This window comes from Ascidiella aspersa, chromosome 8 (genome assembly GCF_963924565.1).
Source record: "Ascidiella aspersa chromosome 8, kaAscAspe10.2, whole genome shotgun sequence".
NCBI lineage: Eukaryota > Metazoa > Chordata > Ascidiacea > Phlebobranchia > Ascidiidae > Ascidiella > Ascidiella aspersa.
Genome location: NC_139454.1, coordinates 14,527,674 through 14,583,724, shown reverse-complemented (window position 1 = coordinate 14,583,724; position 56,051 = coordinate 14,527,674). Strand labels below are relative to the sequence as shown.

Genomic DNA, 56,051 nt, shown 5'->3' with positions numbered 1-56,051 from the left:
GGAATTTCTAGATCAGGGTCTTTGTCGCTGGTGTAGCAAAATTGAAGTTGGGCAAAAAGGCGCCTCCATTTCAGACCACGGGAATCGTTTTGACATTTAGCCTACATGGCCATGACGTTTTGTTACGACAGCTGGAAATCAACGTGTATCTCGGTAGCGCTTTGGACCGAAGTACAACGCATAGCTGAGATCGCCAACTTCAAATAAGTGGAGCAATTTGTGAATGATTTCCCGAAAAGACATCGTTCGATGCTTTCCATATGCTCGCGTTGTATAGGAGCACCTGTAAAACGTAGAACTATTCTTTGCGCTTGCAGTAATCGGCGGATAGGAATGCTTGGGAGAAATTGTCTGAGAAGTTGGTGTGTGGTGTCCGATATGTGAAACTGCTTCAGCAAATTCCATAGTAGTTTTAGAAGCCATGGATTGCGTTCGCAAGGGTACTTCAAATAAGCGTAAAAAATGGGCCATTGTACGGCAGTTTGTGCTAATTGATTCCTGCCCTGAACACAAAACTGTCCCTGGTACAAAAGCTACAAGACTTGTGGACAAAGGCAGATCGGAATTACAGTTCGCGTTTCATAGAGTAAATATCCATGGTAACTTTTCAGATATTTTCTCACTCATCCGCTTTATTCGCAGCACTTTATAATTAAATTGACTTAGAAATGAGCTAATCTTGCGACTAGATAACTGCCTGATTAGGCGAGTTGAGCCTGAAGAGTGCCAGTAATGGTTTGTGGTCGGTAATGAGAAACAATGGCTAGTACAACTTCTTTAATGCAAAAAAATAGAAAGTCCCTTTTTCTGAATATGACTATAGTTAAACTGACTAGAGTCGAAAGCGCCTTTAAAGTATTAGAACTTTGTCTCTCAGTATACCGTCGGAATAACGGTAAAAAACGTCGCCAATATACACATAAGGGGCATCATCATCAATTCACACCAGCAGCGAATAATTTAAATAAATCATAACCTTTAACGGATTTAAAGATTTCTGTTAAACGAGTCCCTATTCCCAAGAAATATTAAATCGGGTAAGCAGGATGGGCAGGAATTTGCATAAAACTGAACGAATCGCAAGAAAGAAAGATAGAATAGTTGCAACATTTGGAGATCACGTGTCCAATATAGCGTCAAGCTTGAAAACATTTGCAATTCCACTAAACAATGTATGTCCAATCTATTATACCAGTTCTCAGCCTTTTATGGCTAGCGGCAACCCTCAGAAATAATAAATATTGCGGCACCACACATCAACTCTACACAACGTAGGAATCTATAATTAGATATATTCCATTCTATAATAATCAATCACAAAATGTTGCAAGAGTTGAGCACAAATCAGATTCTTAAAGATTCTCAAATATTTCTCGGCAGCCAAGGGCATCCCGGTTGATAACCACTGTATTATACATTAGGTTGTGCAAACACACATTTCTCCAATCGGCAGCGAAGTCGCATGTCATGCAAAATATTGTGACGTTATTGTCTTAACTATTTGTAAGTATCGACTCTTGTCTAGCGGCCCAAAAATGTCAATACACAATTCGTTCACATGGCTTGCTTTGTTCAGCTCGCGAAACGACTGACATCCTGCTGCGCTTTATTGCCCCGCGCGCAAGACGTTTATTGTGTGAAGTGGCTTTTCTTAGTAAAACATTGACAAAAGTATAGTGTTCTTTTTCGGTTTTCTTTGGTTTGCTTTGGTATGTTTCAGACCGATTTTTTGGTATGTTTCAGACCGAAAAACACTTACTGTTGCTTTACGTAACGATCGTTATAGTCACAATTCGGTGGTAAACATACTTGGTATGGCTTTTTAACAGAAATCAATAAAGGGTGGAGAAAACTCAAAAATAGAGAAATAAATCCAATTCTAACTTCCTACGTAGTGTAGAGTTGACATGTGTTGTTCCAGTTCAATTTATTGTGACCTTTTAGTGAATTTCCTACGAAAAAATCCTATAGGGGTGCCGCAATCTATTTATTATTGCTAGCCATAAAAGGCTGAGAAACACTGCATTATACCGTAGTTTTAGGAAAATCTTAAACGGTTGGCCGGAAAGTTATTACTGCCTATACAATGTACAAACATAGAATATGAAAAGCAAGTCGTCGCCAGCTAAAACTTACATAAGAAAGTAGTTATTTCGTAAATAAGACCTTGTTGTATTCTGAAATGTCCTTGTAATTTTGATATTCCTGGGGTATATTGCAAAACAGATATTTTCAAGCATTTGGATACAATACTACAATATCATAATTTATTTTGACACCTAAATTTGACTAAGACTCACTTTCGTTTGACTAAGAGTTACTATCACTTTTACGTTGAGCTGTTTAACAACATACCCCACAACTGTCCATCAAAGATATATAAGAAACAAGGTTTGAGATCTATTAAAACTGGATACAACAAAGCCCACTACTTGATACAAGATGCGATTACTTGTTTGTTTCGGATGAGCAGCCCTGAAGAGCACCTTCCGATTGTGATATGTTCCAGAGAAAACAACGGAAATTCGATCGTGTAGCGACTGGTCCATCAGCGACGCGGGGTTTCGCAAAGCTTTTTATAACTGGTAATACATCCGTAGCGATGTCGCCAGCTAATGTTATTACGTCGTTTTGTCTTTTGTTTTCAAAATTGTGCCACTTCTCTCATGTTACTGGTCGTATTGCGTAATTGTTAATATCACAAACAGCATATATATATACTATAGTAGACGAAATACCTGGCGTTGTCCAGGTAACTAGAGCAGTGGTTCTCAACCGCCGGTCCGCCTTAACTTTCCTGCCGGTCCGCCAAATATATTAGAATTTTATATCTCAATTGCAAAATGGAAGATGTTGAAGACTAGAATTAAATTTAGGACTTCGCCAGTTGCGTAATTTACAGCATTGTGACGTAACATAGATGGTCAGCTTTAGGACCACTTGTATGTAAAAAAATTCAATAGAAACACGCATAACACGTATATGTTATAAAAAAGCAGCAAATTGCTCATCAAACTAAAGTTTCACATAGACTATGGATGCTCTTCTTTGCTTGGTTAGTTTATGCTTTGGTTGTATCAACGAATAAATCAGTCAACACAAAAATACCGATTCAGGTAAAAATAAAATGTTATTGATATGGATTTGGTGGGGCTGTTTTATAGCACAATGACATCATTTTTAGAAGGATTTTACATTCTGAGTTTACCAATTGCCTAACTAATACCTCGACTGATTGACGATCCTCAACTTAACTAATTACACACTTAGAGTGTATGACTTAACCTTAACTGGCACTTTTCAAAAACTACCTAGCAAACACAAAACGTTATACAACCATTTTACAACGTTACCTATTGGTTATAAAGTGGTAATACGTCGAAACACAACAGAGCAAATGTTATATCTTGATTTTTCCCGAACGTTGTTCTGTTTACCGAGCTAAAACTAATGTTTAAACGTTATTATAACGTAAACATAAAGTTTTTAAAAAAACGAAAAATACAAACGTTTATGTAACGTTAAAACAAGCGTTTAAAAATCGCAAGTCCTGAACATTTATTAGGACGTTAACGTTGCGTTTTTTATGACGTTAGTGTTACTTCAATAGGCAACATTTAAACGCAAGTTTTTTAACATTTTTTCCATAACGTTGAAAAGTCGTACATTTTAAATGTATTTAACCATACGTTAACGATAAGAATTTGATTACGTTATGTCAACGCTAAAAAGCAACACATAAACAGTAGTTTATATTTTTATTTTATATAACGCTAAAAAAACGTAACACACTGTAGGTTTTACTAAATACCACATTTAACGTATGTGATTAGACGTTAATGTTATAAAAAAACGTGTAAACCTTAATAAGTAACTTTAAATGAATATAGCTTTGTTTTAATCGTAAATAAGGTTTAAAATCCGCACCCTTTTAACAGAGGTATTTAAACGTCTGATTGAGTTGGGTAAATAAAATACCGTTACTTAAACGTCGATATGTAACTTTTTATAAAATAAAGTCACGCTTGTACGTTTTACTTATGAACTTGTTTTACGTATATCGTTAAACGTTAAAGTTTTGAATAAAAAGTACGTTATGTAAACCTTGCTAAGTAATGTTTTAAAATGTAATATTATTTTAATTAAAAACAACGTTTAAAATCCGCACTCTTTCAACGGAGTTATTTAAATGTTAAGTTTGAATAAAATACTGTTAGCTAAACGTTTACATGTAATTTATAAATGTATAAAATAAAGTCACTTTTATATAATGTTTTACTTGAACTTATTTTACGGATATGATTAAAGGTTGGAATTTTGTCAAAAAAACGTTATTTAAACCTTCGTAGAAAACATTTAAATAGATTAGTTTCATTTTAACGTATGATAAACTCTTCAAAACGTTTTGCTTATGATCCTATGTAACGTATATGATTGAACGTCTAGGTTTGGAAAAAAATGCGTTATTTAAATCGTTTCAACAAGGAGATTTAAATCTCTTTGTTTCGAAGTAGCATTTAGATAAGTAGCCTACTTTAATTTTGGGACAAATACGTTTAGAATCATAACGGTTCAAATCGAGTTAATTAAAAATTTAAGGTGCGAAAAGAGCGTTGCCAAATTGAGTTGGAACAAATATACGTGCAATATAGATTGTATTTTTTCTTATTATTTTTTTTTCTTTTTCTTAAGTGAAATGTCAAACAATCACTTATTTGGTAAGTTTATGAAGCATATTGCATATTATATTCTGACAGACAATAAAAGTCCATTTCATTTGAATTGAAAGTTTTGCCAATTTAAATCCAATAAACGTATTTTTAACGTTTCACGCGATTAGACTTTTTTCAATTGTATGGTTTTGCACGAGTCCGTTAGAGAACTACATGTATTTTAGAATTCATTGGTTTATGACGTCACGTTATGACGTCAAAAGTATTCTACTGGCGGCCGTGGGAAAAATAAAGACTTCAATAGGGCCGTTACAGCTAAAAGGTTATTCACCCCTGATGTATATCTAACAGATATATATTTCTGAATTTCGTTAGTTTATTTCCATTATAACACAAAGTTATTTTTAGGAACATCGAGATGTCAGTATCCAGCAGCGACATGTCCTCATCCTGCACAGCAGTACCCCTACGTTGGATGAATTGAATATGCCATTGATGAAGTTTCGTTGGGCGAGACCAATATATTTTCAGTTTACGTCGGATGTCACCTAATATGCCATCTAAACACGAATAATACCTCGGGTTCTACTGTTTCGTTTCTTTTCTCAATATCTAAGCTAGGACGATTCCTGGTACTCGATTTAATGAAATCTATATGTGAAAACAAGGACTCGCATTCTGTTCCAGGTTAAACTGGTGCCGAAATATGGAACTGGAATTAAATAAATTCATTCAAGGTTATCGCACCAAGCGCCGCGAAATAAAGCGTCTATTGCCAAAAACTTTTACTTCAGAATGACGCCTTTGGCACACAATTAATAGGCGTGTATTACTCGAATATTGGTAAACAGGACTTATAACTCTAAAGATTCATGGCTATACAGCAACGTAACAAACGCAAAAAATGCAGTGCGTTTATTTTGATAAATTTTGAGTCCACGCGGCGTTGTCCAATAGACATACATAAAATATTCACCAAAAACCGTTCTACAAACGCCTTAATTATATGGGCCGAAAATTTATTTTCGGGACATATCTTGTTTTTGCTCGAATTATATGGGCCGAAAATTTATTTTCGGGCATATCTTGTTTTTGCTCGAATTCTTTTATGTTTTTTTTGGTTTGTTTCAGACCGTTTTTTGTCCAGAGTTTTACAGGAAAACTATAATTTGGAGAGACTTCAAATGTCCATAAAAGATGGAGGCGTATATGTAGACGAGCCTTTAAGGGTTTAGAAGTCTATTTACCTAGGGGCCTTAAGCTGAGGGTACAAATTGGAAACAAAATATGACGTCATCGCAAAATTGGTTTTAGCTCTGTACTCGAACCTAGCGGTAGCAATATTTCCCAAAAAGGATATGGTTAAAACGAAACCGGCAGACTGTCTCGCGTTACGCGAAAAAGGGGCACTGTTAAATCAGCGAAACAGATTCCGCCAAGGGAGGAAATTCTGCTTTGAAACGCCAGAAACAAGTACGTCAATACTTACGGCCGAAACCTAAACATCTTCCCTGCCATCGGCTGTTATCTGCAATTACGAAAACTGTCCATTATGTTTTTATAAGCCTATAGATTTGTGTATTTTTATTCATTAATGAATTAGGTCAGTGGTTCTCAACCTTTTTTTCACTGCGTACCACCTTGAGCTTCTATGATCTTGTTGCGTACCAACAAATTGTCGAAAAAATCAACTTTAATCAAAATGTAGGCTATATAGGATTATTAAAAGGGGTGGATTAGTTAATTATAGTTAGGCCGGAAATTTCAAAACAAATGCGGCCCTCTACTCTCAAACAAGTTTTCCCTTTTTTAACAAGACACTGGTCAAGTTTTGTGATTCTTTGTTCTTTTGCTATGATGTCATAAAATAAATTTGCATAGACACCCGATCCGTTAGAAATCAGTGCATTTCTAAGCAAAAAGGTCTACGACAATCAGTGCATTCAAAGGATCAAAAAGTCCGACTTTTAGACTTTGAGGTCTTGGGCAATGAACTAATTTGCATTAAGAAATGTGCATAAGAAGATTAAGTTTAACAATACTTGACCCAACCAAACCTAAACGCTAACCAGCGCCCTAACCCAAATAATGTGCGATAATTTAATAATTATAACGCTTCAGGCCCCAATACCTCAATTTGTGATGTAATAATCTTAAATACAATGAACGAGAAATCATCTTATGACCTTCCGAGTTTGGGCCTTTTTCCCCAGCATTTAAAGAATTATTAAAATAACGCATATTGTTTGGGTTAGGGTGCGGGTTAGCGTTTGGGTGAGGGTGGGTCAAGTAATATTATGTTTATAATTAATAATAACTTGACCCACCCTCAACCGAACGCTAACCCGCACCCTAACCCAAACAATATGTGTTGTGGTAAGCGGCATTTGAAGAAAATTTTTTTTTTATTAATTTTTACGTACAATAGTGAAAGAGCGCCGAATAGTGAAACATGCTTAAAGAAAGGAATTAGGCTACGCTTATTTGAAAGAAACCAGAACCTTTTACGAGCTTGCGATTACACAACAACGTACATAATCTGTTGCACATAATAAAAAGTTAATTTTGGTTCTTTGATTCAAAAAAAAAAATAAAAAACATAATCATTCGCAAGGATTAGAAAGAAGTAAAATTTGGTATTTTAACTGGAAAAATTTATTACACAAAAACTGTAAAACTTTTCGCTTGCATTGGTAGAATATAATGGGCAAATGTAAAACGAATTTAGTCTTTGAATGTAATGCCACAAATTTTTTGTGGTCCTAGAAATTTCGTTAGGCACCAACAGGTTTAACGACGAAACCTGGTATAAATCAGCCCTTGTAATAAACAATTCCTAACGAAACAGAACCTATCTAACGGGTTAAGCCTGTTATTTTGTTTTAAAAAAACTAAACGAGTTTGCCGCAATCTTACAATAAACCTGCACTAAATGTTTTATAAATATACAAAGCAAAATATTTTAACTTTGTCGCAACACGTCAGCACATCAAATTAATTCTTTGTTTTATCGCCTTAATGTTGCGTCATGAAAGTTTTTGTTTAAATTCGATTGCCGATATCTCTTGCTAGAGTTTGCAACGAATGCCTTGTTACACCAATTTTTATGCGTCAGAGCTGTATGTGATGTTACGTATATCCGTTTAATGTGAGCGCTTTGTTTTGAAATTCGCCTTATTGTCAACAATCCATTATTTTTAGAATCGTCGCCAGTTACGTCGCAATGTAGATCGAAGCGCTTTTGTTCAAGCCATATTGGGACAAAAATATTATTTCCGTCTATAAGAGTCGAGAGAAAAAGGTTTAGACCACGCCTTGTTATCACGTGATATTTTGTTAAGTATTATAAGAATTAATGACGTAAATCTTTCTTTATCGCAGAAATTTTCTTAACTGATTCTCGTCTATAAATAGCGTGTTCAATCAATATAAAAAAGAGAGAGAGATATGAGGCTTTTATAGCTACTACTCAGACAGCAAACTCGAGTGCTTTTGTGACTGAACCAGAGAGAGGCTTTTACAGCTTTGACTGAAGACAGCAAAATTGACTGTTCATGTATCTGAAGTAAAGGAAAGAATTGGACCTGTCTGGCCTCACGAGGCCATCTCAAATCTTGTAGGAGTGTGGTCGATTCATCTTGGCAATTATATACAAGAAGACTCATTAATCGGACCCATACCCCCCTCAAATTGGTGCCCCGAGTGAGGAACGAACCACCTGCAAACTACTTTCCCAAGAAGACTGAAGAAACGAAGCTCAAAAAAAAAAAATATGTGCCTTAATCTGTATGGACCACCTACAAACGGCCGCCTAAAAACTGTCATGTTTGGAACTTGCAAGAAGCCAGCTTTAGAAGAAAATAATCTCATCGAAAGATACGTGAAGAGACGCTCCATAGCGTCAGCAAAGCATTTGCTTGGAATTCGAAACACGAAATACAAACAAGCGTTGTCGATAAAGACATCACCACCGTTTGGAATCATGGAAAACGAAACGGAATTATGGATTTCACAATAACTGATTCTGCCTAGTTTATCAGGTGAAAATCTTATACTTTTAATATATATATGTATAATTATTAAAATACCGACCGAAAGGTCTGTAAATTGTTTTAGTGCGACTTTTTTATTAAACCATTATGTATCGCATTTCGCAAATTATGTATAGTCTATATCTATGAAGTCTAAGCTTAAACATCGATCGCACGATATTTTGATAAATGTTAAAAGAGCTTAATTTTTGTGCTTGGAGCTCAATAGTTTGAAATCAACGCGTTAAACTTGTGAATCATGATTTAATTTTGTTGTGCACGAAATAATTTTGTGTTAAATTTCCGAATTCTTTTAAATATTTGGTACGGTTTTGGGTTTTAGTTTAGGGAACTCTCGTTATACGCAGCCGCGTTTAGTTAGGTAGTTAAAAAACAAACACGAGTCTAAATACCTCGAAGAAAAGCATAATGATTTTTTCCACACGCGAAATATATGCTTCAAAATCGTGTAAGTCTATAAACACGAATTAGGGATAAGCCCATTACCTGCCTTTGTTAAAATTAATAGTGAAAAAGCAGCAATTTCAAAGCGTATTTTCTTGTGATGCGTCGTTATTTTAAAACTTACATTGAACGAATTGTGCAAACTTAAAAAAAATGCAAATTTTTAAGGAAATGTTGCTCAATGTTAAAAATCAATAGAATTTAAAATTGTATTGAATTGCAAAAGATGTGTAACGTGAGTAAATATATATTCCAGTAATTAATTGTCTCAAACTTTAAGTGTAACCTGTCGCGCCTATATATATATATAAGTATAGAAAATATGTGTGTCTATAACCAAAATATAAATAACTTGAATACTGAGTGTTGCTATAGATAATTTCGAACACACATCTGCCGGAAAAATATTTTGAAATTTCAGAAAACAAACACAACAAGCGTTGGACAAAGCGATAGATCGAGATGCAACGCGCAAAACAACGGCTTCCTGGTGACGTCAGAATTGCAACGCACCGTGCAGGGATTTTCTCCTGCAAGCCGCACAGATTTCCTGAAAAGCAAAAAGCCACAGCAAACTGCTCTGGCGTGTCGATGAAACACATTTCAAGCAACCAGCGAACGCTGACATCAAAATCCTCCTTGCCAGTTCAGGCACAAACGAAAATTTTCTCGAGGAATCAGGAATCGAACCAAAAACAATTGCGCAAATGCGTTAAATGATCGGACAATTTCGCGTCCAATGCTCCATAAGCATTTCACAACAGCTGAAACACAACACACGAAAACAATTGGAAAATAATGTCATTCCTATATATTCGAAATGACTGCAAAACCTTTGCAAAGGGAGTATTTGTCGCAACACGTCAGCACATCAAATTAATTCTTTGTTTTATCGCCTTAATGTTGCGTCATGAAAGTTTTTGTTTAAATTCGATTGCCGATATCTCTTGCTAGAGTTTGCAACGAATGCCTTGTTACACCAATTTTTATGCGTCAGAGCTGTATGTGATGTTACGTATATACGTTTAATGTGAGCGCTTTGTTTTGAAATTCGCCTTATTGTCAACAATCCATTATTTTTAGAATCGTCGCCAGTTACGTCGCAATGTAGATCGAAGCGCTTTTGTTCAAGCCATATTGGGACAAAAATATTATTTCCGTCTATAAGAGTCGAGAGAAAAAGGTTTAGACCACGCCTTGTTATCACGTGATATTTTGTTAAGTATTATAAGAATTAATGACGTAAATCTTTCTTTATCGCAGAAATTTTCTTAACTGATTCTCGTCTATAAATAGCGTGTTCAATCAATATAAAAAAGAGAGAGAGATATGAGGCTTTTATAGCTACTACTCAGACAGCAAACTCGAGTGCTTTTGTGACTGAACCAGAGAGAGGCTTTTACAGCTTTGACTGAAGACAGCAAAATTGACTGTTCATGTATCTGAAGTAAAGGAAAGAATTGGACCTGTCTGGCCTCACGAGGCCATCTCAAATCTTGTAGGAGTGTGGTCGATTCATCTTGGCAATTATATACAAGAAGACTCATTAATCGGACCCATACCCCCCTCAACTTTAACCAAAACACACACTTCAAAGAAACATTACAATCTTCATTACCAGGATTAACATTTTAGACGCAAAGGCTTGGCATAAGTTTTTCAAAGTCGAATATTGGACAAGATTAATAAGTGTCAGTGTGTAGTGCTGCAACTAGACTACAATTTTTGATAGCCATAATAGGTTAAAAGGACAAAGATGTGGAGGCTGTCTCGCGCTAATAAGCGACAAAGGGGCACTTAGATTGCAGCGAAACAGATAACGTCAAAGCGTTGCATTTTGCTTTAAAACGCCAGAAGCCAGTATGCCAAACTAATATGCATACAAAACCTTAACGTCTCCCTGGCCATCGGATGTTAATATGCAATTATAAAAACGGTTTAATATGTTTCCATCAGTCTTTAGATTTCGCAGTATACCCAGTTCTTTGGAATTTAAAACGTCACCTTGAAATTGTGTGCGCAATCTAAATTTTTATCTGAATCAACAAATACTGAATACAATAAGAAACAGTCTAATAAATTCTAAAATCGTTTTAAGAAGGATATGTAATGTTTGAAATTTGCAAAATATTTTGACTATATAATTTTGTAAAACCAATCAACTATTTATACAATGAAGATAATAAAATGATTTTTATATTCACATGTAAACTAAACAAAATCGGTCATGGAATGCTAATTACTAGGGTGGCCATATTTTTTACATAATCTCAAATAAACAATATAGTGGTTTAAAAAGACCGGAAACGTCATAACGTTTTTAATTTTTTAAGAAACTTATTGTTTTCACGAGAAACAGTGCGCAAACAAGCAGTTAAATTAAGTGTTTTCAATTGTTTATACCGTGTTCATTGTTCGAATTTAAAAAACGGATTTTGTTAATTGCGCCTCAAATAGTTTTTAGAGTCTATAATCTGGTACTCATAACGTTAAACTTTAAAACTTAACATATTCGGCTTTCATCTTTAAAATTTATTTTTATTATGTTAATTGGGTTTATAGGTTCAAAATTATGAGCGGGTTCTGATTTTTCGCTATAAAATAGTGTGACGTTATGTTATTTGAAGCTCTGTACACCTACCTAGCGACAGTAATATCTAGCAATATACCTCCCTTTTGTAGTTTTGATAATATGCTACCATAAAAACGATACTTCGAATCCCTTGTTTGGTTTTCAGGGGTGGACAAGCCAACAATCGGGTGGTTTTGTGGGAAATTAATTCAAATAATTGATTTGAACTTAGATAAAAAAAATAGAATGTTGTAGATTTTTGAAACATATGTACACACATATATGTGTGCTTACAACTGAGATCTAGCCCTTCTGAAGCTGCTTTTTGACCACTTCAGAAGGGCTAGATCTCAGTTGTAAGCACACATATATGTGTGTACATATGTTTCATTGTATTATGATATGATACTGGCGATCCCCTTCGTTATGAAGCTGCTTGTACTAACAGATTGAGCAAGCATTGGCGTATGGTTGTTTCTCGACTCGTTCCCTTCTGAGCCTGCATAGCTCAGTTGGTAGAGCGACGGTCCCGGCTTGACCGGAGGTCGTGAGTTCGAACCTCACTGCAGGCTAGTTGTTTTTCTAGTCTGCTCTGCTTGCATCATTGATCGACAGATTCGGTGAGTCTGCAATGGCTTTTCGGTGTACTAATAATACGTAAGCCGTTATCGTTGGTCAAAAAGCAGCTTCAGAAGGGCTAGATCTCAGTTGTAAGTACACATATATGTGTGTACATATGTTTCATTGTATTATGATATGATACTGGCGATCCCCTTCGTTATGAAGCTGCTTGTACTAACAGATTGAGCAAGCATTGGCGTATGGTTGTTTCTCGACTCGTTCCCTTCTGAGCCTGCATAGCTCAGTTGGTAGAGCGACGGTCCCGGCTTGACCGGAGGTCGTGAGTTCGAACCTCACTGCAGGCTAGTTGTTTTTCTAGTCTGCTCTGCTTGCATCATTGATCGACAGATTCGGTGAGTCTGCAATGGCTTTTCGTTGTAGATTTTTGTGTTTTTTTTGTGGTTTAAGGGTTGGGGTAGCATTTTTTAAAGGGCGTTTGAAAAAAAAAATTAAATATTGTTTTGGTAATGAAACATTTACTCCCGGGTGGAGAATGTTAGTTTTGTTTATCGTTTTTGGTTTCGAGGAAATGAAACACATTCTTTTTTTTTTTTTTTACTGCATTTTTTTTTATTAATAGGGGGGTAATAAGTTTTTTTTGTTTATTGGGGGGTAATCAATAGGCATTTTTGTTTTGTAAAAATATTGGCATCTACGTCAGAAGTGAAGGCAGTAAATTTTCGGCCCATATTTGTTTTTGCTTGCAGAAACATGACAAGGGAAAGTACAACTTGCAAAGCGTAAAACGAATAAACCAAAGTAGGCCTATAATAAATAATAATACAAAAACCAACCTGGTAGATAACTATATTTATAATGACCCAATTATTGAATTACCCATGAAAATAAGGCCCTGAAAAATACCCCATGACAAAATATACAACAACCGCAACCCCGTCTAGTTCTTTTATGTTTTTTTTGGTTTGTTTCAGACCGTTTTTTGTCCAGAGTTTACAGGAAAACTATAATTTGGAGAGACTTTAAATGTCCATACAAGATGGAGGCGTATATGTAGATGAGCCTTTAAGGGTTTAGAAGTCTATTTACCTGGGGGCCTTCAGCTGGGGGTATAAATTGGAAACAAAATATGACGTCATCGCAAAATTGGTTTTAGCTCTGTACTCCAACCTAGCGGTAGCAATATTTCCCAAAAAGGATATGGTTGAAACGAAACCGGCAGACTGTCTCGGGTTACGCGACAAAGGGGCACTGTTAAATCAGCGAAACAGATTCCGCCAAGGGAGTAAATTCTGCTTTGAAACGCCAGACACAAGTACGTCAATACTTACAGCCGAATCCTAAACATCTTCCCTGCCATCGGCTGTTATCTGCAATTACGAAAACTATCCATTATGTTTTTATAAGCCTTTAGGCATTTTTATTTTTATCAGTAATGCATTAAGCAAACCATATAATAAATTCTGTGAAACGTATAACGTCACTCTAAAAAACATGTACTACGGTATATTATGGATTCTACACTAAAAGCTAACATTGTATAACGTTGCAACCCTAGTATGATTTAGCTCGTTTTAAGGGAATCGTTGCGCAATTCTATAAGATTTACATAAGTCAACTCTGTATCTCATGCGGCCCTTTGTAACAAACTTGCCCATTTTGGTTTAAATGCTTAAAAAACGATTTTCAATTGAAAAATTATTTTTTCAAATTTAATGTCACAATAATATGTCAATTGCAGTCTTAGGATTTTAGGAAAACAGTTGGGCGCACAAAAGTTTGACGTCTTTTTCGCAGCTGCAGTGTGGGGGAGTAGTTTCTACTGCTCTGTTGTGAAATGATCTTTGGTTGGCTGCATTATCTTGAAACTGATGCCTGGCCGCCCTAAACAGACACCGCGTAACGCAATATAATTACTGTTTATTGTCGCGTACAAACTGCATTGATGTGGATCTAGTGACCTCAAATGTACCTCATTGGAACAAAAATATGTAATGAATAGCGAAACATACTAAACGAAAGGAATGAGGCTACGCTTAATCGGAACCGGAACCTTTCACGCCCTTGCGATTACACAACGTTTATTTATTGCTACAATATCATGAAAACATAATTATTCGCAAGGATTAGGATGAAACAAAATTTTAAATTTGAACTGGAAAAATTAATTACACAAAATCTGCAAAAAAAACTTTCGCTTGCAATGGTAGAATATAATGGGCAACTATAAAATGAATTCAGTCTTTGAATCGAATGCTTAAAGTTTTTTGTGGTCTTCGAAATTTCGTTAAGCACCAACAGGTAACGGTCCCCCAAATTTCTCCAGCGATTTCCCAAATTTTGGACTTGCAACTTTTTAGTATTTAAATGAAACACTTGCGGTCTCTTAAAACTACTTAGCGGTCACCCAAACCAAACCTTAAAAAAAAAACAGGCCAAGGCTGTCATTTATAATCGAATTTAAACTAGAATCGTTATTTTGTGGGCATAAACCTGAAGTAGAGGTTATGTTATCATTTGCGGTCGGGGGTTTATTTTGTAATATATTCGCATTTTGACTTTCTGTAGAATCAGTTGGATCTTGAGTATTAGTTAAAATCTCTGTGCCTATATTACTTTAAAACGCCAGAAGCCAGTATGCCAAACAAATACAGAAAAAACCTAAACGTCTCCCTGGCCATCGGATGTTATATGCAACTATGAAAACTGTTTTATATGTTTCCACAAGCCTTTAAAATTCTCGCAGTATAAACACTTCATCGGAATGTATAACGTCAACTTGAATTTATGCGCAATCTAAATTTTTATCTAAATAAACAAATGCGTACGGCAATACGGTACGAAACAGTCTTAATGAATTCTAGACTAAAATCTCACAGTTTTAAGAAGAAAATATAATTATCGAAACTACGCAAAATATTTTTACTGAAATGGTAAAAGCAATCATCTAAATCAGTGGTTCTCAACTTTTTTTCTTTCGTGGTCCATTTACGTTGCAAAAAAATTCTGTGGCCCAATAGTTTTTTAAAAGAAAAAACTGTAAAATAGGTTAACTACAAAACACAGCAGACCATATTTAAAACAGATTATTTATTCAACCGGGCGTATTCAACCTGAGATACTTGCGGCTGAACAATAAATTTACATTACTTTTTAATTCCTTCGCAAGCCATTATTCCTGTAAAATTAAATATGGCGACACAAATGAAACTAAATCTAGCTTTTTTAATTGGTCTGTGGCCAACCTCAAATGTTCTTAAGGCCCACCAGTGAGCCATGGCCAACTGGTTGAGAACCGCTGATCTCAATTATACAATAAAGACGATAAAAATATAACAGAGCGAAATCTGTCGTGCAATACTATTTACTAGGGTTGCCATGTTTTTTTACATCATCTCTGATAAACAATATAATGATTTAAAGGGCATAAAAATGTCGGAAACGTCAAAACGTTTTTCGAGTTTTAAGAAACTTGCTGTTGTCACGCGAAACAGTGCGCAAACAAGTAGCCTAAGTTAAGTGCTTTATACCATGTTCATTGTTCGTATTTAAAAAACGGATTTTGGTAATTGAGCCTCAAATAGTTTTGAGGGTCTATAACAGCGGTTCCCAAACTTTTCTAAAAATTTTGCCTGGCGGACCCGTTGCAATTATTTTGATATTTCACGGCCCTATAAAATTTCAAGGGTCAGTTGACCCATATTTCTTGTAATACACTAGTGCAGTCACGATTCTTTCTAATGTAACAACCTTCGAACTCAGGGTGGTCCATGGTTGACTGCATCGCGGGTCCCAATATTTCTTGCATATTCTTTGCGGACCACATAAAGTAGGCTAAATGCGTACCAGGAGCGGATCAACGTTTTTCGTTTGGTCGAGGCATGAAATTTTAGATAACGTCACAAAGTAATATGGAAAGACAGATACGCTTCAGAAACTTGCTTCTGTCGACGAACTTGTGCGAAAATAAAATCGAATGTTATGAGACTGGGAAAACTGGTGTGCGCGAAGCGCGAAAAATTTGCGTATTTGTCAAAAATTTTAATTAGAAGACTGCATTTTATAAGCGTAGAATGTTCGCGCAAAAGAGATCGTTCATCATGTTTTCCGAGAGAATTAGCAAAAGAAAAAGGCACGCATAATGCAGTGCATAGCACTTCCGTGATCTGAAGAGAGGCACTGCTTGGCGCTGCCTCACTTTGCGTATTTCAATGATTTTGACAGTGTTGTAAACAAGCCATTTTAAAATGACTTAAGTCCCAGTCAAGTTATTTGCAAAATAACTTAAGTCCAAGTCAAGTCTTTTTGAATAAATAACAAGTCAAGTCCCAGTCAAGTCATAGTTAGAGCAAGTCAACTTCAAGTCATGTCCTTGTCATAAAAATAAAACGTTAAACTCTTAGAATTTTTAAACTCGCAAGAATATGGACAATAACTCAACTAAAAAATAAGGAAAACGGAACATATAGCAAGCAATTTGTTTTTTGTGCCAAAATTTGGACAAATAGCTCACTTTTATAAATAAAATACTTAAAGAAATGCTTTATTTCAACCCAAGTCATTTGTTCAAAAAACTGAAGTCAAGTCAAGTCATTTGTCCGAAAGACTTAAGACAAGTCAAGTCATTTTTCCCAAATGACTTAAGTCAAGTCAAGTCATTTAAAAACAGTGACTTAAGTGCACTCAAGTCAAGTCATTGACTTAAGTCATTACAACACTGGATTTTGACCGCGTGAACGCTTGATATGACTAACACAACAGAAATAGAAGAAAAAATAAAGCACGCTTTAGGTATAGAAACGTAAAATTTGCGGTAGAGATATAACTGATATAACTTTTGCTTTGTCTTCACATTTGCGCACGAGTAACTAAGAATAATTGTTTTATGGCGTACCTTTGTGACGCCAATCTAATGCCTCAAACTCAAAACAAATATCCTGGATCCGGCCTTTTAACAAGTATCCTGGTTCCGGCCTTTTTTTCGTAGTAATTTTACGAATGGGGCCTCCGAAAGCTCTTAAAAGAGTTATTTGGGCCGCCACAAAAAGGTTTGCCGACCAATGTTCTAACTAATGCAAACGATTCGCTGATAGCAGGTAGTATACAGCATACATAATAGATGCTTTATGATGTCACAATAGACATCATAAAACACGCTATGATCGAATAATAAAGCATAACTAAAGACAATGAAGATGACAGATAATGTTTAAAACAAAGACTAATGTTAAAAAACGTAAAAGACTAATTCTCCCTGCGGACCCTCTGAAACTGCTGTACGGACCCCATTTGGTTCGCGGACCCCAGTTTGGGAACCGCTGGTCTATAAAATGGTACACATAAAGTTAAACTTTGAAACTTAAACTTTGATGTTCGGCTTTCATCTTTAAAATTTATGTTTATTATGTTAATTGGGTTTATAAGTTCAACATTATGAGCGGGTCCTTTTTTTGCTATAAAATAGTGTGACGTTAAGTTATTTGAAGCATTCTACGCCTATAGCGACAGTAGTATCTAGCAATATATCTCTTTTTTGTGGTGTTCGCCAATATGCTATTTACGTAAATCAAATCGCAAGTAAACCATAAAAATGATAATACGAATCCCTTGTTTGTTTTTCAGGGGTGAACAACCCCAAAATCGGGTGGTTTTGTGGCAATTAAATACAAAAAATTGTTTTATAAGAAAACTGTACTTAATGCGAATTTAGATAAAAAAAACTGGCCAAGAAGGTTGTAAATTTTTTTTGAAAGGGGGTTGGAAAAAAAATTTACATATTGTTTTTTTTTAATGAAATATTTACTCCCGGGTTGAGGGAGAGGGGTTTAAAACAACAAGCGTTTTTTGTGGAAAAAAATTTGCATCTACGTCAGCAGTAAAGGCAGAAAATTTTCGGCCCATATCTGTTTGTGCTTGCAGAAACAAATCAAGGAAAAGTTTTGATATGTGTAGGCTATATGTCCATCAAAAGTTTCTTTGCATCTGTAAAGTGATGGGTGAAGGCAAGAAACATTTCGGCCCATATCTGTTTTTGTTTGCAGAAACAAGCCAAGAAAGTACAACTTAATATAAATCGTAAAACGAATAAACCAGAGCGTAATTTATAATATTACAAAAACTAACCTGGTAAATAATCTATTTATATTGACCCAATTATTGAACCACCCATGAAAATAAGGCCCTGAAAAATACCCCCTGACAAAATATACAACAACCGTAACCCCGTCTAGTTTTTATCTAGTTTTGTTTTGTAATATTTGTGTACTTCAATAGGGCCGTTTTGCTCTCGATGTAGTGCTCGACGGCGAAAATGTGCAGTTGTGCTAATAACATACCTAAAAAAAAAACGTACTGAAAAAGCTGAGTTAGAAAATATTTGCAGCGTCGTTAAAATAGGCAAAATATGTTTAAGCCTAAAATATATTACGAGCTTTTTTAAATAATTTATTTTTTCCAAAAGAACGAACACTTTTTTACGTACAGATTTAATTCGCACAGCTTCTCCTTGTTTTTGTCCTCTTCCAATGTTTATAGACTTTGTCCAAGTGCATTTCTGAATTTTGACAAAGAGTTGATTCGATCATTATCACTTTCGTCATCTTTGGTTGTTGACTTAGAAGTCAAGACAGATTTTACCATCATAATTTGGCCCAGATGATATTGCTCGAGCCTGCATCTGTTCTGTGTTTTAATTCTTTTCATGTCTCACAGTCGGCGCTGAAAAAAAAGGCTGACCGTTACATTATTTTAGTTAAGTGAGTTGAGCCATTTGGCCAGTTGCGTTCAGTTCAAATACGTTTAGTTGGTTAAGTTGAAATAAGTTTCGTTAAGTTGTAGCGTCTGGGGTCATTTAAGATGTTTTATTGAGTTGTATATTTTGAGCTTTGTATTTATCAAATATGTTTCGATTTATGATTTGTCACTTTTTTACGCCTTTTACCAAACACTCGCTGTCACTCTAAGAACAAAGCATTCGGCTGTTTCACACACGACAAATGTTATATCGTGACACATTTTTCCGTTACAGATAAAAGTATTTCGCCTGTGTGAGCGCGTTATTGTCACAGTTCCCGGCTGCCAAAAAGGCTTCAGGTTAGAAATCTTTTCCGCTTTTTCGTGTTGCCTTTTCTCTTTCATGCAAACTTTCAACTTGTATATGCGAAACTTATTTCAATATAGTTAGTCTTGTCTTAGCCAATAAACAGAACGGTTGCTGCTGCCGGCTTGCCCAGTACGTCCAGTAACCCAGAAGCAAAGGTCGAGTGGTTGTTTTCAGAGCTAAGGCTTAATACGAAGCAGAAGATGAACAATTCAATTTGAATGTAGTATATACCTTGTAGTTGTGAGGTTGATACACCGAGGCACAAAGACAATTAATGAGAACTCATAATCAACAACTTCTAGAAAATTAACAAGCAATAATAACGCTGGCATAATCTTGGTAACAATGCTATAATTAATTACAAGCACAAACAGACATGCGTCATTTTTCTACAGAAGTATCAATATTTCTTGGAATCCTACGCCAAAATGGCTATTTTTCCTTGTATTTGGAACACGGCGAGATTTTGCGCTAAATGACGTAGCGTGGTTTTGTGCGGCATTCCACGCCAATGTTTGGCGGGCAACCACTGGAATGCAATCGGTACGCGAGTCCATAATAAAAGGACATTATCCTGTCGTGTTGTGTCTCTCAACGGTCGTTGTATTTGCTCTTATGCGTTACGCCGCTGACGCATGGTTAAAGGGTATGTTTGTTTCTACCATCTACGAGTTTCCGCCAACAGCTGCAAGATCGTGTGACCAAAGTCCGAAAGTTGCAAAGTAATTCGTTCAGTAAACAACGCTGCAACGACAACATTTTGTTAAAACAGTGGATTAGATGGATGTTTCTAGTGTAAGGACACGCGTAAGTAAATCACTGTAACGAAACGTCTTAATTTCGCAAAGGACAAAATAAGGCGCTTGTCTAGAATCCTACGACAATTATTAAATCAACCCACAATATTTGGGGTTGGGGTGCGCGTTAGCGTTTAGGTGTGAGTGGGTGGGTCAAGTATTATTATATTCTATATTATTTAATAATAATACTTGAACAACCCTAACCCAAACCCAAAGGGTAATACTAATTTACGGATTGATGAATGGTCGGAACGCTCACTAATTTAAGTGTTACCCCGTTAAAACAATTATTAAACCAACACACAATATTTGAGTTAGGGTGGGGGGTTAGCGTTTAGGTGAAGATGGGTCAAGTGTTATTATATTTAATAATAATATTGTGAGCGTTCCGACCATTCATCATTCCGTAAATTAGTGTTACCCAACCCAAACAGTAACCCCCACCCTAACCCAAATAATGTGTGTGGGGGGGGGGGGGGCAGGTTGGAGGGGAAGTGTGGCAGATCTTGAAGAGATCTTGTGGGTGCATAGTAGAAAAAATCTAGTTGACTGCAGTGTCAACAAAGGTGAAACAGGTGTTTTTGGGTACACTTTATAATTTTCAGATGCACTCTCGATGGCATAAATTGCACTGTATAGGTATGCCAATCGATAAATAAGGTGCACAAGCATTTTCCATATTTGTGGTGCAGTTCAGATAATTTGGGATGCAGATTTGAGAGAAAAAAACTCACGGGTGCCCTTGTCATACTTTCCCCAGTGACCAACGTTGTTTGGGTTAAAGTGCAAGTTAGCATTTGGTTTCAGGTTTGTATTATTTTTTTTATATTTATTACCCCATATTTATTCGTTCTTTCCAATTCCATTTTTGACAACCCGGTTTCGTTACTTTAAAAAAAGTGGTAGGATTCTGAATAAGCGTCCTTTTTTCTTCCTAATAATAAAATACTCTGTTATTGCTTGTAATATTGCAATTACCCAACCTCAAAATTGCTTTGAAATAGAATAAATACTTTTGACAACTTTATAATAGTCACAAATTTAAGCAGCCTACCTTTATTAGAAATGTTCATTTTTAAGCGTCATAAACATTTCCTCTGCAATACCACAAGTTTGTAATGTGGAGCACAACCCACTTTCAAAAAGCCACTTTACAAAACTTTAAAAATGAGAACTGCCTAAATATTTGGTAATATAACATATTAAGGGAATGCACAACCGTAGGTTTGGAATCTACAATATTAAATCTAGATGAGTGTACTTTTTTATATAATGAAGGTATTAGCCTGGTCTTACTTTCATGGCCCATCCCTTACCGCTCAACTGACTTTGCTTAGCCCCTCCTAAAGCAGGGGTGCATAATCCTTTCACTGTTAAGGCTGCATTAAAAGTTTTTATTTTTCTGACTGGTTGCAACGAAGGTAAAAAAAGTTAAAGCTGGTGCACTTTCAAATTTGGTGGTGCACTTTATGATTTTCTGATGCAGGAAATAACTTTCCTCTAGTCGGGCTATTCTATTTTTAATAAAGTATCTTCCTATAACACAAAACATGCAATGCAAATTTAGTCACTTTTTTGTCCGTACGTAGCTCGCTTAAAACTAATTAAAAGATTGAATTGTAGTAAAAAACAAATTAGAATTATGTTTTTGCTTGCACACTTTCGTATAAAATAGTGTGCCCAAAATTGCAAAATAGTGGGAACATTGATCTCAGCACAAAAGTTTCAATTTAAATTTGATTTTTCTTCATTCAAAGTTAGGTTACATTTTTTCTTTAATTAGTTAGGTTATTTTTTCTTTAATTGTCGCTCCCATAGACTAATGTCGTCCAGGTAGGCACCTTAAAAGTTATTTTTTCGCTATGAATTCATCAATAGCTTACTGGAATGCTGAAACTCCATTTGTTACACCAGAAGGAAAGCATTTATATTGGTAAAGGGAACCATCTGCTTCAAAAGCAGTGTATTCATTTTCTTTCTTAATTGATATCTGATGGTATGCTGCTCTTATGTCTAGAGGCCTGAGATACTGGCCTAGTACAACTTTATTGTTTGGAAACAGACGACATTAAGATGGGTTATTTGATTTATTGGGATTAAGTAATCAATCACGATTCTTTTCTTGTGGGAAACAACCAAAAAAATACTTGGGCTTTCCAAGGCGACCTTGCCAGTTATATTATATGTGCCTCCAGCAGTCGCTGTACTACTGCCTTGATGAATTTTACTGGCGGGATCTGGATGGTATATGTTTTCATTCTGGCCTGCGAAACTCCCAACAAGAGAGGTGGCTTCACCAGCAACGGGACCACCGGGCTTCTGAAACCATAGAATGCTTCTTTAAGAATTCCTGGCCAAGAATAGCATCAGTACATAGCTCATCCAGAATGCTAAATTCTTTAAATTGTAATACAGCCGGCCTAAAACAACAATTTTCTCAAAAAAAAAGCTCCTGCAACTCTCAAAAAAAGCTGCAACTCTTAAATAAAAGCTGCAACTCTCAAATAAAAGCTGCAACTCTGGAGGAAAAATTAGAGTGTGGACGAACAGCAGCATTTCCATCGATCAACGAGTATCTGAAGAAATGGAATCAAATTGAAATTAGCAGATTTGATGTCATCAAACACGTCTTATTGAAGCATTTACAAAACCTTATCATGAAGTTTGATTGCTACATCCCGTATACAAATTTGGCATCTCCGATGTTGGTCAGAAACCTATTTGAGGTTGACCACTTATCAGAGGATATTGCAGCACTACAGAAAGAGCTTATCGAACTGCATCGCAATTAGTTAAATTAACAACTTTTTTCCACAATGTCCCTTGAAGAGTTCAGGACTTCGGTTAAAACGGAAAAGCCATTAATTGGCACATAGCAATGACTTTTCTGCTCCCGTTTGCGATAATGTATCGGTGAGAGCAAGGATTTTTGGCACTGTAGGTTACCAAAACCAAGGCTAACAATCACCTCGTTCCTGGTGACAATCTTTGTATTCCACTCTCTTAAATAGAGCTGTGCATCAAAAATATTATGAAGGAAAAATTTCAGTTTTATCAATCACATTAAAATAAATCAATCATTTGTATGATAAATGGTTGTTTCATAGAACTGTGTACTACATTTGGTTGTCTGTGTCTTTTTCTATTTTATGCATATCAGAAAAAATACTTGATGTTTGAGTTCGAGAGATGTTCATAACATTCAGATTTGGGTCCCGCTTAAAAAAGTTTGAGAACCACTGGCATATGATCAGTAGAAAGTTCTTTTCTGGGATTATCAGAATGTAGATAATAACCAGTAGAAGTGAAACTTCTATCTCTATCCTAAATTTGGGATGAACTTTGAATTTGACAGGCTCAAAATGTCCTTTCTTACACAATTAAAGCAAGTAAAAAAGTAGCTCAACAGGCAGGACAATTCTAACAATTAGTGTGTAATCCTCCTCCACAAAAATAGTAATTTTACTTTGGTTTTAAAGACCTTGCAACAGCTTAAATGAAATCTTTTGAACACACATATCAGTACTCAAGTATGATTTTCTCAAACAACTACTTCAAAAGGTCGAATGGTCTGACCCATAGAGTGAGCTTGATGTTGAATCTTATCTAAGCTGTCAGCAAGTTCACAAGCCCTTTCTAGATTCAATCCTCATTTTCCAACAATCATTGTCTAATTGTGAAGGAGGAGAGTCCATTTATAAAAGAATCTCTAGTTCAGCGGTAGCCACCTGGGTGTACTGTAACCCGGGGGTAGAGATTGAACACCAAGGGATAAGAAGATCCTTGTACCAAAGAGCAGCTTTCCAAACATATTTCACAGTACAGTTTTATTTTAGAATTGTAAATGATATTATGCCATTTACAGTCATTGCAAAAGAATTATCTACAAATAATTGTTATTTAGTAAAAAACCTCATTGTCTCATAACAATGCGTTTTTTAACTGCAGATGACCTTCAGTAAAATCAAACCATCGTTTGAGCAAATCTTATCAATGAAGCACCGACAAAATATCTCAATGAGAAGTGACAAACAAAATAACCAAGTTGACAATAAGAGATTTTTGCATCGTTGTGTGAAATCCTGTTTTAACGTTTAATTGATAATTTATATATATAATTCCGTAATTTTTTGGGGGTACGAAAGATGCTCTGACCTGATAAAGGGGTACAAGAAGCAAAAAAGGTTTGGTACCCCTGCTCTAGTTAAATCTCTGTATTATTCAATGGATACCACAATAAAAGAGCAATCCTTAGTCAGTCCTTTTAATGCTTGTCGATATTCAGAAAAGGATTCTTTAGGTTTTTGGTGTCTATTGAAGAGAAGGTGGTGGGCATAAACATTATTTTTCTTAATAATGTATACATTTTTTTAACAATGTCATCAAATGTCACTGCATTTTCACATATGGGTGGACAACAGGCGACAAGCATGCAATTATTATATGCTCTTTTTTAGGGCAGTTACTTCATCTCCCTGTCTTTACCCAGGAATAAAAATCAGTTACAGTTCTTAACCAGAATGTAAAGGCACAAGCGGCATCAGGACCTTATACAACTGTTTCAATTTCCTGTCTTTACCCAGGAATTAAAAAAATCAGTTGCAGTTCTTAACCAGAATGTTTCAAATTTTTAGGTTATTACAGACATTACATTTTGATGTATATTTCTGCTGAAAAGTTTGAGCATTACTTTGTGACATTATGTCATCAAAACATTCTCATGCCCTCTCAAGCAAAATCCTGGATCTGACCCTGTTGGTCTGTTTGACTAATAATAAAACAGAACTAAATTGATTTAAAGCAAGGTTTTCAGAGATAATTAATCTTAATAACTTAAGAGTATAATAATACAATCAGAAAACATAAGGGTAAAAATGGTTCCTGTACGCTGGACGACAGTAATTTGTTGTCTCCAATTAGGGGTTTTACCCATTTTATTACAGTAATCTGTTTTCATGACATCTTTACAGTCCTGGATTTCTGATGTCATTTGTCATAAACCACAGCTGAAAATTGGAGGAATTCAATAATTAAAAAATATTTTAGGATTCCTGAATACACCCCTTAAGCATCTCATAATATTTAAAAAAAACATTATCTGTTTATTCATTACTTTGTGTTATTATATGCATTATGTAATTTTACCACATGGCCCAGTTAATTTGTTACAGTCAAGGTTTTATTTCATTTTCCTTGTTTTTTATATTTCAGTTAACAAACTTTTGCTCAAGTATCCAAAAAGCTTTCTTCATAATTGGAACATGTGTACTTGTTCTTGCAGCAGCTAGAAACTCAATAACTTGGTAAGAACTATACCAATATATCCTGTTATTTGTATTATAAAAACTTCTTTAAGTATGGCCATGGAGGATGTTGACAAGATTGTACACTTGGAAGACAGTTTCAGCTTGGTGGAAGACAAACAAACCATGTAGATAACAATATTTTGGTTGCAATCAAATTAGATAATTTGTGATGTGACATTTTTCTAACGCTGGAGTTCTAGATTGCAAAGAGATTAATTAGATAAACAAACTACACACAGCACGGCGCATGCCAAGATCACTCTCCACCTCAGTGGTTCTTAACCTTTTATAAATCATGTCCCCTTACCATTAGAACTAAGCACCTCAAATTCCATCATAAGACAGGTCCCAAAAGCCTTAAAAAATAGTGTAACAGGCTAGTTAGTAAACTAAGCCATGTTTGTGGACCCCTGAAGCCTTCCTGCCCCCCCCCCCCCCCCCCCTGGGGACCAAGGGCCACGAGTGAGAAACACTGCTCGACATCAATATGGATTAGGCTACCTATTGTTAGAAAGATGCTCTCTTCAATTGCCCATTTTTATCACTTTATTTTGGAAATCAGATTATGATTTGCTTACTTCATGGAGTTATTGGGTATGATTCTTGTTGATGGTTTTTGGTATTAGGGCAGCACTATGACTCAAACTGTCACAGAAAAAAATAAACCTTTTTTACTTTGTTTATTGTGATGACTATAAATCTATATGTCAGTTAAGTTTATTTAATAGTTAAAATTAATGCTTTTGTGGCGTGAGGATTTCCGATAAAAAATGTTAGTGAATACTATTTGCCCATCCAAGTGTGTAAATAAACAAGCTGATATTTTTCTTTATCAAACCAAAATATTATTGCAGATTAAATTATTAAAAAACATTTTGTTGGGAAAGCAAATTTGTATATGGCATGCCAGTGTGTTAACAAACATGATAATAATAACTATGTCACCCATAGGCATAATTGAAGGACAAAAAAATGGAAAGCCAAACTCAGGGTTGATCTATATGCGCAAAGTGACAGTACGGCAGTAGGCTAACGTAATTTCAACATGTTTGCGCTCGTTGTCACAAGCTACAATTAGTTGTTCATTTACGTGATTGCATGTTTGAAGTTGAATTGGGTATTGTTGCTTCATAGTGTTGCATTGTGCTATTGATAATAACGTTTTTACAGCTTGCTGCGCTGCCACTGTGGGCTGTATGGTGACGGTTTAAACTGTTTGTGATTACTTCACTCAAATAAAGTGATTTCGTTAAGAGTTACAATACTAAATGCGGTATTAACAAGCCTATTGATGCCATTAAAAAAACATGTTATTTTGTGTTTATTTGTGCATACTTTTAAGGGGACCGTGAGCAATTAAAAAAATTGCTAGGGGACTGTTGCATAATTTTTTAAAAAAAAGTTCCACTGACCTAAGTTAATTTTTGTCCTTTGTTGTTTGAATTTTAGGCATCTTAGTCACATTTGGGGTTTATCCCACAATTTATGGGTCCATCTCTGGTCAAACATTTGCTTTTTGTTTGGTGATGATGATTTTTCACTGTTTATTCTCGGTAAGTTGTTATACGTTTTTTTTTCAAACTAAAATCTAAAAAAATAACTTCTATTTATTTCAATTTTTGTATGCCATTGTTATTTCACATCTCTACAGGAACTTTTCTGATTACTTTTCTCTCTTTCTGGGGATTCAATGCCTTCCTTCTGTACATTGATGTTACAGGGAAACCAGAATTTCTTCAAAAATACAAGATACAAGAGGAAAAGCAAGTCCCAGTAAGTCTTATCAAAAGTTAAACAATGGAAATTGTTTACAACTTTTATGCAATGAGAACCTTGAGCTTGTTTTGCCACAACAAGTTCTGAATTTATTTAATAGAAAAAACAAATGGCTACGTCATAGAAAAATGTAAAACAATGGCAATACGAAAAAGTGCAAGCGACATGCTGACACCTGAAAAGCAGGGGTGAAAAACATGCGGCTCTTGGGTTAATGGTGTAATTTTGTATTTTGGGGATGTTCAAAGTACAATCCCAAGGTATTCTATTAGTAGGTTTTGAATCTAGAACAACGAATCCAGAATATTGAATCCTTATGTAATATGTTGAGGAATTTTTACTATTTATGAATATTTGGCATCTTTATGACAACACAACAATTTAAAGGACAACATTTTATTTGAAATAGTTAAATATTATTGCAAAAGAAAAAGAAAGAAAAAAATACCAGCAAAAACATAACATAATAAACATAATACAAAAATATAAACAAAAATCAAAACAGTATAAAAATGCATTGAGGAAAAATAATGCAATATACACTAAAAATTTGTTGCAATATTGATTTAGGTTTAGCATTTCTTTTTTGTTGCGTGCAACGATTTTAAAATGTCTACCGGCTTTTTAGAGGCTTTCGCTTTGTTATATAGTGCCACATCTCTTCTTCCACTTTGGATTCAAATGAAAAATACAGTATCTGTGCACATAGGCACCAAACTTCAATCCAGGGCATTATTTTCTAGACAGTGAACAATTGCCTATTAATTAGTCAAATAATAGCTCTTAGATAACAGCTGTTGCCTGTTACAACTGAGCCAACTGTTTCGCCTTTTAAAACTTTATTTTTGCACCTTTTGGCTAAAAACGTTTCTATCAAAATGGGCAAAATGTAACAATAATTTGAAAAAAATTGAATGAAACTTAAAAAAACATAGTTTAAGGATTATATGGCCTCATGTTTATATGGTAAATCAGAAAAGCTTTAAACACTTATGGTTAACTAAGTCTGTGCTACAGATATTATTTTGCACATCTATTCCAGGACGTTTTGACGCCCTACGAAAAATCCAGGGCGTCTAAAAATGCTTTGCACACCCATGCACACCCATCACAGTTTTTCTCTGCCTTTAAAAAAATCAAGGCAAAATATTATTAAAAATTGATATCACATATTGGCAACATATTTATAAGAATAACTTTTGCTAAAAGGGTATTTTTTCTTGCCTAACATTTGTTTTTTAATATTTTTAACATTTGTTTTTTAATATTTTGTCTGTACCTGTGGTATTTCTTAATACAACATTGTATAACTGCGTCGTTATATTAATTTTTAACAGGTGGATGGGCAAAAACTTAAGAGGTGCATTAAATTTGTACTAATAAATCAAATAATTGGTACCATTGTTAATGTGGTTATTTATCCTATTATGGTTTGGAGAGGAATGTCTAGCGGACTTGTCCTGCCAGCATTCCAAGTTGTTCTTCTTGAATTTATTGTTTTCATTTTGGTGGAGGAAGTACTGTTCTACTATTGCCACAGGTTTTAAAGATTGTTGTATTGATAATAATAAAATTAAAGAATACAGTAAAGTTAAACAGTATGGTTGTTATGTTGTTTGAACAACCAGGTATTTGTTAAAGACATAGCGTTTTACTCCGGCATAATTCCAAGCATTATTTTTTATTTGTGTTATATAGTACGTAAACGATCATACCTACACACATACAACAACATGATTGTAATTATTTTTTTGTAATGCACATATTACTTTCTTTTAAAACAGGTGATTTGTATGCATGTAAAATAATAGGGTGCATATTAATAAATTATTACCTTAAAAGGGTTCTTAATTTTTGGTGATTTGAAAAAAATCCACTGCCCACTTTAAACAAAAAATTTACTGTAACCAATATTTTTTTGTCAAATTAAACCGCAATGCTTGTGGTTAGATAATCTGTGGGTCAGGCAAAAGTGTTTTAGGGGTGACAAGTAGGCCTACATTAATTGCACTTTAACAAATGAGTGCAGAAAAACAGACAACTAAAAGCATTTTGTTTATGGCTGTAAAAAATTTAAGAAACCTGGTGAACCATGCTGAAAATCATTCTGCTGAACTGCTGTAATCACAGAAAAAAATGCAGCGTTTGTTTACTATTTAGGTTCTTAATATTCATTTGAATTCCGAAATTTGGAAATCATCCAAAAACATTGAATTACCAAAAATAACACTAAAAACTACGCAGCAGCAAAGTTTTGCATAATATTTTCATATAATTAAATGTATGACCTACTTTTGAATTTTATAAAAATTAATATCGTGTTTGTGACCTGTGCAATGAAAAAGGTTTGCCAACCCTGACCTAGTTTGAACCCCTAATCATCTTGAAGTAAACTTTGTTTTAAAATTATTTCAAAACTTAAACTTGTAGCAATTTAACATTCATACGTTTTAAAAACTAAAAAAGTAATTGTTGAAGTTTTATTTGAGGCAGTATTGAATCAGAGGGCATTTAATTCTAAATATCTGCCATTTAAAAAATGAAACCCCAAAATTTAACTGGATAATATTTATACAGTGGGCCATTCCGTGTCAATTCACACAGTCAAGAAATCCAACCTCTCCGATTTCCCTTAAATTTTACACACCTTTTCACTAACCTATATAATGAACACCTGTAAAATTTGAGCATAATTTGTCGACAAACGCCAAAGTTATAAAGTGTTTAGTTTGGGGTGGTCTGCCGAGGGGGCGCAATTTTTCTATTTTCGACCATGTTTGACGCCCTATTACTGCTAAACTAATTAAGGTAACAACCCAATTTTTTTACAGATGATAGTACTTCTACCAAATATTAAAAAAACAACATAGTTTACATTGTCACTCTAACAGGTCAAAGGTCATAGACATCCAAAATTGGCCATTCCGAGCACTCTGCTAAAATTTTCCCTAATTTTGAAACCTCGCCAAGACCCCATTTTTGATTGCAATTGGCTAAAAATGGGTTGAAATGTTGTTTATAGAATTCTCTCTGAACTGCAAAAATTTTAGTACAAAATATTAAAGGAGTTGGGAGATATTTATTGTGAAACATGGGTTGAAATGTAAAAAAGCAAAAAGTGGGGTCCTTTTAATATCCCGGTTACCCATTGCCCCAGTGAAAATGAAAATTTTGTCCACATTATTTACTAAGATATGACAAGTCTACCACGCAAAATTAATTCATGGTTCTCAATGTTTTCTGATAGAAATTCAATTTGCATTTCTCGCCAGGCACGCCACATTTGTTGTGCTATGTAAAACCTTGTTTTCTGGAATGGCAAAGAATTTACACTAGCAAACTAAAACTCACTTTTATACTATTCAAAATTGTGAAATAATAAACAACTTGATTGTGATATAGATGCTGACATAATTACATTGCCAAAATGGGAGGGGCAAGAGTTTTGAAAAATTAAGCTAATGGGGGTGCGGCACAAAAAGTTTGAGAACCCTTAAATAGAGGTTATCAAATTTTTAGTTTAAATACAATATATTGTTTAATGTTATAAACAGTTAGATGAAGACATCAGAGTTATACCTTTCATAATAAGGTTCAAGCAATAGCCTCATAGTGATCGAACGAACTTAACTGAGCATCTGAAAAGCCTAGATGACTTTATTGAATCATTGTGTGACACCTTTTTCTTCGAAGACTCATCGATTTATTAGTTAATCACAATCAAGTTACTTGAAACAAATTAAACGTAATTTAGCTGTTGATGAAGTCGTAATATTACTAGATTTTGCTGAGAACTACTCATTTATTGTCCAAGATGTCGTGGAGCGGTTCAATAGTAATCACTCAACAATTCTTCGCCCTTTTGTAATATACTACAAAAAATATGGAGCTTCAATGTCAAAAAGCTTGTGCTTGCAATATCAGATTATTTGGACCATTTAACAAGCACAGTGCATGCATTCATTGACCAAATAATTCCAATTATTATCAAATCACTTGGTTCTCCAAAAAAAAGATCTTTTTCAATGATGGTGCTGCTTTACAATACAAAACCCACAAAAAAGTATTTTTGCAATCATTCAATGGAGTTTGGAACTGAAACTGAGTGGCATTTCTTTGCTAATTCTCATGGCAAAGTCCATGTAATAGAATTGGTGGAACCACCAAAAGATTAGCTGCATGTGTAAGTATCTTCAAGCAGCAACCAACAACCAAATTGTACCAATCAGAATCAAATCTGCAAGCCATATATTGGCCTACATTTGTATCATTTTTCGGCAGTTGTAATTGACCTTGTTTCACATCCACAAGGGCAAATGAAATATCATCTGACAGTCAACGCATTTCTAAAGACTGACATGATTGTGGAATGAAGCTATGATGTGATATTTTGCCTGTTGTTGTTTTACACCATGCATATCACTTTTCCAATTCAAATTTTGTGTTGAGGTCTTTAATTTTAGTTGAGGAAAGCCAAATATATTAAATTCAAGAACTGAGATCTTGTGCCCATTGGAAAAGGTCTTGTGGTGTAAAAATTTGGTTGTTGGTGGCTGCTTGAAGACTTGCACATTCAAAAAAAGTCTTTTAGTAGTTCCACCAATCCCATCACATTTACTGATGTTCAAATGGAACCCCTACACGGCATCTTGGACAACTCAAAAAAATCAAGTAATATTACAACTTCATCATCAGCTAAATTCTGTTTATTTTGTTTCAAGTATATTTTTTATGAATTGCTAATGAAGCAATGGGTCTTCAAAGCAAGAAAGGGGTCACACACTGATTTAATAAAGTCATCCAGGCTTTTAGATGCTCAGTTAATTTTGTTCTATTAATATGAGCCTATTGCTTAAACTTATTATAAAAGATAAAAAACTGGTGTGACCGTCTAACTGTTTATAACATTTAACAATATATTGTATTTAAACTAAAAAATTGACCACCTCTATTTTAGGGGTTTTCAAACTTTTGGTCCGCAACCCCATTGGCTTAATTTGGCGAAACTCTTGCCCAATGTAATTATGTCAGCATCTATGTCATAATCAAGTTATTATTTCACAATTTTGAATTGTATAAAATTGAGTTATAGTTTGCTGCTAGGTTTAAATTCATTGCCATTTCAGGTTTTACATAGCACAACAAATGGGGCAGTGTGCATGGCAAGAAATGCATGACTATTTTGTAAATTATACAGTAATCTGGCCAAAAAATAGAAAAATACTCAGTTTCAAGTTGTATATTACAGTCACAAGTATAACACTTTTGTTTTGTGAGGTAACAATTGTTAAAAACACAATTACAAATACATTTTAATTTTTTTTCATTTGTAATTTTGCGCGTTTTTGTCCAAATTTGACACAGAATTTCTATCAGAAAACATTGAGAACCATGAATTAATTTTGCATGGTAGACTTGTCATATCTTAGTAAATATGTGGACAAAATTTCAGTGCAAATTTTCACCGGGGTCATGGGTAACTGGGATATTAAAAGGACCCCACTTTTTGCTTTTTTACATTTCAAGCCATGTTTCACAATAAATATCTCCCAACCCCTTTAATATTTTGTACTGAAATTTTTGCAGTTTAAAGAGAATTCTATAAACAACATTTCAACCCATTTTTAGCCAAATCCAATCAAAAATAGGGTCTTGGCGAGGTTTTAAAATTAGGGAAAATTTTAGCCGAGTGCTCGGAAAGGCCAACTTTGGATGTCTATGACCTTTGACCTTTTAGAGTGACAATGTAAATTATGTTGTTTTTTTAATATTTGGTAGAAGTACTATCCACCTGTATAAAATTGGGTTGTTACCTTATTTAGTTTAGCAGTAATAGGGCGTCAAACATGGTCCAAAATAGAAAAATTGCGCCCCCTTGGCAGACCCCCCAAACTAAAAGCTTCATAACTCTGGCATTTGTCAACAAATTATGCTCAAATTTTGCAGGTGAAAAAAAAGGTGTGTAAAATTTAAGGAAAATCGGAGAGGTTGAATTTCTTGACTGTGTGAATTGACACGGAATGGCCCCAGTACAAAGTGATGTTAGTGGAAAAATGCCTATATATATTTGTAATGATATGGTGAAGTATGCGCTTATTCCCAAAAGTCAATGTTTAAAAATTTGAGAAGTTTAAACATATTACTTAGTTAATAACTTTCTGCATGCAGTTAAAATGTTGTTTAGTGACTCTTGGACAGTAACTTCTGAAAGTGCAACAATAAAATAATCTGATACACTTGGTGGATACATAGGTTCTGTGGCACACAAGGTAGTAAAGCAATGGTATCTAGATCAGACACTTGGCTGTTACTGTGAAGAAACAAAAGACGTTTATGGACCAGATTCTTTGTAACAGCAGTTCATTACAGCTAAATGCAACTTGCAAATTGGCTCAAATATTAAAATCATAACCTTTAACATGCCCATAAAATATCTAACATCTGCCAGGAAAACATTCAATATTTAAATAATTATGTTTTGCCCATGCCAAAATATCTGCCAAATAAATATTCCATATAAGCAAATAACTGTTTTGACTCCCTCCACCAATTAAAAAGCTTACCCCTTGCACCTCCTCCTTTTATAACCTGCCGGCAAGTAGTAAAATTAACAATATTATAAAAATTGATCCCCTTTCTAAAAAACATAAAAAACCCTAACTTGTTTTCTATGAAACAAAATGTTCTGCAACAGGAATAAAATCTCTGGAGGCAACATCTCAAATATATTAATGTTTTTTGTATTTTCGTATTCCTAACATTTCTATGTATCAATTTTAGATTGCTCCACCACCCAAAATTGTATAGGCATATTCACAAACAGCATCATGAATGGACAGCACCTATTGGAATTGTTGGAATCTATGCCCATCCAGTAGAACACATTGTATGTTATAGCAGTATTAGCTAAACCCTACATCAGGGGTCGGCAACCTTTCCTACGCAGTGTGCCAGTTTATGAATAATGTCAAAAAATTAACAACTCGCGTGCCTAACATTTTTCTATGTTTGGTTTCGCACTGGCAATCAGGGCTGCGGAGTTGGTTAAAAACAACCCGAGTCCGACTCCGGCCAAATATCAGATTTCATCACGTCCCGAGTCCGACTCAGACTCTGTATTTCACCAATTTACGTAACTAAAATAAGGTGGATACTCCGCAATCCACTCATAGGGTCATGGAAAATATGCCACGAGCATATGCTATTCCACCTTAACAATTTACAGTTTGCTGCCTTATAAGTTTCGAAGTTCAGCCGCACACGTCGGTCTCGGGTAGTTTTACCTGGTCTTACTCGACTCCCGAGTCCGACTCAGCAGCCCTGCTGTGATCTGACATCTAATTTACGTATCTTTTTTGAATTATACTTCGATGCATTTAAGCCGATACCTAGAAGTGTTAACTATCAGTTTCGCTTTTTGTTGGTTACTCAGTCGCACAAAAACACACGTGCTTACTTTTAATGTAGAACAGTGGTTCTCAACCTTTTTAGCTTACGGACCGATTAAATTAAAAAAAAATTAAAATCAACCCAAAAAGTGTTAACTATCAGTTTCGGAAATGTGTGCAGCAGTTTAGTTAGCGCTAGTGTTAGTGATGTAATGATAATGTTAATCATGTAATAGTGATGTAATGGTTACATTTTTTTGTTAAATCATTTGGCGTGCCCTGAAAAATCAACTCGCGTGCCAGGGGTTGCCGACTCCTGGTCTATATGGTTTTAATATACAAACACTAAAGATTTGAATATACAAACAATAAATATTTTTAGTAAAAAAACAAATCAGCAAAAATCCAAGTGCTGAGTGTGTCACAATTCCGTAAACTTTTTAAAGGTATCGCAAGGAATAAAATTTGTGAACAACTTGACTAGAGTGATCTTAAAATCGGTTAAAAGTAATAAGGCAAATATTTTAAATGAAAAAATTTCTTTATTTTCAGTTATCAAACGTGCTTCCAGTGTTTGCCGGCCCGATTTTATGTGGTTCACATATCACCACAATGTGGATGTGGTTTATATTAGCAATCATTAACACTTCAAACTCACACAGTGGTTATCACTTTCCATCTTTCCCTTCTGCTGAACAACACGACTTCCACCATCTAAAGTAAGAAATGTTTTTCCATATAAAGTGTATGTAAATAGCCTTCGATTTTTGAATTGATCAATAATAGCCTCGAGTTTTGATGGACCAGTTAATGCACAACATAGCTACAAGTCAATCTCTAAAATAAAAAAAAGTACACAAGGGTCGATGTAGTGTGTACAAAACTTAAAATGTACACTTAAACAGACTTTTGTTGCCTGTTTAATTAGTAAGTTAGTAGGGTTAAATACAGGCCGGATTCTTTTAGCCAGTGCTGCAAAGGTGGTTTAAAATAACACGCGTCTTCCCCGGCCGAAGAAAAATCCAATTAACCTACTTAGTTGAGTCCCTTGTCTGGCTTGACCTCCTAGCCCTGTATACTTTTTACCCTTTTTTTCAATACCTTTTTTATAATATTTGGTTTTATAGTCCGACTGAAAACTATCATTATCTTGGAAGTATACGGACTTTGCTTTTGTTTTACCTTTCTTTACTTTTGTTTACCTTTCTTTACTTTTGTTTACCTTTCTTTACTTTACCTTTCTTTACTTTTGTTTTACCTTTACTTTACTTGTTTACCTTTACTTTACTATTTGTGGACAAAAAGGACAGCTTTAAAGGTGGCCTGGTAATCTTTTGCCCAAAGATTTTTCAAAAATCTGCTTTTCTGCGTGCTTGATTTTATATATGCTTTCCGCTAACTTCACATACCAGTTTTACATAGCTTTAAATATGGGTATAACGCTTCATGGGTGGGCAATTATTTTTAGCTGTGGGCCGCATGACAAACTTAAAATGTTGTGGCGGGCCGGATCACAAATAGGATCTAAATTCACGCAAAATGATGTCAGTAACTCGGACGTATAAAACGAAATAGCTAACGAGTTTATTATTACGTTTAGAGTTATGCGAATATGGGCAATTTAACTCGAATTTAAAGAAGGCCACATGACGTCGGGCGAAGCGCAAAAAAATTGCGACTATGATTGTTTTAAAATCTAAAGTTTAATTTAGATTTAGAGGGTGACGTGAAGCATAAAGAACAGACCAAAAAAGTACATTGGTTAATATATTGGCGTGTATCAAGTTGTGGGGCACGTTGAACCAAAAGTTCAGATTAAAATAGATCCGTCCCTGTTTACGATACTAGATCCGTCCCTGTTTACGATACAACCAAACATGTAGAAACTTGTCCTTGTTTTCGCTTGGCCTATGTATTTTAAGGAAAAAAGCCGCCGCGGGCCGCATTAAACTGCTTGGCGGGCCGTATGTTGCCCAGGTCTGTTTTAGGGCCTGGTATGTTCCAACAGTTTTAGTTGCCGTTTAATTCCGGGTACTGTGTGTTAACGAAATCACTTAATTTGCTTTTTTATGTCGCGGGTTTTAAGGTTTCGCTTAAATCGATATCACAATTCGTTAGCTTATCCGAATTGCTTTTCGTACCAGAAAGCCTTCTAACTTTTAGCAGTCCTGGAGGGCCAACTAACATTTACCCAACAATAGCTCCGGCTCCAGCTTCGGAGCCAACAAACACGTATCCAATAGCTCCGATTCTAGCTCCAGACCCTTCAAAAAATATAAAATCTACATAATGGAAGAAGCTGCTTTTTTATTAAATAAGTTTGCATTATTTATGTGCTAATTATCCTTACTTTTTGTGAATTTTTGCCAATCAATTTTTTTTCGCTCATATTTTGGATTAATAATAATTATAGTAAGGTTAATTAAACAACAATTGTGGACGTTTTTATTTTTTCGAATATGCTTTGATAAACCGTCGAATACAGATGCTTCTCTTAGTACAATCTTTTAAGCCTCGATTTACATTCATACAATGATAATTTTCACAAATCCAGGATACGCAGCTTTGCGTTTGGCGTAGTCCTTTTCGGGTTTCCTTGTATTTGCGGGTCTATGTCCTGCACGCTAATTCTGTTACTTATGTTTATTTCCTTTTTGTTGCGTCACATGTTGTTTTCCTTTGGGCTGTGTTTGTCACTTTGCGCTGGAATTGCACGTATTGTTGTTCTTAGGGGTTGGCGTTGCACGCAGCATGTAACGCCGTAAAATAAAATAGAAACTGGAGCCTTAGGAACGAAAAAAATGTTTTACCAAAATACAAAAATGCTTATTTATGGCATGAATATTGATTAACCACAATTTACCTGTATAATAGATTCAATCAATGCTACGGTGTGCTAGGCATCCTTGATCGACTTCACAATACGGACGCTGTCTTTCGAGCCAGCAAGAACTACCAGCGGCATATCATGCATTTCAGTTTAGTACCTCTCAAACATGTGTTTCCTGACGAAGACCTGCAAAAAAATGAAAAATCTTTATAATGCAGTATTGGAAAATTAATTTAGTAGCAGCCGAATCTCGAATGAATCTGAGAACGGTTCCTTAAAAACAAGATTATTTATCAATCATTAATTTTTTCTACACTTCGTTGATTTAACTTTATAATCACTGTACGTACCCAAGTATAATTACTATTACCTAAAATGTTATGCTAATTTTATTATTGATTAACTACTAATCAATCGTTTAACGTTTTATCACAGTCAGTTTAATTGAAATTACACTTACGATATAATTTGCACTTAACTAAGCATTTTTTTGTTCCAATTTACGTATAGCTTGTTCTTCAAATAAAAGTGTTTATTTCCGCTTTATACTTCCTACGATTATAATAAACGAACCACAATGTATACTATATTGGCTATAGTTCTCACCACTCGGCAAAATAAAATTAAAATATATATTTGTCATAGAGTACATAGAAAGCCATCGCGGACCAACCAAACCTATCAATGCAGGCTAAAAAACAACTAGCGAACAGAGAGGTTCGAACTCCGGAACCGTGGCTCTACCAACTGTTAAGCACAGATGTGTGTGCATCTTTCGTTGACAAAATGTAGCAAGCATTGGCTTCATGTTGTTTCTCGACTCACTCTTCTCTGAGCCTGTCGAGCTCAGTTGGTAGAGCGACGGTCCCGGAGGTCGTGAGTTCGAACTTTACTGACAGGCTTGTTGTGTTGTTTTTCTATTCTGCCTTTTTTGTATCATTGATCGACAAATTCGGTTAGTCTGTGATGACTTTCGCTGTACTATTTATATATACGTAAGCCGTAATCGTTTATCAAAAAGCAGCTGTAGGAGGGCTAGATCATAGTTGTAGAACATGTGTGTGTATTTTTTCGTTGGGCGAACAGAACACGAGTTAAGATATTTTTATGGATTTATTCATTTTAGGGGAGATTCTAGGGGTTACATTTTTTCGGGGTGGATGTGGGGTAAAAAATCATGTTCTTGTGCATTATTTATATTGGACGCGTGGCGAACTTCAACTTTTAGGTAAAGGAATTGTAATTTTGGGGGTCGGGGAGTTGAAAATTAAAAAAAATGTGGACTATTAAAGTAAAACTAACGTCATAAAAAACGTAACGTTAACGAACGTCCTACTAAGTGTTCACAACCAAAACCAGTTGGTAACGTTGTAAAATGGTTGTATAACGTTTTGTGTTTGCTGGGATTAGACCAGTGGTTCTCAAAGTGGGCGAAATAGAAAAATTGTGGGGCGAAAACCTTGGAGTGGGCGATAGCGCATACTCTACAGCCGGTATCAGCCACCTACCACCCGTTATTTCTTTATCAAACTGGGCACGCCGGCATTCACCACATCTTTTGGGTATTTTAACTATATACGTAAATGTAAAAAAATCAGTTATATATCTAGTATTTCGGCATTTTAAGGGAATGTTTTCAACCTAAAGGCGCCGCGCATAGCGTTGAACTATCAACAATCTTAGTATATCTAAAAAGCATTTTATTTTTCTCCGCACATATTCATTGCGTCTTTTAAATATCAACATACATCTCGAGTTTAACGGTTTCATTCAAATTACACCATAAACAAGATTAATGATTAAATTTATCGCGTTTCCATAAAGTATTTTAATTATACCCTTTCATTGTGATATAAAAGTTTAAATAATCACGGAACTTTCTTTGTTTATCTGCAATAATAACCTGGTACAATTGTGACGTATTAAGGACAGAACAAATGTTTTAACAAGTTACAGGAATTCGCTGTGCTAAAAAACAGTTAATTTAAGTTCAAAAACTGAAACCGTCAACACACCGCAACTTACTCCTCCATTTACCATATATAAAGCAAGTTGAAAATTTACAATTGCCGAAAATATGTCCTCACCATCAAGAAAGTTGCAAAACATTCAGAAAATCCAAGTACAAACACGTCAATATAACTGTACCTATTTAAAATTTGGTTTTGCAACAGCTCCTCATGACGCTAACCCAGAGGCGTAGCTAGGGGGGTGCGGGGGGGGTACATATGTCCCCGGGCGCCAAGGTAGAGGGGCGCCAAAATGAGGTTTACAAATTTTTTACAACAAGGGCAAAAAACGATCACAAGCAAGATCGCAGCAGCGGCTGTGGCAGACGTCATCTGATACGCAACCCGCACCCAGACTGATGCTGTTACCAGCCATCCACAGCAGCCAAGATACTGATTCTGCGTGCAGCTGGTTTCGTCTAGCTTAGTGTTCTTTTAACCTTTATTAAACCGCGCCCCCCATTTGGTAATTGTCCTGCGCTTTGCGACCCCCTACCAAAAGCAATTCGGTATTTTGGAATTGCATATTGGTTAGACAACATAAATAAAAGTAAAGTGTATCGTTGGTTGCACGTAGCGCGAAAAAGTTCTGTTTATTTGGTTAAAACTATAATTTACATAGGACCGTTTTTTTTTCTTTTTAGAAGTTTCAATCGTTAAGTTGGGCAAAAAAACGGAGTTTGTACACGCATAATAGTGGTGACCAACCCAATTGCACAACTATGCCGTATAATTGTTCCGACTAAACATAGCCCTAATCGGTCGTAAAAGTAGCAGTTCTAGTCCAGTAACTGAAAACAATTACAAATTAGTAGCGAAGTTGGCAAATCGCAAATCCACGAACTATGTCTTCAGTTACCTACACGTGTAATTTTAATGTAAAGTATAGGACATCATAAAAAACAGAATGAATACCAAACTAAACCATTCAAATCACCATAAAAGCCAAGACTCATTTCGTGATGGTTTGAGCCAAGCTGCAGTAAAACAGGCCAAAACAAAATACTCGATCTGGGGATTGAGCTGGACAAAAGAATCAGCTGACGTAAAAAATGCCTGGAAAACTGGCAAAGGATGCACGACTTTCATTAGAAGATGAAATTGAGCGCGTTATGAATAATGTATTTGATCGGCTTCAATATGAGATGTCAACACGTTTTTTCACGACTAAAAGACCTGAACAATAAAATTGGATATTTGCTGGACATTAAAGACTCTTCTATCTGACACAGATGAGGATGCAACGCGTGGAAATTGTGCAGATTTTGCGAATTTCTACGACGCGAACTTTAATGGCAACGATATTTTTATTGAAATTGGTGATTGCCGATGCTGCTTAGTAACCGGACTGAAGCTCTCCTTTAGAGTTTGTTGGTTTTATTGTGTTTTGATGATGACTTATTTCCAAATATGCGATCTTCACTACAAATTCTGTTAACAATAGCAGTTTCAATTGCAAGTTGTGAGCAGTCGTTCAGCAAATTGAAACTTATTTTGACGTATCTGCGTGCAACGCCGTGCATCAATCGGACAGGATCGTCTGAAAGATTTTGCTATTCTTAGAGTTGAAAGAGAAACATGGGAAACAACAAATTTCGATGACGTGATTAACCAGTTGCGACAGTGAAATCAAATAAAATAATCTATAGTTGTTAATCCTTCATGTTTGACAGTTACTAAGTGAGTCATACGTGTAGAGTTTGTATAACCAAAACGCGCCTTAACTGTTTTCCGTATAAAGTACGGTATATTATGTTAATTCCATAAAAAATGTGATTAAACATGGAGGAGGGGGCGCCAAATTTATAGTTTGCCCCCGGGCGCAAAATACCCTCGCTACGCCTCTGCGCTACCCATCCTCATAAAGTTGGCATTGACTTTAAGAAGCTTCGAGATGAAAAAGCAAAGCAACATACAATTCGTTCTATTTTAAAGCAGACTGATAAGCGACAGGAATATAGCCTAATTGCTTTATATAATATATCAAAGCTAATTGCAAAAACGGCAAAGCCGCATACTATTGGTGAAGACCTAGTGTTACCAGCCGCAAAAGAAATAATTGAAACTGTATTGCAACAGAATGCTGGGGGGGCAATTTCAAAATGTGATTATTAGTATTATTTGTAAGTGTAATATGTATTACTTATGAAGGTTAAAAATAATATACACTATCCATTGCCCCCAGTGGCGTATCCAGTGGGGGCGGGAGTTCTTACCACCCCTTTTTGTAAGTGATATTATCGATTTTGGTTCGTTTTTGTCATGGTTTAGCAAACTGTTCGAAGCGGTGTGCTTTTTAAGTAATTGATTCACGCGTCTTAATCTAATGCGAAGCCAAAATCGAGCGCAAAACGCCGTTTTTCGTCTTTAGTTTGGTCGACCGTAAACGCTGGATAGTTTTTCTCTTTCTTTATTTGTTTAGGTCAGTGGTTCTCAACCTTTTTTCTTTCGTGGCCCATTTACCTTGCAGAAAAATTCTGTGGCCCAATTGAATTTTTATGAAAGAAAAAACTTTAAAATAGGTTTAGAACAAAACACAGCAGAACATATTTCAAAACAGATTATTTAATCAACCGTGCATCAGTGAGATACTTGCGGCTGAACAATAAATTTACATTCCTTTTTAATTCCTCCCAAACCATTATTCCTTTAAAATGAAATATAATGACACAAATGAAACTAAATCTAGCTTTTTAAATTGGTCTGTGGCCCACCTCAAATGTTCTTATGGCCCCCATTGGTTGAGAAGCGCTGGTTTAGGTTGACTGATGATTAGTGATTAGCAAGTATTCGACAATTGACAACGCTAAGTCAAACCTTATTTTTTTTCTCGCTAAAAAACGTCAAGTTATACGCAGTATGTTTCTCGCTATTCGGTCTCTGCGCTAATATCCGATGTTGGTGCAACATCGACATTTGTTTAAATGAAGCAGATTCTTAAAAGGAGGTATAATGGTGACTGTCGTGCGCGTTTTAAAGTATAAATTTTTAAGTAATGATAGTTAACGCAAAATTATGCTCTTTATGCATACTCTAAGACCACGTGCTAAGTGTGCAATGTACATGACTTATTTCCCCTCAACCACAGCTTGTAATTTAGCTGACTTGGCACACAGCTCGGCGCAGATGTTGCGCCAATCGTGGCATAATAACACCCGGTAAAAATGATCTTCGTTTAGTATTGCACGTGGTGAAAGGCTTGCTTGTAATTTAGCGCTAGTTCCGTTCATGGAACTTGAAAACTGCGCTGCTGATAGTCGAATTATGTATGATTCTACCACAATTAAACACACATATTTTAAGGTTTTGGTTTGTTTTTTTGCCTAAAGTTAACGATTGTACACCGTGATTTCGCAGCTGGCACCTGACAGGATTGTCGACGACGCACGTGCTCGCTTTTGCTGGACGTGTTAGGTGTTTCTGGGTTTTTCTATCACGTCTTGCAATCACCATTCTATGACGTCATACTTTCACTGTTTTAATGACGTCATTATTCATTAACATCAGGCGAAAAATAGGGGAATTCCCTAAGTTGAAAATTCAGGACCCCTTTTTGATTTTCTGGTTACGCCCCTGATTGCCCCCCCCCTGGAAAATTTTCTGCGGGCGCCCCTGCTGATATCCTTTCTGTTTGCAAACATGCACTGCAAATAGACGAGTCAACCTTGAGTGCTAACGAATTACTTCTGTTGGGACATGTGCATTTTGTACATAATATGCAGGCTCAAGAAGAAATGCTTTTTGCAATCAGTCTCCCTGCTGATACTCTGGCAACAACTGTCTATAGCAGCGTTTCTCAACAGGTGCGCTGCGGCGCATTGGTGCGCCATGGAAGGCTGCTAGGTGCGCTGCGAACGAAAGGAAAAAACATGTCGAAATAAAGTCCAAAATTAATCGGATTAAGACAAAATTAATCGGATTAAGGCAAGGTGCCCCGCCCTGTTTCATACGTCTCTAGATGCGCCCCCAAGTAAAAAAGGTTAAGAAACACTGGTCTATAGTGAAGTGGAGATATTTTATGAGGAAAAGAAGATACCAATGCAAAACATATTGCAATGTGCAACAGACGGTGCTGCGGTAATCGTTAGGAAGCATAGAGGTTTCATCGCACTAATGAGAAAGAAAATATCTGGACTCATCGCAATTCACTGCGTTATTCACAGACAGCATTTGATCGCCCGTAATCTTAGTGCTGAACTGCACCATTCATTGCATGTTGTGGTAAAATGCATCAACAAAATAAAGTCTCATTCTCTTAATGATAGACTCTTCGTGCACTTTGCCACGACAACGAAGAACATTTCGAACGTCTTTTGTTTCATACCGAAGTGGGTTGGCTTTCAAAAGTTCTTGTATGACTCGATTTTACTCCCTTAACGATTCAGTACCGGTAATTGAATTTATTTTCGGCGGATTGTGAATTGGCTGAAACATCGATTGTGAATTGGCTGAAGCAGTGAAACCATTGGATGACATTGCTTATTTGGCAGACATTTTCGGTTTCATGAATGAAGTTAACCAAAAACGTCAGGGTGAATTGGTCACACTTATCAGATCCAAAAGTGTGATAACATCATTTACATCGAAACTTTCCTTGTACAAAGAAAATATGGGTCGAAACATGTTGTCTCAATTTCCAAATCTGTGCGAGAATGGTGTTACAGAAGCTGAACTACTGAAATACAGCCCACATTTACAGAACCTTGTGGAAGATCTACATAATCGTTTTGCAGATATCCTTAACCTCAATGTCCCACGCTGGGTAATTCAACCATTGCCGCTGATCCTGCAGACCTAAAATTGAAAATCAGTTTATCGACTTACAAAATGATGATGAATCCAAAAGAAACTTTAAAAAAGAAAGATATGACACATTTTGCTGCAAGGCATCCAGCAAATACCCGCTCCTGTGGAATAAAGTAAGACTATAATTTATTTTATTTCCGACGTCTTATCTGGTCGAAAAAGGATTTTCAGCCGTGATTTTTCAACTTTTACGAACAAAACAAAGAAATCGCCTTTCCATTAGCAAACGGGGTGATTTACGATTATACTTTACTAAAATGTCTTCAAACATTAAAAAGTTCGTTAAAAACCACAAAGCTTATCCATCTCATTAAAAACACCATTTACTGTGTTTATTATGCCGATCTCGTGAAGTAGCAAAGGATTTCACGATTCGCATAAGCTTATATGCTTATCGTCTGATTGGCGAAAATATAGATTTTTCTTTCAATAAGGATTTGCTACATGTCCGCATCCAACTCTTTATTGTCATCAAAATTCTCCTATTTGTCCATATTAAAACACTAATATTTGCTTAGTAATAAACATTATCAACGCAAAACTAATATTAGCACTGTTTAAAAAACATAAACAAGAGCGCTAGGATATTACCGAGACGTGGTAAATTCAGTAAAGCGTAACACAGCGGAAGCATTTTTCACGAAACACAGATTCCCAATCCTGTCCATATTGCTCCCTCTCTAAAGCGAGTCGCCGGGCAAGCGGGTAAAAAAGAAAGAAAGTCATGTGCTCCCAGACAAAAAAAATTGTTTCTTTCTATGAGAGAAAGTCGCGCATCTCAAGCGAGCGCCGTCGCAAACCGGTTAGGCGGCCACGGATTTTTAAGGTGTTTGTTAGCTATTCTGGATCGATAAATGTCGCTATATATTTTGTTGCAGGGTATAAAAAAACGTGTGAAAAAAGTAATTTAATTTTAATCTTTATAAGTCCAAGGACGACCAGCGCTTTGGTGTTCTACAATAGGCTGCACGTAAAGGCAAAAAAACATAACATGTTATGAGATTTATTGTAACCGAACGTGTGCAACGTTCCAAGTAAAGACCTAGCCTAAGTTGAAAACTTCTAGCAGTATGTTTAACCACTCAAAATTTAGGCAGAGTTCGCGAAATATCGCGCTTGTTGTCGTAGTTTGAACACTAAGCAAATTTACTTTGTAAACGAGGAATGACTTCTTACAATGTGTTTAACCACGCAATACTTGGCAGAGTTCGCGAAATATTGCGTTTATTGCAATAGTTCAACAGTAAGCATTTGTTTTTTCAATGGGAATTTTTCTCACGTTTGACACAGTGTAGCACCGGGAATACGTATTTGCTTAAATATCACGCTATCAAGCAAGTCGAAACAATTGCTGCTACAACCTAACGTTTTACGTTTGAACGTTATTCTCAATTGACAAATGTCACGGTTTTTTGTTACTTAAAAGATGTATGACATGTTTAGCCAAGTGTTTTGTGCTATAGTTGATTATTTAGTTGTACCATTTCAAAAACATCACACAACATTGGTTGCATGTTAACTCAAAAGGGCAGGCGTGCGACTTCTCGCAAATCTTCTTGATTAAAAGAGTAAATCGTTTTCAAACAAAACAGTATAGACTTTCTTGTCTCAGTCAAAATCAGTGACTATAGGTTCTAGTTTATAAAAGAGAAATATATTTCGCCAATCACGGCATCATTAGTCTCTTAATTCGAATGAAAATTCATTTGAATTCATTCATTCGAATTAAGAGACTAATGATGCCGTGATTGGCGAAATATATTTCTCTTTTATAAACTAGAACCTATAGTGACTGATTTTGACTGAGACAAGAAAGTCTATACTGTTTTGCTACCATTCGAAGTCATTGTCGTCACTAACGTGCATTAGGGCGAGGAGATATCTTCTTTTTCAAATATTCGGTTTGCATCGTTTTCAAACATTTATAAGGCAATAACCTGCGTGACCGTAAAAATCAAGTCAAGTACACTGACTTGGTAAAAAAAAATTTCATGTGGCAAAGTTTATACTTTTATGTTTAATAGCTTATTGTAGTTTGTTTAACCACGTAAAAGATAGCTTTACGTTTGTTAGTGATTTTCGATCGATATATGTCACGGGTTTTCGTTAGGTAAAATATGCGTGACGTGTTTAGCCAAGGTTGTGTGTTTAGTAGCTCCATTTAAAAAACACACACAACGTTGCAATTTGGTTTGATGTTAAATACCCCAATATTTTTAAATCATCGGCTACAATATGCGGCTTCAGCAAGCTTATACAATGCTGGTAACACGTGAATTAGTGATTTTTAATGACCTATTTCAGACACAAAACTGCTTTTTAGGTTATACGTCATTTTTCATCTTTACACTGTTTAAACCAAATGAAAATATTACTGGGAATTTACGGAGACAAAAAATTAGATCTTTAAAGCCACGCAGATAAGTCCCATAGTTAAAAACGCCATTCCGCTTTCAAATTAATGCCGCTTTCACACAGGCTGTTGGGTTTTACACTGATTGTTGGGAAGCATTAGGTTAACCGATTTTATTTGAAAATCATCACATGATTTAAAATTTCTATTTAGTGACACGCAGTGCAAACGTTTGGCATAAGCAAATTTCTTATGACTTAAAAAAAAATATTTTTGCATTATTTATGCCTCTTATGAAGATATTACGCTATCCGTAACATTTGGTTATATGCTGATTACCACATTTATCTTCCATAATCATGGGCTATGGACGATTGCCCAGTATGTCTGGCATGTGATCTTGAAGAGACAGACAAAGCAACGGAGCAACGTTATCGTTGCCTAACAAAAGAAGTGACGACGTCACATTGCGCTCGAGTTAGGGAGTGAATCGTCGCCTAACAAAAGGAGCGACTTGCTTCTCCACGGGCGCGCGCGCGACATATCGTAAACCTCCTAACGTACCCGCATGGACATAAAAATCAAATTAGTATAGGCCCTATTGGCTTAATAAAAATATTTTTTTATGTTTCCAACTTAAGACATTTATGTTTAAGAACTCCTTGAAGTATGTTACCGCGCAAAATTAGGTAGATAGAGTTCGCAAAATATCGCGTTGCGGCGGTTTTGATAGTAACCATTTTTCAGTTTTACACGAGATTTTGCTTACGTTGGGTTGGACGCAATATGGAATCGGGATTACGTATTTGCTTGAACACCACCCAATGCGAACAATGGCTGGTACAACTTAAGGTTTTACGTTTGTAAGTGGTTCGCTATCGATATATGTCACGGGTTTTCTTTACGTAAAAATTACAACTATTAACCCCGCTTCTTTGTAAATTTTCAAAACAGTTTTTAATCGTTCTTGATTTTTGTAAAATAGATTTTGTCTGATTATATTAAATTCCGAAGTAAGGTTGATCACTGTTCGGTAACAATTGTAAAACAAAGACAATTATGTTTGTTTGTTGCTCATCAGTTTATATAGAAGCTCAGCTGAAGCTGCTGAACTACGGGCTTTAAATTGCCGTAGGCTACAGTTTAGAGCAGGGGACGGCAACCTACGGCCCGCGGGCCGGATCCGGCCCGCCGATGTATTTCATCCGGCCTGCCGACTCTTTGACAAATTAGACACTATTTCACATACCTTTTGACTATTTTAACTATATAGCGCGAATGATCTTTCTACGTCCGATTTGTTTACGTTTTGATGCTGTCTTTTCAACTAGATCAGCACTTCTTGACCGTTGCGCGGTGGACAGCTGAAGTGCGTCGCGGAAAAACGGAAAGCATATTCAAAAATATTGGATATATCTTTTTCAACATTTTTTATTTTCGGCAATGTAATAAAAACCTGCAAGAATTTAAAGGAAATGCCGGTATACCACAAAAAAAATCGCCAGAGCTTCGCTCGCTAGTTGTTCCTTCACTTGAAAACGTTTACAAACACTCAGCTATCTTAACTTTAAATGTTATCGCCTTCCCCAAAGTAGTTTTATTACACTTTTCATTAGTAGTATGGATGACGACGTGTGAACTCGAATTTTGAACCAAACAAACGCTTTTTTTCGCGCTTTGCGCCAACACTTTACTGCCTCCTTAAGTTTAAATAAACACGTTTTTAAGTGCAAAAACGATCCGAGGCCCGCCTGATTCACAGTTGCTCTAAAATATTAATAACACAATTCTTAGTTATCATTTTGTGCGGCCCGTAGAGACCTTTCTGAGTTTGGTTTTGGCCCGCGACTAGAAAAAGGTTGCCGACCCCTGGTTTAGAGTTTAGACACTGCGACAGAATCGCAGTTTGGTTAGGTACTTTTAAAACTATACTGTATTGTTTAGCAATTGCTGCTGTTTTGCTAATGTTGCGAGATTAGTAAGACCTAATACTGTCGCTGCTTTCATAAGGGTTGCATCCTACCTTAAATGTGAGAAAATATTTACTCGGCCCAGCACTTTTTAACCACGCAAAATCGGGGCATTGCCCGAATGCACATATTATATCGCGCTTAGCGCAAAAGTCTGCATATTATTGTTACAAGTAAATACCCTATTTAACCTGGGCAAAACCGGGTATTTCGTCTAGTGCAGCCTTTCTTAACCTGGGGTAATTTGCCTAGCCTAATAGCCTAGTATTGATTCTTAATGTTTTGCCTCGCTAATCGATACTTTTTTTAGGTTATTGGCAACATCGTTATCTCTCAGTTACTTTATTTTCTGTTTGAATTCATCAGATTTTTCGGCCGTCACGGCATAGATTTAGGTACATGTCTGCGAGTAGACAGTGTGTTTTTAGTTGATTTTTTGTGTAGTTTAGGCCAAGAAAGGTTAGTGCAGCGGGTTTTAAGTGCTTTATTAATTAGGAGCGATAACGGTAAGGTTTAGTTCACTTTTTGAAATTTCAGTGCTGGTTATGCATGTGTTTGCCTATTTTTTGTCACCGGGTACGGCTAACTGCCCAGTTAGTTTATTCAAGGCGTTTTTGTAAATATAACTCTTTGACTGATAAAAATATTCTGTCAAAGTAACCAAAAATTTAGTCTTAACAAATGGCATGTCCTAAATGAAGAGAAAGTATCAGAAAAATTATTTAAATTTTGGATTTACGTTGGTGTTGTTCTTATCTCGGTCTTAAGCTGGAGTCCAACAACTATAGTTGCATAAAAGCAATGGCAGCCGTCGCCTTGATTATACCTAATGTAATTTGTTACTTTCGTTTTGTTAAAAGATGAGCACCATTTTATATATTGGGGGTAAATCTGATGTTCATCTTTGTTAAAAGGGTAAAATATACAAAAAAGGTTAAGGACCCCTGGTCTAGTGTATTACATAGGCCTATATTTCAACTTTAACAAGTAAGCATGGCATTACTATTATTCATTACTATAATTTAGAGCAGGGCGGGAGTGTTGAAAAAGCCCCAAAATTTCGGTTTAAATAACATGTCGAGTTCATCGATCAAACCTATCTTAAATGTTGCGCCACATATCAGTGGTCAATAAATGGCCGATCTTAAGTGCGGGAAATGGTACAAAACCCATTTAAGACCACCCTTTATGGGGTCACCATGTCACGTTTAAATATCATTTCGAGTACATTAATGAAACTGGGTGAAAAGAAACTTTATATCCTAATCTAATAGGAATGGTAAGTCTTAAGTTGAGATTTTGGTGCAAAATACATTTAAGACCGGGTCAAATGTAGCACATGTACCTTCTCATAAATGATGATAGAGGGCGCTGTGTTATTTTTTGTATTAATTCAGATTTCCCCATAAACTGGAATGTTGTTGTTTTTGCCGTTCTTTTAATGAAAAAATTTTTTAAGAACGATTACACATACATAACTTTATTGTCATGGTAAAGAAAGAGGAATGAAATGCCAATGAAGGAGGTTGTCGAATCTTAACAAATACATAAAGAAGAAATCTGTCTGATCAAAATGCCATAATATAGCATAATTTTATTTGAACATTACATATATTCGTTTGACTGGCAACCTATTTAAAATTTAAAATGTTAATTTTGAATTTTTCATGTCAATATTATTCATGTTATCTCTTTATAAATTAATTTGTTCGCCAATATAGCATTCAACGTCGCTTAGTCCTTTGAATAAAGAGCGCATAGCGCGAACGAAAGTCGCTCCCGAATTAACCACCCCGAATGGCATTTTGAGAAATTCGTAGGCCTACGTACCGCAGTGCGTGACGAAAGCCGTTTTATTTGTGAATGTCCTCCTTAGCAGCGGGTACCTGCCAGTTTCGTAAGATCCAGTTTAGTAAAGTATTTGCTGATAAACAGTCTTTGGAAAACCTCTGGCTGTTGACATCGGTTTCGGATCGAACTGGGATATATTGTTCAACTTTCTATAGTCGATACAAATCCGATTAGAACCATCTTTTTTCTTCACAACCACAGGCGATGCGTATGCTGAGCAAGATCGTCGTATTATTCCCAGTTATAACATCTCGTCGATCTCGCGCTTTAATTCGTCCCTCATGTGGTAAGGAACGGTATGCGGTTTCGACCGCACCGGCCAATCATCCTTGAGCTGAATACAATGTTCGATAAAACAAACATTTCCCGGTTAATCTCTAAAAAAGTCCACATAAGCATTTGCACCCGCTAACGCCTCCCCCTTCTGTTTCGCCGTCAACTCTTCGCCAAACTGGATAGACTATAGTGACGTCATCATGGTTGTGTTATCTTTACTCACAGCTGTACAACCCTCGTGGACCAGTGATATATGTTGGCCGGTGATAGACATTCTAGAGACATACTATTTAAGAATAATCAAACTGTCCTCGTTTCTCCACAACTGTGAATGGGCCATTCCACAGGAGAAGCAACTTGTTCAGCAACAGTAGAGGTTTATTGCCTATTTCCATCCGTCGTGGTTTGGCCTTTTTGTTATAATACCTCTTGTATCTCTCTCTTGAGCTCTTCTTTGGCCAGTGATAGAGAATCAATCTTTTTTTCTTAGATCAATAACATACTGGAGCTTGACCTCCCTTTCGTATCCCTGTCTGGGTTATTCCACATTTACTTTAGTACGGTCATTGAACCGCGAACCGTCGTCCCGTAAAGTAGTTCAATGGGTAAAAATCCCGTTGATTTTTGAGGAACTTCGCGATATGCAAAGAACAAAGGTTCCATTGTTTTGGCTGGTTACAACACAGCCTTTTGGGCATTTTCTTTAGAGTACCGTTAAATTTTTCTACAACCCGTTACACATAGGCTGATAGGGACCTGTCGTCAGATGCTTAATAATTAGAGGACGGTTCACTTCTTCCATACACTCCGAAACAAATTGAGTCCCTAAGTCGCTTCAGGAATTCTCAATCGACTATACATGTCGACCAGTGCCTCTGCCACGGTTTCAGCCGTTTATATTCCTCAGCACTTTCGCCTCCGGGTATCGCGTCGCGTAATCCACCAACGTAAAGTAAGTATGTATCTGTGTCCCTATTCATTGGGAGGATGCATAGGGCCAATGAGATCCACAGCAACTCGCCGGATGTAGAGAGACTCTCATCACACTGTCATTTTCCGTCGTAGTTCCTCCAGATCCTGTCGAGTTTTTTTAATATCCATATTCCCGGTCATAATGGAATCATGGGCAACCTTAATAACACTTTCTTTTAGGTTATACTTGGCACAACAAGTTGTTTCATCCATTCTCCTCTGCTGTGTTTCGGGTATTGAAATATTCGTATAGCAGTCCGTCTTCTATAAATTTGGTTGCTTGTTCCCTCTTAACCACGACGTCCGCTGCCTCCTTTAGTTTAACAATTGACGTGTCTTCTCTCCGTGCCCTTTCGAATTCGGCCTTGTCCGTCACAGGCCATTCATCACATTTTGGCACCACTAACGGTTTCTCTTTATCTTTCTTGTGTCTCTATTAAAAACGCGTTTGGACAGCATTAGCTTCTTCCCCAATGGATCGGGGTCTTCCGCTCCTCTAGCGCCCTAAATGTTTCCGATTTACAGACCATACAAAGGATTGGGTAGACATAAAGCTTCTACCATTGACCTTTATCTTTGCCACCTCGGCAGACACGACAGAGCTGTTAGCCAGCTTGATGAGGCATCGCCTGTCAATAATTTGGTCATCTCGAACAAATTTTCTATCAATCAGAACGCCTGTTCAACCGGTGTCTCTTAATACACTCACCGTTTTATCGCCAACTAAACCTTTCGACAGAGGCAAGTTATATCCGTGATCCGCCTGTGTAACATTCCTTGGCGAGTTTAAGATTCTCGTCGGCCTCGACGGCATTGCGCTCGAATTGTAATCCTTGGCTAGATGCGCTATCTTATCGCATATAAAGCACCTTCTCGTGGGTATGTTGTTAGTATTATACCTTTGACAATTTTCACACTGACACATGTCCTGGGCCAACTCACGGTTGTGTGCCGCCTGGAACTGCTCAGCAACACGGGGTATAGAGACTCCAAAGAACTTCGCTGCCTGTTCCTTTCGGTAAGTCGACAACTCTTTAGGATACGACTTTAGAAATTGCTCTTTGACGAATAGCTCAATCACATCGACCCAGTCGAGAAATTTACTACGGTTAGTTCTTCGTTTAAATCGTAACAGTTCAGTAAAGCTTGCTTGGGCTGATCGTAGTCCACGGAATTCTTGAGTATACAACCAACTTATCTCTAACTCATCCCACTTGCAGGTTACAGCAAAGTTTGCTTGCCAACTTCTTTTCCATCTCGTTTTCTTGCTTCGCCACTATATAAAACTAGGTCAACAGCCAACACAGTTCAATAGAATAGATCCCGGACGAGCCCCCAATTGTAACAAACTTTTAGTTCAGATATCCTAAAGTTGCTTTTCTGTGATGACAAACCTAAAACTGGTACAGCAGAAACTGTAGATGTTTTCCTTAACGTAGTTTATGTAGAATCCTACGCCACGCTTTGCCACAAATTCACGTCAAAACAACAGGTTACTACAGATCAGCTGGTCGCACCATAAGATATCACAATAGTCAATGACAGATGGCAGAGTAACGCAATGTTTGGGATTGTATAGTAGTTTTACAGGTGTAACGCAATTTGTGACAATTACTATGCGGTTATTGATAACTTCAGACAAACTTATGTATTATAGGTATGTATAATACTAGATGGTGATCGGAATGTACATGATATTTATCTGACTGTTTCTTGTGTTTGCTTCCTATATTTAACGCTATCAAAAATAAACATAGCGCCCTCTATCGTTATTTGAACCGGTCTTAAATGTATTTTGCACCAAAATCTCAACTTAAGACTTACCATTCCTGTTAGATTAGGATATAAAGTTTCTTTTCACCCAGTTTCATTAATGTACTCGAAATTATATTTAAACGTGACATGGTGACCCCATAAAGGGTGGTCTTAAATGGGTTTTGCATCATTTCCCGCACTTAAGATCGGCCATTTATTGACCACTGATAAGTGGCGCAACATTTAAGAAAGGTTTGATCGATGTACTCGACATGTTATTTAAACCGACATTTTGTTTTTTTTTCAACAGCTCCCCTTTCTAAACGAACCAAATTCATAACTTAAGACCGGCCTTTTGGGGGTCCATGTGGGGCCTTTATATGCTCTAAATCAGTGGTTCTTAACCTGGGGGTAATTACCCCCAAAGGGGTAATTCAGATTGACGTTTTTGATATACTTATTAGGTTGAACTAAAATATTTTCAAACGTAAATATGAATGTGGGCTAACATAGATTTTTGTGAGCATGTATATTTTTCATTTCACTTAACACACCATGCTTTCTGTGACATCATAGTAACCAGTGATTATGAATGACAGGGCCGAGGGCCGACTGTAGTCTAGTACAGGCGTCCGCAAATACTTTTTGGTGCGACCCAAAATTGCTAGTACCGTCGAGGTCTCGCGACCCAAATACTTCGAATTTTTTTAATAGAATAGCTTTGCTAAAAAAACACAGTAATTTATTGTGTTTCCATTCATTAAGACAGATCTACATGTTATGCGTTTTTAAAGAGAAAGGGTTCTGTAACACAACTGAAAAGAAGCCTTGAGTTTTACTACTTTTGATGTCTCATTCGGATGACAAATATGATTTAGCAATCAATATGGGTTTGCAGCCCCCACCAATTACCCGCCATAACCCCTTCAACAAGCGTCCGCTATTGCGCTTTCTTAGTGCAATAATTACTGGCAAGGTGTGTAATGTTTTTTTGGCGCGAATCACTAAAAAATGTCCGACGTCTCATCGCAATCGTTTTAGGAAACTCAATATTATAAGGCTCACATCTAAGGATTTTTCAGAGGGCAATATAAATTTTAAGACAGAGGTCGACAACCTTTACCAAGTCGCGGACCAGACGAAACTCAGCAAGTTCTCGGCGGGCCGTATTAAATTTCCGCTAACAATTTTTTTATAAAAACGTGTGGCCTCTAAGCACTTTAATATAATGACTCTTAATCAGGGACAAACCCAAATGTTTGACGCAGTGAAAATGTTACACTACAACAAGGAAGCAACGGGCGTAGCGCGAAAAAAATGTTTAAATTGGCAAACCTTTAAATTTACAAGGAGACGTGACGCATTTTCCACACACGAAATAAAATACGAACATATTTCTTATGCTCTATTTTTAAATCGCAATAATGCACATCATATATTGGTGCGCGTGCAGGCAGATTGAAAGACAACAAGGGTCGTCTAAGTTTAGCTTTGCGCCTATAATGTAGCAACATAATCGTATAAATATAGTCGTTAGTATAGCAAGCTGTAGTGGTCCAGTCTATAGTCAGTATAATTAAGCTTGACACCATCAAAATGCCTCCGAAGAAACGAAGTTACAAAGAAGCTTTTCTGAAGTTTGGTTTTACAAGTGTTAGTGAAGGTCCCTTTGAAAAACCGCAATGCGTGATTGGTTTCAAAGTGCTGTCTCAGAAAAGTATGAAACTCGCAGCACCTTGAATCTTGTCATGGCAGATTAGCAGAAAAAAAAACAGGGCTTTTTTAGGCAAAAATCAGAGCATTTAAAACATTTTCGCCTTGATTCCGGTGGAATGTGGGCAAAGCAAAACAATGCAGCATTAGAGGTGTTGTATCGCATTGCCTTCCGCATTGCTAAATCATAGAAACCCCACACAATTGGCGAGAAACTGATAAAGCCCTGTCTCATAGAAGCAACTACTTTGGTGTTGGGTAAGCAGCAGTTAAACAAGTCAAAAGAAATTTCACTTTCAAACGACACAATCGAAAGTCATATTTTTAAAATTTGTAGATATTTTACTGCAAGTAGTGGAAGATTTGGGATTTAACTTGATATTTAGATCAGTGGTTCTCAAACTTTTTTAGAAAAATTGCGCAACGGTCCCTCAGCAACTTTTTAAATTTCCCACGGTCCCTTAAAAATATACACAAAATAACATTTGATTTGAATGGTATGGGTGCACTTGCTTCTTTGCTCTAACGAATCACTCAATTTGAGTAAAGCAATCACGAACAGTTTTAAAACCGTAACCGTACAGCTCAGCAAGCTGTAAAAACTTAACTCTCATCAGGACAATGCAATACTATGACGTCACAATAGACAATTTAACTCAAAGCGTATAGTAACGTGAATGCACAACTGATCAGCTTGCTTTGGAAAAGTAAGTTTTCTGATTTTTTTGGCACAAGAGGTTTTCTTCTTCGGGAGCGTCGTTTTGATTTTTTGTTAGATGCTTCGCGGTCCCAGAACATAGTCTCGCGGACCCCAGTTTAAGAAC

General features: G+C 36.1%; 1 protein-coding gene and 2 non-coding genes across 3 annotated transcripts; all 3 read left to right on the top strand.

Moving 5' to 3' along the window:
* Nucleotides 1-12,238: 12,238 nt before the first annotated feature.
* Trnaa-ggc (transfer RNA alanine (anticodon GGC)) lies at nucleotides 12,239-12,313 on the top strand. The gene has a single exon. It is a non-coding gene; the product is annotated as a tRNA-Ala (tRNA).
* A 279-nt stretch (nucleotides 12,314-12,592) lies between these two features.
* On the top strand, nucleotides 12,593-12,667 carry Trnaa-ggc (transfer RNA alanine (anticodon GGC)). Its single transcript has one exon. It is a non-coding gene; the product is annotated as a tRNA-Ala (tRNA).
* Nucleotides 12,668-19,910: 7,243 nt separating this feature from the next.
* On the top strand, nucleotides 19,911-38,093 carry LOC146136260 (fatty acid hydroxylase domain-containing protein 2-like). The gene is made up of 8 exons (XM_083395053.1): nucleotides 19,911-20,229; nucleotides 25,434-25,525; nucleotides 26,978-27,081; nucleotides 27,180-27,301; nucleotides 28,642-28,844; nucleotides 34,085-34,190; nucleotides 35,245-35,411; nucleotides 37,567-38,093. The coding sequence occupies exons 1-8, from the start codon at nucleotides 20,203-20,205 to the stop codon at nucleotides 37,733-37,735; spliced, it is 990 nt and encodes a 329-aa protein (XP_083251179.1). The 5' UTR covers nucleotides 19,911-20,202; the 3' UTR covers nucleotides 37,736-38,093.
* The last annotated feature ends 17,958 nt before the right edge of the window (nucleotides 38,094-56,051 follow it).

Bases quoted from the DNA above. Each gene is read 5' to 3' on its own strand.
- LOC146136260 (XM_083395053.1), top strand. From the start codon at position 20,203: ATGGATGTTTCTAGTGTAAGGACACGC. The intron at 25,526-26,977 runs GTAAGAACTATA...TTTGAATTTTAG, and splicing joins GCTAGAAACTCAATAACTTG to GCATCTTAGTCACATTTGGG. The intron at 28,845-34,084 runs GTTTTAAAGATT...TATCAATTTTAG, and splicing joins CTGTTCTACTATTGCCACAG to ATTGCTCCACCACCCAAAAT.